The 64,479-nt window shown below is 38.9% G+C and overlaps 4 protein-coding genes and 4 long non-coding RNA genes across 8 annotated transcripts; 6 read left to right on the top strand and 2 right to left on the bottom strand.

The window, feature by feature from the left end:
* The first annotated feature begins 10,819 nt into the window (after nt 1-10,819).
* On the top strand, nt 10,820-11,576 carry LOC131017748 (putative disease resistance protein At1g50180). Its single transcript, XM_057946469.1, has 2 exons — nt 10,820-11,236; nt 11,338-11,576. Exons 1-2 carry the CDS (start codon nt 10,887-10,889, stop codon nt 11,450-11,452), a joined length of 465 nt encoding a protein of 154 aa, XP_057802452.1. The 5' UTR covers nt 10,820-10,886; the 3' UTR covers nt 11,453-11,576.
* An 8,897-nt stretch (nt 11,577-20,473) lies between these two features.
* LOC131018416 (putative disease resistance protein At1g50180) lies at nt 20,474-22,760 on the top strand. Its single transcript, XM_057947140.1, has 3 exons — nt 20,474-21,488; nt 21,944-22,610; nt 22,733-22,760. The coding sequence occupies exons 1-3, from the start codon at nt 20,474-20,476 to the stop codon at nt 22,758-22,760; spliced, it is 1,710 nt and encodes a 569-aa protein (XP_057803123.1).
* Nucleotides 22,761-23,446: 686 nt separating this feature from the next.
* On the top strand, nt 23,447-23,940 carry LOC131017751 (uncharacterized). Its single transcript, XR_009099843.1, has 2 exons — nt 23,447-23,570; nt 23,604-23,940. It is a non-coding gene; the product is annotated as an uncharacterized LOC131017751 (long non-coding RNA).
* Nucleotides 23,941-28,119: 4,179 nt separating this feature from the next.
* Nucleotides 28,120-28,615, top strand: LOC131017750 (uncharacterized). Its single transcript, XR_009099842.1, has 2 exons — nt 28,120-28,245; nt 28,279-28,615. It is a non-coding gene; the product is annotated as an uncharacterized LOC131017750 (long non-coding RNA).
* Nucleotides 28,616-29,016: 401 nt separating this feature from the next.
* LOC131017749 (uncharacterized) lies at nt 29,017-31,018 on the top strand. The gene is made up of 4 exons (XR_009099841.1): nt 29,017-29,698; nt 29,850-29,938; nt 30,030-30,131; nt 30,705-31,018. It is a non-coding gene; the product is annotated as an uncharacterized LOC131017749 (long non-coding RNA).
* Nucleotides 31,019-33,942: 2,924 nt separating this feature from the next.
* On the top strand, nt 33,943-39,483 carry LOC131018417 (uncharacterized). The gene is made up of 2 exons (XM_057947141.1): nt 33,943-37,782; nt 37,891-39,483. The coding sequence occupies exons 1-2, from the start codon at nt 33,943-33,945 to the stop codon at nt 39,481-39,483; spliced, it is 5,433 nt and encodes a 1,810-aa protein (XP_057803124.1).
* Nucleotides 39,484-41,623: 2,140 nt separating this feature from the next.
* Nucleotides 41,624-42,490, bottom strand: LOC131018419 (F-box/kelch-repeat protein At3g06240-like). Its single transcript, XM_057947142.1, has one exon. The coding sequence runs from the start codon at nt 42,488-42,490 to the stop codon at nt 41,624-41,626; it is 867 nt and encodes a 288-aa protein (XP_057803125.1).
* An 11,468-nt stretch (nt 42,491-53,958) lies between these two features.
* On the bottom strand, nt 53,959-57,409 carry LOC131017752 (uncharacterized). Its single transcript, XR_009099844.1, has 3 exons — nt 56,924-57,409; nt 54,736-54,798; nt 53,959-54,220 (listed from the first exon to the last, which is right to left on the bottom strand). It is a non-coding gene; the product is annotated as an uncharacterized LOC131017752 (long non-coding RNA).
* Nucleotides 57,410-64,479: the final 7,070 nt, after the last annotated feature.

Consider the following 64,479-nt stretch of genomic DNA (forward strand, 5'->3'; position numbering starts at 1 on the left):
AGTTGGCCGCCGAACTCTCTGGACGAATTTTGTGCTTGGTTTTTATACATCGGCAGTCGCCGAGTTTGAAGAAGTAATTTCGGTGGTCAACGCGTTGACCGTCGAGTTGACCGCCGAACCGGTGTTGAGCGCGGGTTTATCCGGTTTTTCGAGTTATTTTCGATTTCAAACTTTGTTTTTACCCTAAGACTATAAATAGGTCCTCTTTTGACCTATCTAGGGTTCCACACATTACATTCTAGCATTATAGCTTTAGCTTTACATTTATTTTCCAGTTTTCAAGGCTTGGATCAAGATTGAAGATTCAAGTCGCTACAATTGTTCTTATTCAGTTTTTATATAATTCAGTTATTTCAATTGTGTTCTTTTTAATTATGTTTATGCTTTCTTTTATTATGTTTGGCTAGTTTCGTTTAGCTGATTCTAGGGTTTGTAAATAGTTGATTAAATTCATGTGATTAATTTGTTTATACCTTTGTGCCTTCCAGTTTATGATTCATAATTCCTGGCGCTTGTTTTCTTGGGAATTATCTGATCAATAGTTTGCATGTTTAGCTATTCGGTTTGAGACCTAGCGGAGATAACTGTTTAGCGGATTCAGGAATGTATGATATGATTTTAACCTTGAGACCTAGCGGAGATAGGTGGATCATAGGGAGCTATTCTTAGGAGCTATTGGGAGTTAGTAGATTTTCTTGAGACCTAGCGGAGATAGAGAATTTACTAATCTACGATCGTTGCTGCTCTAGCGAGAGTAATTGATTAATTAATTGATCTCTCATCATAACTGGATTAAACTGGTACATAGGATTAATAGATTAATTGCGTAGATTTAGTTAATGAATTTACTACCCTATGATCAATTTTCTTTAATATTTGATTCTTCTACGTGCTTTTATTTATTGCTATTTGCGTTTTAGTTTAAGTCAATCAATCTCTACTTTCTGTTGCCTGTCTACTGTTATAGTCTGTTTAGGAGATAGCTAGAGTTGTTTCGTTGTGTCAGTCCTGTGGATACGATACTTGATTGTTGTTTATACTACGATTACACCGTGTTAGTTGCGGTATTTTTATTGCTAATAAAATAGTGATCAACTTTTTGGTGCCGTTGCCGGGGACTGATAAGAAGTTGCTTTAATATTTCCGATAAGACTTTATAGTACTTCAGGTTTTTTTATTTGTTTTTATTTTTCTGTTCTAATTTATAAGTGGTGTTTTTGTAGGTTGCGCATGAACAGAAGATCTCACGGTAATAATCCTCTTTTTGAGTTTGATCCTGAAATCAACGCTACTTTGCGCAATCTCAAGAAGCAAAAGAATCAAGCTGAGTCAGATACGATGGCTACCCCTGAGCAAATTCAAATTCGAGTTCTGCAAGAGCAATTGAAAAAGTTGCTTGATGAAAAGGAGGCTGTAGAGGCTCAGAAGCAACCCGCTATTAATGAGGCGTTCATACCGCAGTATGTGTACCAGGAACCCCCATGAGTCAATATTAACAATTTTGAGCTGAAAACGAGTTTGATTACAATGGTCCAATAGAGTCAATATGGTGGACATGCGATCGAAGACCCTAATGCGCACCTGGCGCATTTTCTGGAGCTATGCAGCACGGTAAAGATGAATGGTATTCCTGATGACATTATCCGTCTTCGTCTTTTCCCTTTCTCACTGCGGAATAAGGCGAAGTCGTGGTATAATACACTGCAGTTGGGAGAGAATACCGTGTGGGAGGATTTGGCTCATGCGTTCCTACGCAAGTTTCATCCGCCTGGCCTTACTTTGAAATTGAAGATAGACATCGTGCAGTTTCAACAGTATGAGGGAGAAAAGCTAGCGGATACTTGGGAGCGGTATCAGGAAAAGCTCAGAAAGTATCCAAGCCATGGATTTGATGAAGGCACGCTCGTGATCATGTTTTACAATGCCTGCGGGGAACGTACACGGATGCATATGGATACAGCTGCAGGAGGTTCTCTGCTTCAGAAAGGCAATTCCGAGGCGTGGAGCATCATTGAGAGTATGGCTGCTACGAGTTTTCAATGGCCATCAGAGAGAGTACAATTGAAAAAGGTTGCAGCTACTTCCAGTTCTGATCCTATGGTAGCGATGGTTACACAGTAGGCAGCGATTGCTACGGAGCTGGCAGAGCTCACTACTAAGATCAATGAGTTGAATGTTGGACATCCTGAGCAAGCTGTGCAAGACCCGTCAGGCATGGAAGATATCAATTATATTAATGGCAGAAACTATGGGAATTTCCAGCGAGGACAACCAGGAATGTATAGCAGAGGTCAGCAATATCAGCAGGGCCAGCAGCAGTTCCAGCCAAGAGGACGCCCGCATCCGAATCTTTCTTATGGCAACCCAAACAATGCTGTGCAACCTCCACCAGGATTTTCTGTTTCTAGTGGGGGAGTAATAAATGAGCCAAAGAAAGATTCGATAGAGGACATGATGAAGAACATGCTCATGAAGATGACTGGGATGGAAACAAATGTGGGGAACAAAATTTCTAACATGGAAAATAATTTCTCAACACTTTCCAAGCAGGTACGAATGTTGGAAAATTAAGTTGGTCAGATAGCCAACCAAGCAGCTGCGCAACACAAGCCGGGCCAATTCCCTAGCAACACTGAAATTAATCCCAAAAATCAGTGTAATGCGATTCATCTACAGAGCGGAATTGAATATCAGAATTTTCCAGAGCTACAGAATGACAAGGGAAAAAGCAAAGTAGTGGAGGATGATGATGACTTGGAGGAGCTTGCAGCGAAACAGCCTCCCCCTCCTAAGGAGGATTCGAGCTCTTCTATTGTTAAAGAGCCTGTTCCTACTCCTTCGTTCCCTAGACCGGAGTACAAGCCTGTAGCTCCGTTTCCACGGCGTCTGCTAAAGCCGAAGTTGGATGAGAAGATGGGCAAGTTTATGGAGATATTTTCAAAGTTACAAATCAATATTCCATTACTTGATGCACTGAGAGATATGCCAGGGTATGCTAAGTTCCTCAATGATGCAGTCTCCAACAAGAAAAAGTTGGAGAAATATGAGACGATCAATTTATCAGAGGAGTGCAGCGTGGTACTACAGAAAAAGCTACCGTTGAAGCAGAAAGATCCCGGTAGCTTTACCATCGCTTGTGTGATTGGAGGACAGAATTTCTCCCGTGCTCTTTGTGATTTAGGGGCTAGCATCAAATTGATGCCCCTATCTATTTTCAAACAATTGGAGATTGGAGAGATCAAGCCTACATCGATTGCTCTGCAGATGGCAGATCGTTCCCTTACTTATCCAAAGGGAATTGTGGAGGATGTTCTAGTGCAGGTGGAGCAGTTCATCTTTCTTGCGGACTTTGTGGTCTTGGACATGCCGGAGGACAAGAATACTCCATTGATTTTGGGGCGTCCGTTCCTAGCTACCGGCCGTGCTCTTATTGATGTGCAGGATGAAGATCTCACATTTAGAGTCAATGATGAAAAATTGACTCTATCTATCTATGATGCTATGAGAAAACCAGCTGAGCCGCAGCTGGATGAGTGCAACATGATTGAATCTGTGATAGATTTTACTGCAGCTGTAGACGATCCCTTGGGTGAGTGCATCACACGATCCTTATATCCATACTCTGAGCTTGATGAGGCGTGTGATGATTTTTTGGAGTACATTGCTGAGCTAGAGGCTGTAGAGAGCCATCCCATTGAGCCAATTTCGTTCCTGGACATTAACAAACCTTTTGATGGGGGAAGCAAGTCGGTGGAAAAAGAAAAAGATATTCCTGCACCAGCTGCAGCTGAACCCAAACGTGAGCTGAAACCGCTTCCTGAGCACTTGAGGTACCAATTTTTGGGTGAGAATGAAACTTTTCCTGTTATTGTATCTGTTTATTTATCTCCGTTGGAGTTGGAGAAGTTGATGCGAGTTGTGAGGAAATACAAGTCTGCTATAGGATGGTCTATTTTTGACATCAAAGGAATTAGTCATTCTATTTGCAAGCATCGTATTTTATTGGAGCAGGAATACAAGCCTAAGGTGCAGCCGCAGCGACGTTTAAATCTGGCTATGCAGGAAGTTGTGAGAAAATAGGTGCTTAAGTGGTTGGATGCCGGCATTATTTATGCCATATCTGATAGTGAGTAGGTGAGCCCAACTCAAGTTGTCTCTAAGAAGGGAGGCATGACTATGGTGAAGGATGAGAGAGATGAGCTCATAGCTACGAGGCTAGTCACAGGATGGCGCGTGTGCATTGATTATCGAGCTTTGAATGCAGCCACACGTAAGGATCACTTCTCTTTACCTTTCATTGATCAGATGCTTGACCGTTTGGCAGGATATGAGTACTACTATTTTCTGGATGGGTACTCGGGCTACAATCAAATCATGATAGCCCCGGAGGATCAGCATAAGACCGCGTTCACTTGTCCCTATGGCATCTTTGCTTTTAGAAGGATTTCTTTTGGTCTTTGCAATACTCCTGCCACTTTCCAACGCTGCATGATGGCGATTTTCCATGGGTTGATTGAAAATATCATGGAGGTATTTATGGACGATTTTCTGTCTTTGGATCTTCTTTTGATAATTGCTTGGAAAATTTGTCTCAAGTATTGCAGCGTTGTGATGAGACATCTCTAGTGCTCAATTGGGAGAAGTGCCACTTCATGGTTCGTGAGAGCATTGTTTTGGGGCATAAGGTTTCGGCCCAAGGTTTGGAAGTAGATCGTGCTAAGATAGTCGCCATTGAGAAGCTGCCTCCTCCTACATCTGTGAAGTTTATCTTTACCGATGAGTGCCTCGTATCTTTTGAAAATTTGAAAGCAGCGCTGATTTCTACGCCAGTGTTGATCACGCCGGATTGGAGTGCCCCGTTTGAGTTGATGTGTGATGCTAGTGATTGGGCCGTGGGAGATGTGTTGGGGCAAAAGAGAGATAAATTATTCAAAGTCATTTACTACGCTAGTAAAACTTTGGATTCTGCTCAGATGAACTACACTACCACAGAGAAGGAGCTGCTAGCTGTGGTGTATGCTTTTGATAAGTTCCGGCCTTATTTGATTGGAACTCATTCAATTGTCAACACTGATCATGCCGCCATCCGCTACTTGTTCACAAAGAATGACTCCAAGCCCCGATTGATTCGTTGGATTTTGCTGCTCCAAGAGTTTGATATGGAGATTCGTGATCGAAAGGGATGTGAGAATGTGGTAGCTAACCCCTTGTCTCGTTTGGAGAAGCCGGTTGAAGGAGACGATCCAAAGATAGCCAGAAATGAGTCGTTTCCTGATGAGCAGATTGGGCTATTTTATTCAAGGATCCTTGGTTTGCCGATTATGTGAATTACTTGGTGATTGGAGTTCTTCCCGGGGGAATGTCACATTATCAAAAGAAGAAGTTTCTCCATGACGTCAAGTTTTATTATTGGGAGGATCCTTACTTATACCGGAGGTGCGCCGATGGCTTTTTTCGGCGATGTGTTAGAGAGCATGAATGGCCAAAGATCATTGAAAAATGCCATAGCTCACCTAGTGGTGGCCACTTTGCAGCCAACCGCACTGCCATGAAGGTCAATCATAGTGGTTTTTATTGGCCTTCGATCTTCAAGGATTGCCATACCTTTGTGAAGTCGTGTGATCGTTGCCAGCGCATGGGCAATATTGCGAAAAGAGATGAGATGCCGCAAAACATCATTGTGGAGGTGGAACTATTTGATGTGTGAGGGATCGACTTCATAGGTCCTTTTCCTCCTTCATGTGGGTTCTCCTATATTTTTCTAGCGGTGGAGTATGTGTCTCGTTGGGTGGAGGAAATCCCAACTGCCATTAATGATTCTAAGGTAGTCATTAAATTCTTGCAAAAAAATATTTTGACTCGGTTCGGAGCACCGAGAGCGTTGCTTAGTGATGGGGGGACGCACTTCAATAACAAGTTGTTAGCTAGTGTGTTGGCAAAGTATGGAGTAAAGCACAAGGTGACGACTCCTTATCATCCTCAAGCCAATGGGCAGGCAGAGCTGGCTAATCGAGAGATCAAGCAAATTCTGGAGAAAAGTGTAGCCAACAAGAGGGATTGGGGCGAAGCACCTAGATGATGCTCTTTGGGCGTATCGCACTGCTTACAAAACTCCGATTGGTATGTCTCCCTATCAACTTGTCTTTGGCAAGTCATGTCATTTACCTGTTGAGATTGAGCACAAGGCATATTGGGCGATGAGGAGAATCAATTTGGAGTTCAAGGAGGCTGGTCATACAAGGCGTGATTTATAGACGGACTTAGATGAATGGAGGAATGAGGCCTATGAGAGTTCTCGCATCTACAAAGAGAGGGCCAAGAAATTCCATGATTTGAGTATTCGCACCAGTAAGGTTAATGAGAAAGTTGTAGAGACAGTAAATGAGACTATCAATGAAAAAGTGAGGGAGAAATCAAGTGATAAACATGATGAGAGGATTACTAAGAAGGTGAGTGAAAGCATAGTGAGCTTATGACTGAAAAGATTACAGAGAAGGTCAATGCAAAAGAGACTGAAACAGTTAGTGAGAAGGACACAAATAGAGTAACTGAATCAGAGAGGGCCGAATTGTGGAGAGAAAAGAGTGATACTGAAACTGATGATGAGTATTTTCCTAGGGATGGGAAGGAAATTGAGGACAACCTAAGAGCAACGTCATTTTAAAATTTGGAGAAAAAATCGGTGTCAAAATTGAACTACTTACAAAGTTGGTGTATTTAATTGTAAAATCCTAACTTCACGTCAAATATGAATTTTGAGCAAAGTTTGTGCATTTACATGCAATTTTTCCAAATTTGTAATTATTAAAAAAAAAACTACTTTAGAATGAAGTAATAAATAAAATTTACATTATTTGGGGGTTATGTATTTAATTTGGGGTAAATTAATAAATTCATACTTATTTATAATATAAATATTATGAGTAAAATGAAGGCTATGAATAAAATTATCCATTCATTAATGAAGCGCGACTACTTATCAGCCCAATTGCAAAAGATGAGGCAAACCCAATTTATTTCTCTCTCTCTCTTTTTTTAAAAAATATATTATCCTTCAAACCAAACAAGATATAAAATGTAGTCCCCACTTTAGATGATAAGTTTATACCTCATTATATTATCTCATAAAAAGCAAACACACCAGGGTAGTCTCCCACTTCCAATGCAGTGAGCGCCATGCCATCTTTGATCTTACGCCCAATTATATATACTTTTAAGCTAAATTTGAGCTAGGGCCCGATTAATAATTTAAAGGGAAAATTGCACCTAAATACACAAACTTTGCCGAAAATCCATTTTTGACGCGATTCCAGGATTTTACATTTTAATACACCAATTTAAGAAGTTGTTCAATTTTGACACAATTTTGAATTCCGGCGACCGGGATATTGACGTGGCAGCCGGAATCGCCACGTCACACACACACACACACTCCACTCTCTCTCTCTCTCTCTACACGTCAACTTCCCCCCACCACCCCCTGTCGGACCCTCCCCCTCCCCCAGAACCGCGTCGCACCGCCGCCGTCGAGCCCCCAGCCGCAAACCCTCCCTTCCGCCGTCAGCCACTTTCCCCTCCCAGAACCGCGTCGCACCCGCCGCCACTTCCCTCACCGACTTTCCCCACCACCATCACTCTCTCTCACCGCCTCTTCCACCGCCGCCCCTGCTCTCCCCACCGCCACACCTCTTCCTCCACCGCCTTTCCCCACCACCATCATAGATCCGCAGCCCCTGCTCTTCCCCACCACCACACCTCTTCCTCCACCGCCTTCCCCACCACAGCACTCCCCACGACTCTCTCCCTCCACCGCCCTTCACCTCTGCAATTCCCCGATTCAGTACTCCGACAACGCGTTTCTGAGGACCACGACCCCGATTCGGTACTCCGACGATGGGCTCGGCGGTTGTGGGGGAAGTGGCGGCGGGTGGTGGGGGAAGAAAAAAGGGTCTGACACGGTGGGAGAAGGGGGAGGGTCCGACGGCCGCCTGCCCACGCTTCTTCTCCAGCCCCCTCTGTTGGGGCGACGGATATGTGATGGTGGTGGGGAAAGGAAGTGGAGGAAGAGGTGTGGTGGTGGGAAGAGCAGGGGCGGCGGTGGAAGATGTGGTGAGAGAGAGTGATGGTGGTGGGGGAAGCCGATGGTGGAAGAGGCGGTTCGACGCAGTTCTGGAGAGGGGGGGAGGGTCCGTCCAGGGGTGGTGGGGGGAAGCTGACGTGTAGAGAGAGAGAGAGAGTGGGGTGTGAGAGAGAGAGGGTGGAGTGTGTGTGTGTGTGACGTGGCGATTCCGGCTGCCACGTCAATATCCCGGTCGTCGGAATTCAAAATTGTGTCAAAATTGAACAACTTCTTAAATTGGTGTATTAAAATGTAAAATCCTGAAATCGCGTCAAAAATGGATTTTCGGCAAAGTTTGTGTATTTAGGTGCAATTTTCCCTAATTTAAATAAGCCCATGCCATCTTATAATCTTCTCAGACAATTAATTAATCATTAATTAAACCGGATTATATAAACTTTTAGAAATAATGGTGTCAAATGGCCACATTGAACATGCAAACACAATATTTGGCCACTAATTGAAAAAACACAAATTATGGCCATTAATTAGGCAATATGCCTAATATACCCCTAAGTTAAAAAAAATATTTTTTTTATTTTTTTAATTCTCTGCGCCATATCTACCCCTTGACCCCACCCACCCCCAAGCCAATTTTAATCTAAACTTTTATTTATTAGCCCAATTGTAAATGTGAGAGCAACCCAATTTCTCTCTTTTTCTTTCACTCCCTTTACTTTTCCCCGGTAAATAATACTACTATTAAATCAAAAGGACTGCAACTACTCCACTAAATACTATTAAATCAAAAGGACACACTGAAAAGCAACTAAAGCGATAAACACTGATTTCTTAGTTTGAACTTTAATTACTTTTCAACAGCTAATACTAATAATTAAATAATCCGTCATAGTTGATTGGGAACAATATTCAAGATGAGCTTGTAAATAAGAGATTGATTAATGGTCTTGTGTGTGATACACCGATCAAATTATAGCAAACTATCAAAGAGAAGCATCGAATATTTGTTGCAATGGCAGAAGAAGTGGTGTCGATTGCTCTATGAACCAGTGGCGGAGCCAGGAATTAATTTGGGAGGGGGCTGAACTTACACGGGGGTTCGGGGGCGGTAGCCCCCGAGATTTTTTTTTTGGACATTCTGTATATTTAAGGCATTGTTTTATTAAAAGACAAGCATAATAGTAATAATAAAGAACAACATTTTCATAGATTATATAATGAAACAATGGTGTCAAATGGCCACATTGAACATGCAAACACAATATTTGGCCACTAATTGAAAAAACACAAATTATGGCCATTAATTAGGCAATATGCCTAATATACCCCTAATTGGGCGGACTGGGTAGGGTCAGGAGCGTGGGTCGCGTGCCGGGTAGGATTAGGCACGCGGGTCGGGTTAGGCACTTATGGCACTATTAGTGCCATAAGTGCCAACGAATTTTTTTTTTAGTCCCCCTGCCCTGTCTACCCCCCCAGACCCCCGACCCCACCCACCCCGAAGCCAAAATGAACTTTTTAAACACTTCCCCTAGGGTTTAGATATTCCATTTAGGGTTTAGATTATCCATTTAGGGTTTAAATGTTCTATTTAGGGTTTAGATGATGTTGTTGTTTCTATATTTGTTCTGCATGTTTGGCACTTATGGCACTAATAGTGCCATAAGTGCTAAAAAGACCATTTTACTTTATTTTATTTTAGATTTTCGTTGGCACTTATGGCACTATTAGTGCCATAAAATAAAATAACAAAAGTAAAATTTGATTTATTTTTATCTAGGGGGAGTAAATTTTTTTTTTTGTTTTTGGCTTGGGGGTGGGTGGGGTCGGGGGTCTGGGGGGTAGACAGGGCAGGGGGAGTAAAAAAAATTTCTTTGGCACTTATGGCACTAATAGTGCCATAAGTGCATAACCCGACCCGCGTGCCTGATCCTACCCGGCACGCGACCCGCGCTCCTGACCCTACCCAGTTCGCCCAATTAAGGGCAAAAACGTCCCAAAGCTATAAAAATGGCCAAAATTTATATTTTTTCAATGAGTGGCCATAATTTGTGTTTTATGATCCATTTTGGCTATTCCAAAATTTTACTCTTATATAATATATATATATAACAAATTAGTTTCAATGCATTACAAATTTTTTTGAGACATTCTGTATTTTTAAAGCATTTTTTTATTAAAAGACGAGCATAATAGTAATTATAAAGAACAACATTTTCATATACTATATAATTTTAATATATTACAAATTAATTTCAATACATTACAAACTTTTTTTTGTCATTTTGTACATTTTAGGCATTTTTTTATTAATAGACAAGCATAATAACAATAATAACGAACAATATTTTCATAAATTATATATTTTCAATATATTACAAGCTAGAATCAATAATAATAAAAGACAAGCATAGTAATAAAACCAAACAAATTTTTTTTGGGCATTCCATCCATTTTAGGCATTTTCTATTAAAAGACAAGCATAATAGTGATAATAATGTATAATATTTTTATAGATTATATAGTTTTAAATAACACAATTATCCTTAAATTAATTATAAATGGAAGAATATAACAAGCTAATCAACTTTTGTAAAACAAATTTCTTTTATAATATAAACATATATCTATATATATATATATATATACTAAAAAAAACTCAAAATTTGGGAGGGGGCTTCAGCCCCCCCTAGCCCCCCTGGCTACGCCCCTGCTAGGAACCTTACGCGATTTGCTGTTGGAAGAAGCAAGGTTTTTATCCGGTGTTGGCGATCAAGTGAGGGAGCTCGAGATCCAGCTCAAAGAGATGAAGTGTCTCCTTGAAGATGCTGACAAAAGACGGCATGAAAGCAAAAGCATTTCTAATTGGATCTCGGAGATCAGAGATCTTGCATACAGAGCCGAATCCGCCATTGAATTACACGCAGCTCGAGTGTCTTCGAGGAGATCAAGACAAGGCCTCAGGCAGCTCATCCGCAGATATTCTTGTATTTTTGAAGAATGCTACTTGATCCACCAAGTAGGCTCCGAGATTGCAAAAATCAAATCCGATCTCGGAAGAGTCACTCAAGACATGCGAGCCTATGGAATAAATAAAATCATCGATCTCGGAGAGGGACACAGCCAAGCTCAAGGCACGACCCGGCAGTTGTCCTGGTATTTTTATTTTTATTTTTTATGGATAAAATAATAATTTTGTTTGTCTAAACTTGTTTTTTTTTTTTTTTTTATAAAAATTTGTACTTTTTAAATCATAGCTCCATCTCTGGCGGGGGGAAAGCTCGGCCGCGGACAACAACAAAACTTGGTCGCGGAAAACCTTTCCCGATTTCGAGATTGATGAGTGTTTCGTGGGCATGGAGGAAGAGCTGAAGCAGCTTGAATCTCTGCTAGTCGAGGACAAAGAGCATCGAGTTATCTCAGTATGGGGTATGGGAGGTTTGGGCAAGACCACCATTGCCAGAAAGGTGTACAACCACATTAAAGAGACCAAAAACGGTGGCTTTGAGTCATTCGCATGGGTTTGTATTTCTCAGCAATGTCAGATCCGATTGGTTTTGGAGGATATTCTGAGCCAGCTAAGACCTCAAAAGGTTAATGAGAATATTGTTAGTGACACGGCGTTGATGAGGCAACTATGCGAGATACAAAGAGAGAAGCGATGCTCGTGGACGATCTTTGGGAGACTTCTCATTGGGATGGTTTAAAGCATGCCTTTCTTGTCCAAGATTTGCAGAGCAAGATCTTGCTCACCACGCGTGAGCGAATGGTTGCAGAGATTGGATTCCCAATAGAACATGAGCTTCTAAATATGGGTGAGGCTTTGGAACTACTCAAGAAGAAAGCATTTCCCCAAACAAACATTCCAGGTTAGTTTGTGTATGTGTAAATGGTGCTTTAGGGTTAATTGTGGTGCATATCATCATGAATTTGAGTGAAAATGTGCTATTCGAAAAAGTTTTCAATTTTATTCGGGAAAAATTATCCACCGAAAATGTGGTAAGAGTAGAAATATATTTTCACCCTTTTTCATTAGAAAGAACACTAGGTGTGTTATCTTTGATTGATAAATTTATCATTGAGAAAAAAGAATAACAAAAATTTACTCCTCCAAAGTGTTTGGCAAAATAAGCTCTCAAACAGCTTATAAGCTGCAAAAATAAGCTCCCCAAAAAATAAGTTCTTCTACCCCAACTTATTTTTTTATAATCTCATATGCAACAATCATTTTGCAAATATTTTTCAACTATAATTTATTATTTTCATTATATATCATTCAAGTTCATTTTTCTTCGATTTTCTCTCTCTAAAAAAAATTCTCTCTCTCTAACTAAAAATTCTCTCTCTAACTTATAAGCTCAATTATCCAAACACTTTGACAACTTATAAGCTCTTAAAAATTACATCTTATAAGCTCTTGAAACATCTTATAAGCTCCAAGAACTTATAAGCTCTTTAAAATAAGCTTAGCCAAACACCCTCTAAATGCCTCCGATCCTTTTCTTTTCCTTCATTTTCTACAAAGAGAATTTCATTCTTTCTTCACCCCAAGAATGGATGGTATTATCTTTATTTAAAGTGAAAAATGGTGAAATTCAATTTTGTAGAAAATGAGGGAAAATAAATAGAGAATTTAAAGGATAATTTTTTGTTATCTTTCATTTTTTCATTACAAATTTATCAATTAAAGAGAATACATCCTTATAGTTTACAGCTCAATCTTTCAACAAATTTCAGGTTGTAGCCTCAATTGTAATTCATTTTCTATATGTTTTGAATTTTGATAAATTGTTTAGAAAAAATTAACTAAACTCGATACTGTAGACTGAAATACTCTAAAAAATTCAGCATTAAGCTATAATAATACTATCACATTATAATGTAGCATCTCTTACTATATTCATTGATGATTGACATGTGGATCACGGTGTAAATTTCGGGGTGGGTCGGGTATTCGGGTACCCGCCCAAATTTTTGAAAACAAAATTAAAAATTATAAAATTATTATAAAAAAATACAAAATAAATAAATAAATATTTGAATATGCGGGTATTGGGGCCCATTTTTTTTAATATATATATAGGGGGAGGCTAAAATAAAAACACTTCTTAAAATATAAAATATAAACAATTTTCAGCCCTTAGATCATCAAGATCTACGGTTGGTTCGTAATCCTGTTGGATGAATTCGTGGTCTTGGGTTCGGATCCCAAAGGTAAAAAAAATTATTTTTCACAATTCGTAACCATGTTGGATAAAATTCGTACATTAAAAAACGTTTATATTTATATTTTAAGAAGTGTTTCACTGTAGCCCTCCCCTATATACGTACATACATATATATATATACATTGAGATCATTTTAAGAATATATAAATAGAAACAATTTTAAGCCCTTAGATCATTAAGATCTACGGTTGATTCATCACCTTGTTGGATGAATTCATGGTCCCGGGTTCGAATCTCATAGGTAGCAAAAAAAATTATTTTTCGCAATTCATACATTTATACATCGAATTCATACATGTTCTACATAAAAATCATACATTTTTGCTGGTTTGTATTTTTTATTTTAAGAGCTGTTTTTACGGTAGCCTCTCCCTATATTAATTGAATTATAGTATATTATATTTTTACAAGAATTCATCTCATTGTTTGATGAATTTACAGAGTATGGTTACTGAACTGGATAAAAAATAAGAAATTTTTACCTTCAAAATTGCAAGACGTATTGTATTAGCTTTAAAGTAAGAAACATTTGTCTATTTTGGGTGAATTCATATTTTTTCTTTTACGATTACTAAAAGTTGGTAGTTTTTATGTTTTGCTGAATATCAAATACTTTCTATAGTAATTGATAATATGAAATAAAAAGTTACACTCACTACAAAAAAACGCGTAAATAGCGACGGCGGCGGCAAAAACGGCAATTGATCACTAATTTCTTAGCAACAAATACCGCAACTAACACGGTGCAATTGTGGCAAATAATCAGTAACCGAGTATCGTATCCACAGGGACTGACACAACAAAATAACTTTAGCTATCCCCTAAACAGACTATAACAGTAGACAGGCAAACGATTATGAAGAAGGTTTAATTAAAACTAAACTTAAAAAGCAACAAATAAAATCACGTAGAAAAATCAAATAATAAAGACAGTTGATCCTAGGGTAGTAACTTCATTAACTAAATCCACATAATAAATCTATTAATCCTATTAACCAGTTTTAATCCAGTTATGATGAGAGATCACTTAATTAATCAATCACTCTCGCTAGAGCAGCAACGATCGTAGATTAGTAAATTCTCTATCTCCGTTAGGTCTCAAGAAAATCTACTAACTCCCAATAGCTCATAAGAATAGCTCCCTATAATCCACCTATCTCCGCTAGGTCTCAAGGTTAAAATCATATCATACATTCCTGAATCCGCTAAACAGTTATCTCCGCTAGGTCTCAAACCGAATAGCTAAACATGCAAACTATTGATCAGATAATTCACAAGAAATCAAGCACCAGGAATTATGAATCATAAACTGGAAGGCACATAGGTACTAACAAATAAATCACATGAACCTAATTAACTATTTACAAACCCTAGAATCAGAAAAAGAAACTAGCTGGACATCATAAAATAAAATAAAAGCATAAACATAATTAAAAAGAAAGCAATAATAAAAACTGAATTAAATAAAACCCGGAATGAATGTTGAATGACAGCTGAAATCTTGCAGGAAAAATAAAGTTAATGTATGAAAGCATTAAAATCCTAAGTCTAAAACTGAAAAATATGAAAAGAGATAAAGAGATGTGAAAAGATGTCTCTATTAGGTCAGGAAAAGGACCTATATATAGGCACAGAAGATAAATATAGTACAGAGCTCGAAAATACTGATAAAATCCGAAAATCCCGCAAAATCCCGAAAATTCGGAAATTCCCGCCGGGCACTATTCACTGCTGCGCGAGACTTTCTTGTTTCGGCCATATCTTTTTCGTCCGAACTCGGATTTGCGAACCGTTTGCGCCTACGAACTCGTATCGAGACGATCTACAACTTTCATTAAGAGCATAGGTCCAAATTCAAACTCCATATTTCTGTAAAAATCATCAAAGTACGAGCAAGTAACATATTTCACAAGATAAAGCAATTTAAGCACAAAACAATCATCCAACACTCAATTTCCTATAAAATTTACATCATAAGAACACTAAAAACAATGGAAACATGAGTGTTATCAGCAATCCGCCTTTTGCCTATTACCGGCGCATTACCGACGACAAAACAGCCGCCGCTAATTAGCGGCGGTTGCGCCGTCGCTAATTTAAATTTATATTAAGTTAAATATATATTATTTATTACCGACGGCAATTGCCGTCGCTATTTACCGGCGGCCGGATGCCGCCGCTAATCACCACCGCCGGTGACATCCGGCGATAGCACCACCGTCGTCCGGCCAAAATTACCGACGGCAGTGCCGCCGCTAATTACCGACGGCAAATGTCGTCGGTAATTATTTATTTATTTATTTTTACCTTTTTTTATATTTTTTTTTCATTGATCATCTAATAAGTTGGTCAAAGATAATAATGCAAAAATATTAAAATTAAATATAATATTATTACTAAAAATTCAAGATTGTTAGTAAGAAACTTATAATTATATCTTCATAATGTTAATTTGATTAGTGATTTACTTATCAATCATCACTAATCTAATATTATTACTCAGCATTCAAGATTCTTAGTAAGAAACTATTAATTATAACTTAAGAATGTTAATTTGATTAGTGATTCACTTATCACTCATCACTCATTTGGCTATCTATTTAAGAACAAGAGAAGTCAAACTGGAACCTGACGAGCTTGGAGAAGATACTAGCAAACGTTTAAGGTCTCTTCATATATTCAGTTACATGAATCCAATTGAGTTTCCTCCACAAAATATAGTTGATTTTCAAAAATTTGAATTGCTAAGGGATCTAGTTATGGTGGGAATTAAATTTGCAGGAAGAAAGTTAGAGAAAGGAATCACTAATCTTATTCACCTTAGACGTTTGTGTTTACAAAGATGTGAATTTGATAAACTACCATTGTCCGTAAAGAATTTTGTATACATGGATACCCTTGATTTATGGGCTTCGAGGAATGTTGAAGTTCCAAATTTTTTTAAGGAGATGCTACGTTTAAAACACTTGTATCTTCCCTATTATGATGAGGAACATATTGGAAGTTATCAATTAACATTGGACGAGGGAGTGGTTGAGCTGGAAACCCTATGGAAATTGGATAGTAGAGTGCATGAATTAAAATTTATAAACAGAATGAAGAATCTGCGAAAATTTGGAACAATAATATACGACAATGAAAGCTTGTCAGTAATCATCGATGCCATTGCTATCTTGGAGAAGTTAACGTATTGTATGGTTGAGATCAAAGAGGGTTGCGAGTTAGGAACAACTGAGTCGGTGTTAACATTGAAGAAGGCATTCACATGTCCCAATCTTCATGAGTTGGGTATTGGAATTAAGTTAGGGAAGGTGCTAGCAGAGTGCGGATGTGACATTATGAGCTCAAAACTCACGAAATTGTTCCTGAATAAATGTGAGATTGAGGATGATCCAATGTGGATACTGTCGAAGCTTCCTTGCTTAACAAATTTGTATTTATGGAAGAAATCATTTGTTGGGGAGGAGATGATATGTCCATCAAACAGTTTTCCTCGCCTCAAGGTGCTTTTTCTAAACATGTTACCAAACCTGAAGGAGTGGAGAGTGGAGACTGGAGCCATGCCCCTTCTCTCTCAATTACATATAGAAGCTTGTTCTAGTCTGAAGATGCTTCCGGATGGATTGAGTGGCATTTCTACTCTTCGGAAACTAGAGATCTATGGAATGGCGGAATTGGGGAAGAGGGTATCGGCATCAGGAGAGGATTTCCACAAAGTCAGCCATGTCCCTTCAATTATGATCCAAGACAATGTCTAGTCTAGTCTCCACCCGGGTAATATGCTTGCACCGATCTCATTCTCAATTCGCAATTCTTTTGTTTCAATTGTAGTTTGTCCCTAAAAGAAAGGTTAATGCCTAAGGCCTGAGGTTCGAGTCCACCGTCGTGCGGTCTTTAAATTTCTTTATTTATTTGTGTAATTCATCAAAAAAAAAAAGTTTGATTCGCTTTTTGTTTTTCCTGCAGTGTACTTTTTTTAATGGAAACTACCATGACATCACATAGCAAGACTTCGGGGCTATCCCATTTGGATCGGGACGAAGAATTTGCCCTGGGATGTCTATGGGACTTGCAAACGTGGAGCTCACAATTGCTAGTCTTCTCTACAATTTCGACTGGGAAATGCGTCCAGGGTTTAAAGCTCAATATATTGATATTGAATATTGATACCGTCTTGGAATCACTATGCATAAGAAAAACCCTCTCATATTTCCTTGTAGCTAGAGAATATGTTGTTTAGTTTGAAGCCTTTAATTATTTTTTCGAAATTAAGAGGATTATTAATGTTTTCAATGATTCAAACCCTCAACTATTACGATTAGAGAAGAAGTTTTTTACCATTTGAGCTACACTTCATTGTTTATTTAGTAAGCCTTTTAATGTAGTTTGTAGTTTGTACATTTTGAAGGTATTTTAATGTCTTTTTACATTCATTAATGATGATTTCAGGACGTAGAAAAAAAAAATAGATTATGCATGCATGTTGATGTATACATAGGTGGAGGTTGAAATGAAATTAATTAAACCTTATTTATTATGAGAATCGAGAACTATTCTCAGTTCTTTGTTCTCATATTCTTATGAAAAATGAAATTCTCACAATAACCAACTCGTATATATATAAATCATTCTATTTCAATATCTATCTCATTCTTTAATTTCTGTTTCGAAGATATGTGATGTGATGGTTTTCTTTGTGAAATACTTGAAATAAGTATATATAATATAGAAACAATGGTGTCAAATGGCCACATTGAACATGAAAACACAATATTTGGCCACTAATTGAAAAAACACAAATTATGGCCATTAATTAGGCAATATGCCTAATATACCCCTAATTGGGCGGACTGGGTAGGGTCAGGAGCGCGGGTCGCGTGCCGGGTAGGATCAGGCACGCGGGTCGGGTTAGGCACTTATGGCACTATTAGTGCCATAAGTGCCAACGAATTTTTTTTTTACTCCCCCTGCCCTGTCTACCCCCCAGACCCCCGACCCCACCCACCCCCAAGCCAAAAGGAACTTTTTAAACACTTCCCCTAGGGTTTAAATATTCCATTTAGGGTTTAGATTATCCATTTAGGGTTTAAATGTTCCATTTGGGGTTTACATGATGCTGTTGTTTCTATATTTGTTCTGCATGTTTGGCACTTATGGCACTAATAGTGCCATAAGTGCTAAAAAGACCATTTTACTTTATTTTATTTTGGATTTTCGTTGGCACTTATGGCACTATTAGTGCCATAAAATAAAATAACAAAAGTAAAATTTGATTTATTTTTATCTAGGGGGAGTAATTTTTTTTTTGTTTTTGGCTTGGGGGTGGGTGGGGTCGGGGGTCTGGGGGGGTAACAGGGCAGGGGGAGTAAAAAAAAAAATTCGTTGGCACTTATGGCACTAATAGTGCCATAAGTGCCTAACCCGACCCGCGTGCCTGATCCTACCCGGCACGCGACCCGCGCTCCTGACCCTACCCAGTCCGCCCAATTAAGGGCAAAAACGTCCCAAAGCTATAAAAATTGCCAAAATTTATGTTTTTTCAATGAGTGGCCATAATTTGTGTTTTATGATCCATTTTGGCTATTCCAAAATTTTACTCCATAATATATGTGTGAAATGTATGCATTCATGATCATGAATATAGAGAAGAGAGCAAAAGCAAACATTGTTCAAGGATTTTGCCATGAAGTAAGGATTTTGCAATAAAGTGAATGTGCAGAGATGATTTTGGTATGTTGTAAGGGATTTTGCTGTTAAGGAAATTTTGTAGTAAGGAATTGTCCAACAAAAACGTGCGTCTTTAAAATTAAAATATTGAAATAATTGTAGAAATAAAAAAATAAAAAAATTCGGCCCACTCTGAAAGATCCAACAAACTTAAATTTGTCCCACAAATTACCAGGCCCAACAGCACTTCAATTTCATGTTATAAAATCCAACTTAAAAGCCCAATGTGAATAAGAGGGATGTGTCTTCTCAGAAGGGATCTCTATAAATGGATACTTTAAACATTCCATTAGCGGATTTGATTTGGTGGTGTTTGATGAAAAGAAAATATATTAAAATTGAGTGGTAATTTTGTAGTTATAATAAAATTGAAGTTTATTTATAAACTGTTTTTTTTTCTTTTTCTTTTTCTTCTTATTTTTGTTATATTTCTTTATAAAATTATGAAATTATACTAATTATAAAATATTTAATAATCATATCAAATTAAAGATCACAATAAGAGCTTTAATTTGATATATTTAATGTAATATTTGATCTAAAATGTAAAAATTATATTTATTTAAAGGCTAAAATTTAAAAAGTTTCTCTCTTCTTTCTCATCTTTTTGTGAATAAATCTATTTTTTTTTTACATTTTCATTATCAACTTTTATTATTGTAAATTCTTCTTTATTTTTTTTTATTTTCCTAGCATTTAGCTTAAATATATTTAGTTAAAATTAATTTTTTATTATATTTATAAACATTATTAGATCAATTTTATAAAAAAGATATTTCCCATGTATTTTACGAGATGCAAATGCTAGTTAATTAAAAGATCCAACAAAATAAATTCAACGCACAAATTAGCAGGCCCAACAACACTTCAATTTTATGTTATAAATCGAACTCAAAACCCCAATTTCGTTTTCTATAAAATCGAAATTGAAAAGCCCAACACCATTTTTCTCGTTGCTGTCGAAGAAATAATTGCAGGAACTTTCGCTGTAACTGACCCCCGAGAAGAAATAACATTAATGAACTCTTATTGGCTTAATTACTCACAACATTTCATTATATTTATGCCAGCTAATAATAAATCACCTTATTATTGAGTTTAGTCGTCGAAGTGGTTGGGAAATGGTCTGAAGAGTTGCTACCTTGACTTAGAATAAGTATTTTTAATGCATATTCCCATTGAATGAGTGGAATAATGAGGTAGAATCATTGAATAAAGAAGAAGAAGACAAGGTAGAAACAGAACAAGTGGAATTAATAAAGATTATCTGCTCTCACGCGTTTCCCCACGAACCAAACATCTCTGTTCCAGAATCCAAATTCTTCGCAATCTCGATTGAAGAATTTGTATTCACCACAACGAGTTGAGTTCCTTATCCTTATTCCTCTCTCTATATACCCTCACCAATAGTTTATCAATTTGACCAAAGATATTTGCGATGGCAGAAGCAGTGGTGTCGACTGCTCTAGAAACCTTGCGCGATTTGTTGTTGGAAGAAGCAAGGTTTTTATCTGGTGTGGGCGATGAAGTGAGGGAGCTCGAGATCCAGCTCAAAGAGATGAAGTGTCTCCTCAGAGATGCTGACAGAAGACGACATGAAAGCAGCATGATTTTGAATTGGATCTCAGAGATCAAAGATCTTGTATACAGAGCCGAAGCTGCCATTGAAAGACACGCAGTTTATCAAGTGACTTCAAGGAGAAGGCGAGGCCTCACACAGCTCATCCGCAGATGTAGTTGTAATTTGGAAGAATACAAGTCGATCCACCAACTAGGCTCCGAGATTTCACCAATCAAATCCCGTCTTGAAAGAATAAACAAGGAAATGCAAGACAATGGCATAAAGAAGAGCATCATCAACAATACAGATGAAGGGGAAAGCTCGTTCGCCAACAACAGGGCAAGGAAGAGCTTCCCCGAATTCGAGATCGGAGAGTGTTTTGTAGGGATGAAGGATGAACTGAAGCAGCTTGCTAATCTCCTGAGGCAAGAAAACGAGGAGCGAGTTATTTCAGTGTGGGGAATGGGCGGATCAGGCAAGACCACCATTGCCAAAAAGCTCTACAACGAGAACAAGACTAGCTTTGATCTTTCCGCGTGGGTTTGCATTAGTCAGCAACGTCAGAGTTTTCAATCAGTTTGGAAGGATGTTCTCAAACAGCTAGAGCCACAAACAAGTGAGGATCTGAGCGAGTGGGAGTTGAAGGAGCGACTATGCAAGATACAACGAGAGAAGCGATGCCTCATTGTTGTGGATGATCTTTGGAAAACTTCTGATTGGAATGAGTTGAAGCATCCGTTCCTTGTCCATGATTTGTTAAGCAAAATCTTGATCACCACACGCGAACAGGAAGTTGCCGAGATTGGATGCCCAGTAAAAGTTGGGATTCTAAAAGAGGAGGATGCTTTGGATCTACTCAAGAAGAAAGCCTTTCCACATACCAACATTCCAGGTCAGTTGTGCGTATGTATAATCTGCTGCTTTAGTTTTAATATTACAGTTAGTTGAATTTGACCTCTACTCTACAAATTAATGTTCTAAGTGGGCGTTTACTTTGCATGACTGATGAGATGCATGATTGATTATTTTTATCGTTCGTACTAGGATTCTTTTAATTCCACTGTTTCAATGGGATATAAATAAAGCAAAACTAGCTCAAATGATAGAAGTTATCAAGGGCCTTGGGAGATAGCCCAACGTTTCAAATCTAAGTAAACAAGGGATTAGACTTACAACTTTTATCTATCAAGGTTGATCCTCCAAAGTAAATGCCCCCTAAAAGATTTACCTGCTGGTAATTTCTATTCTTGCATCATCGATTATGAATTAGTGAGAGGTTCTAATTAAGATAAAGTTGTAGACTAATAGTACTATTCAGTTAAATTGTCATTTGTTATTTCAATGCAGAGTTTGCACCGGAAGAAAAATTTGAGAAAATTGAGAAAGAAATGGTGCAGAAATGTGGGTATTTGCCGTTGGCAATTTCTTTACTCGGTGGGGTCTTGAGAATGAAAAATTCGATCATGGAGTGGGAGTTAGTAAATAGGGATATCAAAAAACACATATATAGAGACGAAAGTGAGATTGATGGAGTGCTAAATTTAAGCTATGAAAGTCTACCCTATTATTTGAAGCCTTGCTTTCTCTATATGGGTATATTTGAAGAGGACGAAGATATAAATATTCGGCGTCTATATAGCATGTGGATAGCACAAGACATGATTTCATATGAGAATATTGGAGACAAGGACAAATCTTTGATTGAAATCGCGGAGCTCTACTTGGGTGAGTTGGCCTCCAGGTCCATAGTTGAAATAAGCGACGACGATGATGTCATGCCTACAAGAAAATATAGGAGCTGCAAACTTCATGATGTAGTAAGAGAACTATGTTTGAAATTAGGGAAAAGGGAGGATTTTGGTGTGCTAAGTTTGGAGTATCAAACTGGGAAACTTAGAACCTTACTACGACAAGCTTCCTCGCATATGAAAATACGAAATTTGGTTATCCATTTCAGAAGAGAAGTTGAAGTGGAACCTGGTGAGCTTGGAGAAGATAGTAGCAAACATTTAAGGTCTCTTCAAATGTTCAATCACATAAATTTAAGTGTTCCAGAGTTTACCCCACAAAGTATCGTTGATTTTCAAAAATTTAAATTGCTGAGAGATCTAGTTATGGTGAGATTCAAATTTGCAGGAAGAAAGTTACCGAAAGGAATCACTAATCTTGTTCACCTTAGACGTTTGCGTTTAGAAGATTGTGAATTTGATAAGCTACCGTCGTCCATAAGGAATATGGTAAACATGGATACCCTTAATTTAAGTGATTCGAGGAATGTTGGAGTTCCAAATGTTTTTAAAGAGATGCTACGTTTAAAGCACTTGCTTCTTCCAGAGTATGAGGAGGAAAATATTGGTAGTTATCGATTAACATTGGGCGAGGGAGTGATTGGGTTGGAGACCCTATGGTGGTTGGATAGTAGAGTGCATGAATTGAAATGTATGAACAGAATGAAGAATCTGAGAAATTTCTCAACAAAAATACACGACAACAAAAGCTTGTCAACCATGATCGACGCCATTGCTATCATGGACAAGTTAGTGTATTGTGTGGTTGAAATCAAAGAGGGTTGCGAGTTAGCAACAAATGATGGAGTGTTGAACAAGACATTCACATGTCCCAATCTTCATTGCTTGAGTATTGAAGTTAAGTTAGGGAAGGCACTGGTGGATCGTGGGCATGACTTCATGAGCTCAAAACTAATGACTTTGGAGCTGTTAGCATGTGAGATTGAGGATGATCCAATGGCGATGCTAGGGAAGCTTCCTTGCTTGACGGCTTTGTGTTTAGGGAGGAAATCATTTGTCGGGGAGGAGATGACGTGTCCATCAAACAGTTTTCCTCACCTCTGTTAGCCAAAACATGGAGGCTCCACCACCACAACTTTGAGAAAGTTGTTTGCCACCACCACAACTTTGCCACCACCAAAGTGGAAAGTGCAGCCCCATTAACTTTGAGAAAGTTGGGATGTGAGGTGGAATCAACTTTAAGAAAGTTGGGATGTGAGGTGGAATCAACAAATGGAGGCTATAAATATGTGCATCGCAGCAACTTGAAGAGCATCCCAAAATTCACAAAAGAAGTCTTGTGAAAGAAGTGCTAGAGAGTGAGAAAATATAGTGAGAGAAAACTTCAGTGTGGAAGTTAAACACGAGTGATAAAAGTGAGTCGAGAGATAGCCTCTGTGTAGGCAAGATACAAAATACAGTGTGGTATTGTTGTACTCCTCCTTTGTGAGATTCTCTAATATATTGGGGTGGGTCCGTGGACGTAGGCAGTTTGGCCGAACCACGTTAAATATCGGTGTCATTATTTTTCCCGTCTTAGATAATTTATATCTTTGATATTGCTTTCGATTTGATAATGGGTGAAATTATTTGTGTATATTTCCCAACAACTGGTATCAGAGCCACGTTTGTGGCGGTCTGATAATTTTCTTGTACTGTTACTATTCATCGTGAATAGTGATTTCGTTGTGAACAGTGATTGTTCTTTTGTAATTCTTAGTATGCTCTGTGGTTGCAGTAATTACTGAACCTCCACACCAGAAAAGAATTACTTTGAGAAAATTATCTTGTTTATCAATTGGGAGCAGTTACGATGGGCGACGGAAAGATTACGATTGAGAAGTTCGATGGTACGGATTTCGGTTTCTGGAAGATGCAGATCGAGGATTATCTTTATGGAAAAGATCTACATCAGCCCCTCAAAGAAAAACCAGATAAGATGGATCCGGACGAGTGGGAGCTGCTGGACAGAAAGGCGATGAGTGCAATACGTTTATCGCTGTCCAGGAACGTTGCCTACCACACGACTGGAGCAAAGTCAACAAAGGAGATGTTGGCGATTCTGGCAGAGATGTACCAGAAACCATCAACTGCAAACAAAGTACATTTGATGAGACGATTGTTTAATCTAAAAATGTCCGAGAGCACACCAGTGCAGAATCATTTAAACGAGTTCAATATGATCACCAAACAGCTGAGCTCGGTGAAGATCGAGTTTGATGATGAAGTTCGTGCCCTAATATTGCTATCTTCTTTGCCAGAAAGTTGGGCCGGAACAGTGACAGCAGTTAGCGCTTCATCGGCAAAGGCAAAGTTGCGCTTTGACGAAGTAAGAGATCTGATGATCAGCGAGGAGATTCGCAGGAAAGAATCTCCATCTACTTCAGGGTCAGGGACTGCACTGAACACGGAATATCGAGGAAGATCGAAAGGAAGGCAGAACATGGGAAGGTCAAAGTCCAGAGGAAAGAGCCAATCCAGGACGGATAAGGGTTCAATCCAGTGCTGGAACTGTGAAGAGTTCGGGCACTTTAAGAATCAGTGTAAAGCGCCACCGAAGAAAAAGGATCACAAAAAGACAGCGAACGCAGCCACAACAGAAGATGTAGGAGAGGCGTTGGTCCTGAGCGTGACCAGTCCGATGGAGTCATGGGTGCTGGATTCTGGAGCGTATTTCCATTCATGCAGTAATGAAGATATAATTGAAAATTATGTCTCTGGCGATTTTGGACAGGTGTATCTTGCTGATGATGAGCCCCTGAAAATCGTGGGAAAGGGAGATGTGCGAGTTGTGACATCCAACGGATCCGAGTTGAAGCTGAATCAAGTCAGACATATTCCTGGACTGAAAAGGAACTTACTTTCAATTGGGCAGCTTGATGCAGAAGGCTACACAGTGACATTTGGCTGCAGTAATTGGAAGATAATCAAGGGAGCTATGATTGTAGCTCGTGGAAAGAAGGATGGCACGTTGTATATGACAACTAACTCCAAAGATTGCATTGATCTTGCAGGAGGAGTGAACAATGCAGATTTGTGGCATTGTCGGCTTGGCCACATGAGCGAAAAGGGGATGAAGATAATGTGTTCGAAGGGTAGGCTGCCTGGCCTGGAAACTGTTGAAGTTGGCCTGTGCGAGGATTGCGTGTTCGGAAAGCAGAAAAGGGTAAGCTTCTCGAGAGGCGGCAGAACCTTGAAGACGCAGAAACTGGAGCTGGTCCATAGTGATCTATGGGGACCGGCGCCTGTAAAATCCCTTGGTGGCTCGGAATACTACATAACCTTCATTGATGATTCCACTCGAAAGGTATGGGTTTATTTTCTTAAAAATAAATCCGACGCATTTGATACTTTCAGGAAGTGGAAAGCCCTTGTAGAAACTGAAACAGGGCTGAAAGTAAAGTGTCTACGATCCGACAATGGAGGAGAATATGAACTTAAGGAGTTCAAAGACTACTGTGCTGAGAATGGGATTCGCATGGAGAAAACCGTGAGAGGAACTCCCCAGCAGAATGGTGTAGCAGAACGGATGAACAGAACACTAAATGAGCGAGCAAGATGCATGAGGCTGAAAAGTGGGTTGCCTAAGATGTTTTGGGTAGATGCAGTTAACACAGCTGCATACCTAATCAATAGAGGTCCATCAGTTCCATTGGAGTTTCGGATACCTGAGGAAGAATGGACAGGAAAAGAGGTAAACCTATCTTTTCTACGCATCTTTGGATGTGTTGCTTATGCTCATATTGATCATGTTAATAGAAGCAAGTTAGATGCTAAATCTCTTAAGTGTACGTTCATTGGTTATGGTGGAGACGAGTTCGGTTATAGGCTCTGGGATGAGCAGAACCGAAAGGTTATTCGAAGTAGAGATGTGGTTTTCAATGAACAGGTGTTGTACAAGGAAAGAGTGAAAGCATCTAGCCCTGGCAATTCTGATTCCCAAGTAGTCGAGTTAGACATCTCAAACTCGAGTGGGAGCAAGGAGAGCCAGAATTTTGAAGAGGTTCCAGATGAGGAGCCAAGAACCCCACCACCAAACAATCCGCTGCCAAGACCGGTTAGAGAGCGACGTGCACCTGATAGGTACTCGCCCTCTAATTTTTATTTACTACTTACTGATGGTGGTGAGCCTGAATGCTATGCAGAGGCAGATTCTGGTAGTAATAAGCGGATGTGGAGAGTTGCTATGGATGATGAGATTGAATCTCTTATCCTAAACGGCACTTGGGAACTTGTAGAGCTCCCAAAGGGGAAGAAGGCATTGCATTGCAAGTGGATCTATCGAATCAAGATTGAAGCTGACGCTACAAGGCAAGGCTGGTTGTCAAAGGGTTTGAGCAACGATACGGTATTGATTATACCGATATTTTTACTCCTGTTGTGAAACTAACCACTATTCGTTTAGTGTTGAGCATGGTAGTTGCAGAAAACTTATTGTTACATCAGATGGATGTAAAGATAGCGTTCCTTCATGGTGATTTGGAGGAAAACTTGTACATGACACAACCCGAGGGATTCGTGGTGAAAAGAAAAGAAAATCTTGTGTGCAAGTTGAAAAAGAGCTTGTATGGCCTGAAGCAAGCTCCGAAGCAGTGGTATAAGAAGTTTGACAGTTTTATGTTGGAGATTGGCTACGCGAGATGCCACGCTGATCATTGTTGCTACTACAAGAGGTTCGACAAAAGTTATCTTATCCTTTTGCTATACGTTGACGATATGTTGATCGCAAGAGCTGATGCAAAGGAAATGGATAAGTTGAAGAAGCAATTGTCTGAACGATTCTCCATGAAAGATCTTGGAGAGGCCAATCAGATTCTTGGCATGAGGATCAAAAGAGACAAGGCGGCAGGAAAGCTGTATCTTTCACAAGCCAACTACATTGAGAAGGTATTGGAAAGATTTAACATGCAGAATTCAAAGCCGGTGAACATCCCGTTGGGTTGTCACTTCAAGCTGTCGAAGAAGGAGTCGCCATGTACAAAGGAGGAACGTGCCGAGATGATAAAAGTTCCATATGCATCGGCAATAGGCAGCATTATGTACGCCATGGTGTGTACAAGGCCAGATATTGCACATGCAGTGGGAGTAGTGAGCCGATTCATGGGTGATCCGGGCAAGCAACATTGGGAAGCAGTCAAGTGGATTCTTCGTTACTTAAGAGGTACCACGGAAAAGGCTTTATGTTTTGATGGCAAGAGTGCCAAGTTGGTTGGCTATGTTGATGCAGATTTGGCATCAAATGACCTGGAAGGTCGGAAGAGTACAACCGGGTATGTATTTACTTTTGGTGGTACTGCTATTTCTTGGTCTTCTAAGTTGCAGAAGATTGTCACGTTGTCTACTACGGAAGCTGAGTATGTAGCCGTGACGGAAGCAAGCAAGGAGATGGTATGGTTGCAGAATTTCTTGGGAGAACTTGGGAAGAAGCATGAGAATAGTACACTCTTTAGTGACAGTCAAAGTGCTATTTTCTTGGCTAAGAATCCAGCGTTTCACTCAAGGACAAAGCACATTGAGTTGAAGTATCACTACATCCGTCACCTGCTGGAGATGAAGATCTTACAACTTGAGAAGATCCAGGGAAGCAAGAACTCAGCCGATATGTTAACCAAGACAGTTGGCAAAGAGAAACTGGAGTTGTGCTCAACTTCAGTTGGTCTTCTACAATGAAGACAGTAAGGCTGCTGCGATGATCAAGGTATGAAGACAGATTAAAATCAGTCTTCAAGTGGGAGATTGTTAGCCAAAACATGGAGGCTCCACCACCACAACTTTGAGAAAGTTGTTTGCCACCACCACAACTTTGCCACCACCAAAGTGGAAAGTGCAGCCCCATTAACTTTGAGAAAGTTGGGATGTGAGGTGGAATCAACTTTAAGAAAGTTGGGATGTGAGGTGGAATCAACAAATGGAGGCTATAAATATGTGCATCGCAGCAACTTGAAGAGCATCCCAAAATTCACAAAAGAAGTCTTGTGAAAGAAGTGCTAGAGAGTGAGAAAATATAGTGAGAGAAAACTTCAGTGTGGAAGTTAAACACGAGTGATAAAAGTGAGTCGAGAGATAGCCTCTGTGTAGGCAAGATACAAAATACAGTGTGGTATTGTTGTACTCCTCCTTTGTGAGATTCTCTAATATATTGGGGTGGGTCCGTGGACGTAGGCAGTTTGGCCGAACCACGTTAAATATCGGTGTCATTATTTTTCCCGTCTTAGATAATTTATATCTTTGATATTGCTTTCGATTTGATAATGGGTGGAATTATTTGTGTATATTTCCCAACAACCTCAAGAGGCTTGAGCTATGTCAATTAGCTAAGTTGAGGGAGTGGAGAGTGGAGGCAGGAGCCATGCCCTTTCTCTCTCTATTATATATCATTGAGTGTTCTACTTTGGAGATGCTTCCAGATGGACTGAGTGGCATTTCTACTCTTCAGAAACTGATAATTTTTAAAATGCCGGAATTGGGGAAGAGGGTATCGGCATCAGGAGAAGATTTCCACAAAGTCACCCATGTTCCTTCAATTATCATCCGAGACGATGACTAGTCTAGTCTCCATCCAGGTAATGCTTAATTGCACCAATCTCATTCTCAACTTTTAGTTGTAGTTTTCTAAATTGTATCATCTTTTGGTAAGATTTGACTCTGGAGATTTAAGCTTTATTTATGTTCTTGAATTGTGATTTAGTTTCTCGGTTGTTTAGAATCCAATAAATTGAAAACTGGGTTGCTTAATATGAATATACTATACTAATGGTAGTGTTGTGGTTTGAATTGATAAATATAAAATCACCATTGGTATATATGTAATTCTTAGCTCAAAGCTCAAGTATTTGGAGGAGATGGTTTTACTGCTGATTAAGCAAGAAAAATTGGGTTATGTTGAAGGATTTGAAGCTGCTTTAAATTGGGCTCTTTTTTCGGCCCACATGTAGGGAATTGAATTCGAATTCGTGTTATGTTTGAACTGAATTATTGGTTTGTAATGATTCAAATGTTCAACTCAATCTGTTAATTTTAGGCACAAAAAAAAAATTAAAACAAGGGAAATGATCAATGTAGTCTCTATCGTCAGAGAGAGAGAGAGAGAGAGAGAGAGAGAGAGAGAGAGAGAGAGAGAGAGGGCAAACAATATAGACAAGAGACTCAACTTTGAACTTTCCCAAATATGAAATAAGGAGTTTCCAAAGTTTCAAGGTGCAACCATCATACATAACATACATTAATTTCTTTTGTACCCTGATTTTTAGACTCTTACCTGTTGCTGGAGTTTTTGTTCTAATTGCTCACTGGGCATTGCTCTTCCTTTCTTCAGGTATGAAATTCAGAGCCTTATGTATTGGTTGCTTATTCTAGTTATTGGAAATCCCTTTTTTTCAAGTATAGAAAAGCTATATTACCCTTATATATGTATTGTCAATTTGACAGTAAATTGTGATTAATTGATAATTTGATGAATGAAATAGGTTTCTTTTAAACCTCAAGAGTGATGGCGATATCATCGATGCTCTTACAGTTGTTGGAGGAAGAGTTCAATACTTTAATTAATAAGAAGGTGATCTAAACAGAGTCGCATGTATTTAGTTTGAACACACATTGTATTCTTGCCAGTTATACAATTATCTACTATTCTTGTCATATTGCAGGATCAAATGCATATTGAAACAAAAATCAGAAATATGCGATTTATTGGAGAACTTTGCAAGTTTAAAATTGCTCCTGTCAGCTTGATTTTTAGCAGTCTAAAGGTACTGAACATTACATTTTTTATACCTCTTTCATCCTTCCTTCCTTGCATAATCCATCAATTAACGCATTATAAGCCTTAACGTTGGGACTCCATCCACTACTTTCTAATCTATGAAGCCAATCATGGGCTGCAATGACCTGTCCAGATTTGCACAACCCATTAGGCTCACAAAGTTTTAAATCTAGAACCTTTTCAAACAATTTCACAGCTTCGGCCTCTTTCTCAACAAAGAACAACCCTTTAATGAGAGTGCCGATAGTCGCAACATCTGGTTCGCAACGGATCTTGAAAAAGAATCCCATCATAGAAAAACCAGAGTATATGTCTTTCAAGAGACAACAACAGTTAACAGCAATGTTCATTGTGTAATCATTAACCGGCACACGCATCCCAAGCATTTCATCGAACATGTCAAGGGCAAAAGAGTACTGCTCAATCTTTGCAGTAACACTCAGAAGATTGTTGTACATAAGAACACAAGGCTCTGGGGACATACTCTTCATTTTTTGAAACAATTCATTGGCATCCTTTAATTCTTTAACACAACTGAAATCGATTCTGGATGGCTTAGGTTGAAAAGCCTTGGAAGAGAAGAGAGAGAACGGAGGAGAGATAATACCCGATTCATGCCACCATCGATTGAGAAATCCTCTTCCATAAATGAGATCAATTGCAGAAACAGCTGCCCTTCTGCTCATCTTCCTTAATCGGTCACATTGGATTTGAAAAAAAAGGATGAATGGAGTTTGCGATTTTACTGCAAATTTTATGCTGATTTCTTTTGTACTGATTCGCTACCCATTTCTTATAATGTGCTAAAAGCTACTGATTTCTTCAATTTAATCTTTGGGCTTGAAAGTAATCTTTGGGCTGAAAATGTTTTGGGTTTCAATAATATGTTGGCCCAATCATAAATTTTACTATGAAATAACATTTTCAAACACATTTTCAAAGTTACTTTAAATTAGGGGCACGACTTTAAAATCATGATAAATATTTTCGGAGTATTAAATATATAATTAAATTTATTTTCATGAAGATTTTTAATTTAATATAAAAATCATACTAATATATAAATTTTAAATGAAGAAGTTATAATCATTCAAAGGTTCTTTAATTAATTAAAAAAACTGTTTGTTTTTTCATTTTCTATATTTTTGCTCTGCTCACATCCACGCTCTTTTTGTTTTTCATTTCTATTTTGATTTTATTTCATTTTGTAGATTATTATTTGTATTTATTTTTATGCTTTTTTATTTTAACTATTTTTTTAGTTATATTGATTTTTAATGCAACTAGAGTATAGCAAATTCCAAGAATACTAGCAAGTGCTATACTTTTTGGGAGCGTTGGCTTTGGTGGATGGGATAGATAGGATTGATAAGATTGATATGATTGGAGGAGTGATTAAATAATCCATCCAATTTTGGAATTATAAATAATCACTCAATTGGTTGATTAGATGCGGGCCGAATTATCAATCACGGGCCCAATCATGCAAACCAAACACTTGATTAAGGTGAATTATTTTATCAATCATACCTTGTCACTCAAACCAAACACCTCCTTTGTGGATGGAGAGGGAGTACTAACTAACAACTTACGACCAGTCTCATGCGTGACGAGTGCGAAGAACGCCGAAATCTCCCGCTTCGAATCATCGGCAGAGCTTGCCGTCCCGAAATTCGGGTACAACCCGATTGCCTATAGAAAAGCGGAGCAGGTATAGAAGCTCCGCCCCGGGCAACCCGACAGAGCCTGATTTGCTATCTCATAAAAGCAACCATCCGTCACAACGTCAGCAACCCTAACTCTGTTTTGGCCGAAAATCCATTTTTAGGAGGCCAGAGGTAGGGCTAGGAGCATGTAGGTGGCGAAGAATATCTTCATTTATTTGGAGATTTTACATAAGAAAATGTTGTTTTGGTGTGGAATGAGAAGGCAGAGATTGATGAGTATTTACAGTGCATGCATATAGTGAATAATTGATTAATTAATTTTATTTTTAAGGCATCTCTTTTTATATAGTATATTTCATGAATTAATATATTTATCTAAATATAAAATATAGTATTTTATATAATTACTTTTAATTGCAGATTATAATTATTAATTTGGGGCTATAAATTCTTGAATTCTAGCGTATTTTTTGCTCTTAGAATTTAGCTTTTAAAGTTTTAATTTTGAGGGTATAAGGATAAAATAGTCATATATTAATATTTTATTTTTTCAAAAAATTAAAGGCTATATTGAGTAAAATATGGGCTATGTATATAATCACCCTTTCAAGAATACATCTACCGGATTCGTAATGGGCCTATTTTAAAAAATTATGCATACCTGTAATATGTTATCTCTGATTTCAGAATTTTCATCCAATATTTGCATCATAGAACTCTAAAAAAAGTTTTAAGCTACAAGAAAAAATTAGGGAAATCAACCGATATTTCACGTGGTTCTTATATGTATAAACATTTTTCTTTATCACAATATGGAAAAGTAGCAAATAGCCCCCTATCGTACAACCCCCTAACACGTTTACCTCCCTATCTTTTGATTTTGGGCTGTTAGCCCCTCAACATGTCATAAAGAGTGCAAAATGCCCCCTACTCTTAACGGACACTTAATACCGTTAAGTATTTTTCATTTTTTTTAATTTCTTACTAATATTTCTTACTATAAGCATATAATGTTTTTTTGAATTTAAATTTAAATATTTGTTATATTTTTTTAAATAAAATCATTTTTGAATACACACACACTTTCACTGCATTCTTGTAACAATTAAAGTTAGATGAGATTTAATATACATATATACTCCCTCCGTCTCACTAAAACATGACATTTGTAAGTGGCACAGGTTTTAAGAAATGTTAAATAAAAGTGTATTGTGAGTGGAGAAGGGGTCGTCCCACTTTATAAAATGTAGAGATGAAAAGTAAAGGGGTTGTGGTGGGGTAGTGTCCAAAAATAGAAATGTTCATATTTTTGTGAGACACCCCAAAATAGAAAAACGTTCATATTTTTGTGAGACGGAGGGAGTATTATAAACAAAATAAATAAATCGTGCCAATTAATATATAGTATATAAAAATAAAATATAACAAAGATAACCTTGTATTAATTAAAAACCCAAAAGCATACACGATATATGGAAGTAGAAATAATTCGATAGACAAAGATAACCTTGTATTAATTAAGAATACAGTGAAAATGTGTGTGTGTGTTCAAAAATGATTTTATTTAAAAAATTTACAAACATTTAAATTTAAATTCAAAAAAAATATTATATGCTTATAGTAAGAAATATAAGTAAGAAATTAAAAAAAATGAAAAATACTTAACGGTTTTTAATGTCCGTTAAGAGCAGGGGACATTTTGCATTCTTTATAATATGTTGAGGGGCTAACAACCTAAAATCAAAAGATAGAGAAGTAAACGTGTTAGGGGTTGTATGATAGAGGGCTATTGCTACTTCTTCCATCAGAATATGATAGTTGCTATAAATATTTTTAGATTACGATGGGGGTTATACGTATTTATTCTTTCACATTTATTTAAATTAAATTGTTAGTTTAAAATTTAATTTAATTTGAAGCTATAGAAGAGTAAAATAGTAAATTTTCTATTCAGTTATTATTATTATTTTAAAAAGGGGACTCTAAGAAGTAAAATGAGGGCTATAAATAGAATCACCCGATGACAGGGTTTCTCTAGGGCTGAGAGTATTGCCGTTCGTCTTTTGACGTGTGTTCTTCCTCGTCTGGGAGGATTGTTGTTTTGCATCTGATACGGTGTTCGTTTAATCGATGGATCCCGATGAGATCCAGAAGTTAGTGGACCAACTTCGACTCACGGAGGAGGTGGAGGAGACCACTGTTACCTTCTCACCAGAACTGACGGAAACCCTAACTACTGCAATAAAGTTTCGGCTGGTGGGGAAAGTCTTCGCGGGGAAACAGATTAATAGAGAACTACTAATCCAACATTTACCCAACATTCTTCTTTCAAAGAATCGCATTGATGTGGAAATTGTGGGCCCCAACGTTTTTGTCATTAACTTCCACTCTTTAGATGACAAAAGACAAGCGTTGTTTGGGGGTCCTTGGCACTTCTTCCAAGATTTATTACTGTTCTCTGAGATCGAGGGTTTTCAAAACCCTTCGGAAGCAAAGTTCGAGAGGTTTTCGGGATGGGTTCAGTGCCACAATTTACCGGTGGCATGCATGCACCCGGATGCGATCCGGAAGATTGGAGAGGGAATTGGCCGTGTAGAAGAAGTGGATCTTAATGCGGGGCTATGCCTGGGGCGTTTTGCAAGGGTTAGGGTTTCATGGCCCCTCGATAAACCTTTACAAAGATGTGTTCGGATTGCTCCTAATGGTACTCAACATGAAACTCTCATTCTACTCCTCTATGAAAAGTTACCTAATTTCTGCTTCAACTGTGGGCGCATTGGACATGTTTTTCGTTTTTGCGGAGAACCAAAGTGCCAGGATGGGAAGTTTAAATATGGCACTTGGCTTCTGGCACCAAAAGCTAATGAAGGAAGACGTGGGAACAACTTTGGCGAACGTAAGAACTATAGAGAGAGTACAAATACTGAAACGAGTACTAATGCAGATACTCAGTTCTCGAGTGAGGAGGCGAGGAGGAATAAGGGGAAGGTTCTGCTAGTTTCTGAACCGGAGAAGGACAAGATGGCGGACTCTGGGAAGATGAGTGCTGGGCTGGATAGGGCCTTGGTGGTCAAGGGTGGGGGAGGAACACCAAGTGGGGAGGAAGTTAGGTCTAGGAGGGAGGAGGAGAGGGAGAGCGAGACTTCTATGAACTTGGACGAACCCGGGGTTACGGTGGGGGGAGATAATATTCACGAAGGGGGTCTTGTGGGAAGGGAGGTTGAGGATGAGGGAGAGAAGAAGAAGGGGGAGGGTGGGATCGAAGGTGGATCAAGGAAGGTGGTTTCGTGGAAGCGACGGGCAAGAACTACTTTGATGAGGGACACCGGTAGAGGGGGTCGAGGGGGGAGAGGAGGTCGAGGGTGGTCTGGGATAAAGGAGGCTGGAGGATTGCAACACAGTGAGATAGGGAGAGAGAAGGGAGAAGGAGAGGGGGGTCAGGAGGTGGGGTCAGAGATGGATTTGAGGACCGGGTCGAAAAAACGTTCGGGGAGTTACGGGCTTGAGGTGGACTCGGAAACTCCCCCATGCAAGATTCCACGTCACAACACTCAAAACATATTGGCAGCACCGCCGAGCCCAATGAATTGCATTGTGTGGAATGCGCGGGGTTTGGGTTCGTCCCGAGCATTCCATAACCTTCGCCAGTTGGTCACTGGCGCGAAACCCACTCTTTTATTTATCTCGGAAACTAAAATGAAGGCTCGTTTTTGCGAAGGGTGGAGGTGCAGGTTAGGCTTTGACGGTCATTTCATTGTGGACGCGGTTGGAAAAAGTGGAGGTCTGATGTTGTTTTGGCGTGCTCCTCTGGTGGTAGAAGTGAAAAACTACTCTGCGGGGCACATTGACTGTTGGATAGTTGTGAATGGAATTAGATGGCGGTTTACAGGCTTTTATGGACATCCTGATTCCACTAAGCGTGTTCAGTCTTGGGAGCTTCTCAAGAGGTTGGGGGAGAACTCTAGAGACTATCCGTGGTTGGTGGGAGGGGATTTCAATGAGATATTGAGTCAGAAAGAGAAGAGAGGTGGCAAGAGGAAGGCGTGGAACCAACTAGCGGGGTTTCGAAACGCTTTAGACGTGTGTGGTCTTAAGACTCTTGAGCAGAACGCTGAGTTCACCTGGTATAATAATCGTAGAGGAGATGAGGCTATTTTTGAATTGTTGGATAGATTTGTTATCAATGAGCAAGGTTTTGGGGTTTTCGGGGAACGTATGGCTTCGGTTCTGGACTCGTTTGGGTCGGATCATCGGGCAGTGCAGTTATCTATTGATGAAAAAAGAAGAGGTACTAGAGGTGGCGGGTATAAACGGTTCTACTTCGAGCAAAAGTGGATGTTGGAGGACTCTTTTGCGGCAGATGTTCTTACGAATTGGCAGAAAAGTAGAGGACACCCAATCCATGAGCGACTTGATCAATGCCGAGGGTTCTTAAGGAAGTGGGAAAGATCAGAATACAAAAATCCCACCAAAAAACTGGAAGAGCTTCGAAAGGAGAGAGTCAAAATTCTTAACAAGATTGGCGCGAGGGGGTCGAATTCGGAGCTTTTGGAGATAAACAAAAAAATTGAGAAAATGTCTGATGCCGAGGAAGTCCATTGGAAACAGAGGTCTAGGGCGAATTGGTTAAGCTTTGGAGATCGAAATACGAGATACTTTCATACCTTCGCCTCGGATAGAAAGAGGAAGAATAGGATTGACGAGATGGTGGATTCTTTTGGGGAGATACAAACGGATGACGTTGATATTGCTCTTGTGGTCCAAGATTATTTCAGGGAACTTTTTACTTCCGCAAATCCGGGACAAAATGCTTTTACTGAGGTAACTAGTATGATCACCAAAAAGTTCGGAGAGGTGGAGAAAAGTAGTCTGGACGAACCTTTCACTGAGGAAGAGGTTAGACGAGCTGTATTCCAAATGAACGCGCATAAGGCGCCTGGTCCGGATGGCTTCCCTCCAGTTTTCTTCCAAAAATACTGGGGCGAGATTGGTCCCGCAATTACTAGAGATGTTCTTGGTATTTTGAATGGAGGAGATGATATTAGGGAATGGAACAGAACGCTTATTGTTTTGATTCCCAAGGTTAAGAAGCCCACTAGAGTTCGTGAGTTTCGACCCATTAGTCTTTGCAACACTATCTACAAGATAGTTACGAAAGCTATTGCGAATCGGTTGAGGAGGGTGTTGGGAAGCGTTATTGATGAGACACAAAGTGCTTTCGTTCCGGGGAGACTGATTTCAGATAATATCCTGGTTGGTTATGAATGCATGCACTGGTTACGCCACCAAAAGAATGGGCAGAAGGGCTTTGCGGCAGCCAAACTCGATATGAGTAAGGCGTACGATCGGGTGGAGTGGGGGTTTCTGGAGGCGATGATGAGTGCGATGGGGTTCCCGACGAGGTTGAAAGATGTGATCATGGGTTGTATTACTACGGTGGAGTTTGCTTTTGTGGTGAATAGTAGGGTGTATGGCTCGGTGACACCTTCGAGGGGTATTCGACAAGGATGCCCGCTCTCACCTTTTTTGTTTGTTATCTGTGCGCAGGGGCTTTCCGCCATTTTACATTATTTTGTGGAGAGCAGACGACTTGACGGAATCAAAATTGCACGGACCAGCCCTACCATCTCACATCTCTTTTTCGCAGACGATAGTTTGTTGTTCTTTAATGCAAACGAGAGTGGAGCGGTTGCTGTTAAGGAGGCGTTAGATATGTATTCCAAAGCGTCGGGACAGACGGTGAATTACGAGAAGTCGGCGGTAACTTTTAGTCCTTGTACTAAGCAAAATGATTTGGAGGAGGTGGTTGCGGTGCTTGGGATCAAAGAAACGCAGGGGCACTCCCTTTATTTGGGATTACCCACATTCATAGTCAAACAAAAGAGAATGCAGTTTGATTATTTACGGGAGAGGGTCTGCAAGAAGTTCAGTTCATGGAAGAATAAATTCTTTTCTTATGGAGGGAAAGAGGTGCTTATAAAATCAATCATCCAAGCTATGCCAACATATACCATGAGCTGTTTTAGGGTGCCTGCTGCGGTTTGCAATGATATTGAAAGAGAGTGCTGTAATTTTTAGTGGGGCAATGAGGGAGATAGGAAGCTAATGCACTGGTCTTCGTGGAAGAATCTTTGCGCCCCAAAATCCAAAGGTGGAGTGGGATTTCGTCGTCTTGAGTCTTTTAATAGGGCGCTTCTGGCGAAGCAGGCGTGGAGATTGATTAAATTTCCGGACTCCCTAGTGGCCAGACTGCTCAGAGGTAGATACTACAGAAATGGCGATTTGATGGACGCTATACCACCATGCAATGCTTCTTTCTCCTGGAGATCGATTTGTTGGGGAGGGGGCTTGCTACGGAAGGGTATAAGATGGAGAATTGGAAACGGAACTGGGGTTCGAGCTTTTGTGGATCCTTGGATTCCAATGGAGGGGGGAGGAGGACGTGGGTCGGGAAGTGAAGGTGACGATGTGAGGGTGGCTGATTTTTTACGCGATGATGGGGGCTGGAATCAACAAAAACTTGAGTCAAGCTTCCTCCCTCATGAAGTAGCAGCGGTTCTTAATATTGATCGGGAGAGTAGGAAGGAGGAGGATGTACGGTTTTGGAGATTTGATGAGAAGGGAAGGTATACGGTGAAGTCGGGATACCTGCTGGAGACCGGTTTTTATGATGGTCACGGTTCGACATCTTCCTCGGAAACTAAACGGTGGTGGAGCCATATTTGGAATATTAATGTTCCGCCCAAAGTGCGGGTTTTTATGTGGAGAGCTACTTCTAATTTTATCCCAACTGATGAAAACCTGAAAAAACGACATATTCCTTGCTCGAGTATTTGCTCTTGGTGTCGTAGAGATTGGGGGAAGGTTACGCATTGCCTCATTTTCTGTGACAAGGTTAGAGAAGCTTGGAAGAAGACAGCTTGGTGGTATCTCTTGAAAAATATGGAGCAACTCACGCTCGAGGATTTGTGCCGGAAGATCTTAAAGGAAAAAGGAGAGGGGGAGTTTGCGCTGTTTTGCATGGCGTTGTGGTGGACATGGACTTGGCTCTGTAAAGTAAAGCATGATTCAGAGTTTAGAGGTGAGCTCGAATTGGTGGAAGGCTGCGTGAATCTGCTGTGCTCCTTCCAGGAAGCTCGGAAAAGTATTTTGTCGAGAAATAGATGCTTGCCGATTGAAGGGGACCGCAGGTGGAAACCTCCACCGAAGGGGATGCTTCGGTTGGATGTTGATGTTTCAATACATGAGGATGGAGGGGCGACTGGTGTGGGGTTTGCTGTTAGGGACGAGATGGGGAACTTAATCGCAGCTGCAGCGCACAGAGTGGGGCGGACGGATACTATCCTCATGGGAGAGCTGCATGCTTTGATGCTTGGTATTGGGTACTGTTTTGACAAAGATTTGGGGCCGTTGCTTGTGTATTCGGATTCTTTGCTTGCTATACACGTGGTTAATGAGGAGTTTAAAGGTATGGATTCCCTTAGCGATGATTTATTTGAGGTGTTTGTCTTTGCTAAGGAGCGTATAGTTAGCGATTTTCGTCATGTTCGTAGAGAAGCCAATAGAGTGGCTCATTGTTTGGCAAATTTTGCCGCGGTTTCGTCTGGTGTAATGATCTGGGAGTCAAGTTTTCCGGCTTGGCTCTTGGATATTGCTGCTCGTGATCTTTAATATATCAGAGATCTTTCCCGTTCAAAAAAAAAAAAAAGAATCACCCGATGACTAATAGCTAATGAAGATGAATGACCCACCCTTTTTAAATGTAGACCAGTTATGATCATACAGATTACGATTATCAGTTTAAGCCAATTCAATGATCTGAATACAGATATCGGTACTAGAAGCAATTGATTTAAATTATGTCGTTTAGCAAAAATCATGTTATTGATTTATTTTAAGAGAACTCATCGAAATGTGCATACCTAGTCAGTGCTCTCAACAATCAACAATCTACCAATTAGATTCAATGGATGGATTCCACCACGAGTAAATTCCACTTGGCTGCTCGAGAATGCAGAGCATCCCATTAGAGCACCCCAAAATTAGAAATCGCATCAATGTAATATTCGTTGGATCAGCTAAAGGAGATAAAGAGATAGTATTTGCTGGTTAACTCAAAACCGACAGCAGAGAACATTGCACAGGCCAATCATCAAACTTATCAAACACATAGTTCTTTAAAATGACGGTTTGTTGGGGGAAAGAAGGAATGAGATTCAATGTCCCACAATCTTATGTGTGCCACTGTGTCCCGTGTTTATATCTATTATTTTAAAAATATTTTTTATAAAAATAAAATTTATTATAATACTATGAATTATAGTTAATTTTTATTTCAAAAAATTAATTTTTTAAAAAGTATATACCATCACTTTGAATTTATCAACCTATTATTAGCTAATAAAAGTGAAATTAAATGATAAAAAATAATTATATACCCTAGATTGATGGAATAAACCCTAGTTAATAATCACAAAATTAAACTAAAGCATATAAAATTGAAATTGAAAAAAATATATATAAGAAATTAAACAGAATTGAAAGTGGGACACAAAGTGGGACATAAAATGTGGTACACTGAATCTGACTCCGGGAAAGATGGGTTTTTAATTGAATTTTGATGATGGGTTTTCATGAAACGTTAGCTATCAATTAAAGAGGCCCATGATTTCGAAACGCACCTGAACTTCAAAACTGAATTCACCGCAAGTCTGGATAGTATTTCTTCAATGGTTTCTTCAGGAAGATGAAGAGAATTTCGACTAGTTTTTCCGATCTCCATACCTGTTAAACTTATTAGTTAGTTATTCTGTTAAAGTAGCTGCTGAGTCAGCTCAAATTGTTAATAGAATAGTCAGAGTTAGTTAAGCTGCATCTAGATCTAGAAGCTTCATCTCTCTTGTATAAAAGCTTCGATCTTCAATCTGTAAAATTAGGAAAATCAACCGAAATTTCTTAAATTTTTGAGTTGGGGACTATACAGTTCTTTTTAGACGTTTATAAATGTATAAACGTGTTTCTTAATCAGATTATGATAGGGGCTATAAATATTCTTAGATTACGATAGGAGCTATACGTATTTATTCTTTCAGCTTTATTTAAATTAAATTGTTAATTTACAATTTATTTTAATTTGTGAGCTATAGAATATCGAGCAAAATAGTAAATTTCTATTTAATTATTATTACTATTATTTTAAAAAGGGGCTGTAATACCATCACCCAACAATTAATAGCTAATGAAGATGTAATGACCCACCCTTTTTAAACATTTAGTTAAATCTACTAATGTAGACCAGTTATGATCATACAGATTACGATTATTAGTTTAAGCCAATTCAGTAATCTAAATTGAGATATCAATACAAGAAGCGATTGATTTAAATTATGTCTTTTAGCAAAAATCATGTTATTTATTTTATAAGAATACTCATCGAAATCTGCATATGTAGTCAGTGTTCTCAACAATCTGCATATTGTATAGGAAACCTGAAAAGTTCTATCTAGAAATTAAATCAACTTAATATGAAATTAAACTCAGTTTGGTCTTCAATAAAACCATGAAACTCCTCGTTAATTGATATGGCATTTCGAGCTAGATCGAGAAATAATCACATCAGATAAGAGAATAACCACAATGTTTTATTTGTATAGAGACATTGAATTATTCAGTTCATGATGTGAACACAAGTTCTATAGACTATATATAGAGAGAGAAAGAAAAGAGCTTCAATTCTTAAGAAACAATACACATCATCAAAAAAAGCTACGAAACCACTCATCATCATGTTCTAAGACTTTATTTTCATCTTTCATAAATCTTCTGGCGAGACTAAACTTTCAACATAGACAAGAGTTGAACTGTAACGACGACAAACCTCGGGACAACGGAACACATTATCCTGACGATCAAAAACCAACAAAATGAATCCACAATTTACCAAAACCTCTCCCTTTAGACCCACCACCAATGGTGGTGGTTGAAGAAGCTCAAGAAGATGAGAAAGAGTCACCACTTTCTCCCAAGACTCCTTCATAACCCAAACTTGAACAACTGTTTCAAAATAATCTAGCGCGCAAAGGCAACCACCAAGCACACCCACAAACCAGGGCTCTTCCACGCAAAACTCGTGATCAAAGGGAAGCTTAATCCTTCCAAACACCTCACTCTTCAAGTCCAAGAAAATAATATCTTCTTTATATCCATTATTATTCGTCCAGTAAAGCTTCCCACCTGCAAACATCCCCTCTTTGCAAGGATATGTATATGCATATTCCTCGCAGCGCTCTATTGTTTTCCATGATTTTGTCTTTGAACTATAAACTTTACCAACCCACTTCCACTCGTAATTATCAAGATTAGCCACACTCACAAACACCTTGTACTCACCACTCGATTCAACCCAACCGAATCCAAAATTATGAACATAGCAGACATTAGAAATTTCTGGCAATTTCTTGGAGATTCCAGTGGATGGATTCCACAAGTGAATTCTACATGGTTGCTCTGGCAGATTCCTGGAGAATCCAGTGGATGGGTTCCACGAGTAAATTCCACTTGGTTGCTCGAGAATGCAGAGAAGCCCATTATAGCACCCCAATATTAAAAATCGCATCAATGTAGTATTCGTTGGAACAGCCAAAGGAGATAAAGAGATAGTATTTGCTGGCTCACTCATAACCGACAGCAGAGAACAACATTGTGGAGGCCAATCATCAAAATATTCAAAAAAATAGTTCTTTAAAATGAGCCTTTGTTGGGGGAAAGATGGGTTTTTAATTGAATTTTGATGATGGGTTTTGATGAAACGTTCGCTATCAATTAAAGAGCCCCATGATTTCGAAACGCACCTGAACTTCAAAACTGAATTCACCGCAAGTCTGGATAGTATTTCTTCAATGGTTTCTTCGGGAAGATGGAGAGATTTTCGTCTACTTTTTCCGATCTCCATACCCAAGCTTCGATATATTTTTTAGGGTTTTAGGTTTTTGTATTTGAAGTGGCGAGGGTGTTAGGTTTTTGTATTTATTTCGAGGGTTTCAGGAATAGAGAGATCAGATGATGGGCTGAAATAATATATTTCTGGATTCCGTTTATTTGTTAATTACTAATTAGCGTTTACTAATATTCAATTTATAATGTCTATAATAACATTTTTTCAGTATTTAACTTTTAATTAATAATTCGGATGGGATCATCTGTCCCACAATTTAGTGTGTACCACTCTTAATTTGTTATAATTTTTAATATTGTTTTCTTCAATTTTAATTTAGGGTTAATTCGCTCTAAATCCTTAAACTATAGTCCTTTTCCATTTTTTCCCTCAATCTTTGAACTTCCCACTAGGGCTGGGAAGTTCGGGATCGGGTATCGGGTACCCGATTACCTGATCCGAAAAAATCGGGTATCGGGTACCCTATACCCGAAAAATTCGGGTTCGGGGTCGGGATCGGGTATTTAGGGTGTTAGAAAATCGGGTATCGGGTATACCCGAAATACCCGAATTAAATTTAATTAAGCTGCTGCCTGCTGCTACAAGCCTACAGCTGTCATGTTCCCTTGAATCCCTTCCCTTCAACCCTTCCCATTTCCCAAGTTCCCATTTAATTTTGAATTGAAATCCAATCCCAATCCCAGCCCTAACTCCCGCTCGGCCGTCCCCTACTCCAGATTTCATTCCCGTCTCCGGCGACCCACCCAGCGGCGCCCCTCGCCTGCCCGCAGCCGCCGTTCTCCTCGGTCGTCACCGTCGTTCACAGACCACCAGTCCCACCGCCTCGCACAGTCGCGCCGTCGTTCTACCGCCGAGCTTGTCGCCCCACAGCAGCTATGCCGCCTCCGAGCTCCGACGACAGCTGAGCTTCTTCTTCTTCTTCTTATTTTTTCATACAGATTTCGATTTCCATGTCAATGTGGTTAGAGAGGATTTGTTAGAATTAACCTATATACTGTAACTTGTTGTTTAAAATTCGATTTCCTCATATTCTTGGTAAAATTTGCTGCATACAATCAAGATTTTCAAGGGTTTCAGTTCTATGATAGTATATCAAAAGATATTTCTACACCTTGTTCAAAAACCCTTCTCGAGCAAAAGAAAGACTATCTTCTACTCCATCCCCCTGGCTGCTTCAAATCGGGTAATTTAGGGTACCCGAATACCCGACTCGGGTACCCGAGTCGGGTATTAGGGTACCTGATTTTTTTTCGGGTTCGGGGTTGGGTTTAGGGTTTTGGTCTTATTCGGGATCGGGTACCCGATTTTTTCGGGTAGGGTACCCGATCCCGACCCGATTCCCAGCCCTACTTCCCACAAAAAACCCCCAACTTTCAATTTTTCCTAATTTTCCCATGACGGGTTTTCCGGCCAAATTCGAAGTCGGAATTTTCCTATGTGGCGTTATTCATGCCAAATCACCCTATACGTAGCAAATCATGACACCCACCCTCCCTCTCACACGTCACTCTCCCCCTCCCACGTCACTCTATTTCTCTCTTCCCCCTCTCCCCCCGTCTGGCTCCCCCCTCTCTCACCGCCACAACCACCCAGATTCTCGGGACGGCGGTTTCTAGGAGACGGTACAAGCTGAAGAGCGGCGTCGACTCCGCCGGAATTTCAGAGGCGGCGAGCGAGCTCGGGCGGCGCCGGCTTGAGGACCGACATTTTCTGGGACCTCCGTCGACTCTCCCCTTTCCCCCATCCCCCACCGCCGCCACATCCTCCCCCCTCCCCTTCCCTCTCCCTCTCTCCTTCACTCGATTCCCGGCGCCGATTGAAAACCCACGTTTGAAAACCCACTTCGCCCGCTTCATCCCTCTCTCTTCCACTCAGATACCAAATTTGAAGAGGCTCGGGGCGTTAGGCGGCGTGATTGGGAGACAGAGGTTCACCGAAGGAGGCAGGTCAGGGTGGCGCTGCTATTTACGGCGCAAACCCTAGGTGGCGCGAAGAGGGGGAAAAACCCTAGCTGCAACTCTGAAAACGTGGATCAGAGAGAAGGGTTCTCAGGTCGGATCTTGGGAGCACGGAGCCTTTGTGGAGAGCGGTCGTCGGGGCAATCTGTAACAGATAGGGATGAAGGCGGTAGTCTGCCAATTTTTTGGAGGAGATGAGCGGCGGCGATCGGACTTTGAGAAGAAGGTGGTGGACGTGGTAGAACGGCGACAAATTGAAGAATAACAAGCAAGAAATTTGGCTTGTCCACGTCACTTAATTCCGATTCCACGTGTGCTCGAATTTGGCTAGAAATTTCGTCATGGGAATATTAGGAAAAATCAATAGTTGGTGGTTTTTTATGGAAAGTTCAAAGATTGAGGGAAAAAATGGAAAATGACTATAGTTTAAGAATTTAGAGAGAATTAACCCTTTAATTTATTATGCTTTAATATAATAAAAAAATAACAAGGGTTCGCTCATCTAATCAGGGTTTATAATTATTTTTTTATATTCATTTGAATTAATAATTAATTATTTGGGTTCATTAATTCAAAATTAGGGTATATAATTTTTTTAAAATTTTAATTTTTAGTGATAAATATTAATTAGAGTTCATAATATAATAATATTTTTTATTTTTATAAAAATAATTATAAAATAGATAAATTAAAAATGGTACACGGTGGTACACACTAAATAGTGGGACAAAGGATCTCATCCGTTAATAACTGGTCTCAATTTTTTTTATTTATAATTCATTATTGGGACTAGTTATAATTCCATAATTAAGGTAGCTAGGTTTTATGTTTTTGGGTACCATTTGATGTTATAATTTATATAAAAAATAAAGACATAGAAATTATTTCATAATATATTTATAAAGTACGGAGATTATTCACTAAAGACAATGTTAATATGTCATGTCAAACTATTATAATAAAAAAGTTTTACATACATGTAAACCTAAAATATAAAAGTTTCTTAAAAAAGACTTCCATCCACCCTTTTTATTCCACCTATTTTACTTGCAAAAAAAATCATAAAAATAAACAATATTTTTAAATATTTAATAATAATTTATATCAATAATAATCATAAGAAGTTTATTAAATCTCTATAGCATGACATAAAAAATAAAATTAAAAATGATATTCAAAATTACCTCACAATTTTGTTTATTGTCATTGCAAAATAAAGCCTCAGAGGGAACTGTCTCCTTTGAAATCGAATCACAAATTTTGTGAAGTCCGAGGGTGTAATACCCCGTTTCCCCGAGCTAAGTTTAGAATAATTTTGAACTTAGATTTAAGATGATTCACGCCGGATCGAGAAAAAAAATTTATTTTAATTCCAACAAAAATAATTTACAAAAGCATTTGTAAATTTAGTTATTAAATTTATATGCATTGCATATTTATTTAATTAAGCATTCAAGCATTTAAATGTGAATATGTGAATTTATTTTCATATTGGGCCTTATGTTTTAATTACATTTGAGTAATAAAAATGAGAGCCCAACCCATCTTGACAAAGCCCAACCCATCTTGATCCTCAAGATATTTTCGTCCACCTATTGCCGCCTCACTATTCTCTCACTCCTCAAATATATCTCCTCCGCTGCTGCGCCCAAATCATTCTCTCTCAATTCACTCACTTCATCTCTCTCGTTGCAACACCCAAACTGAACTTCAAGAACAGCAGCCCAACAAATTCAAGCAGTCGACCGTCACAGATTTGAGAAAATCTCTGAAGGTTCCACCTTCAATTCCCCTGCTACTTTACTTCACTTTTCGATTAAGAATCCTAAACTTTTATCATGTTTAAACATATCAATTTTTCAAACAAGAATCACACGCATACATGCGTATCTGCTGTGCATATACTCTGTTATGTTTATATGCTTGCATTAGAACTTGTTTGTGTTAAAAGAATAAGAAGAAAGGTAGAGTCTTGAGTTGGTTTTGGCTGTGTTGGGTCTGAGGTGCCGAGTCGGAGGGGATTGTTGCTGTCGGCGGTGACCTCGTCGTCTGTCGCCGGAAACAGAGGGAGAGGTGATGGCGCTTCGCCGTTGCCAAGGAGGAGATCGGCGTGAGCTGTACTGGTGGGCTGAGAAAGAGAGAGTCGGAGGGTGTTTAGAAGTTGGGAGATGAGAGCAGAGCTGGAAGCCAGACTGGGAGCCAGAGCTGGAAGCCAGAGCTGGGAGCCAGAGCTAGAAGCCAGAGCTGGGAGCCAGAGCTGGAACGCCAGAGCTGGAACGCCAGAGCTGGGAGCCAGAGCTGGAACGCCAGAGCTGGAAGCCAGAGCTGGAAGTCAGCTGGAAGCCAGAGCTGGGAGGCCAGAGCTGGGAGCCAGAGCTGGGAGGCCAGAGCTGAGAGGCCAGAGCTAGAAGCCAGAGCTAGAAGTCAGAGCTGGGAGGCCAGAGCTGGGAGGCTAGAGCTGTATTGCAGAGCTCGGACGACAGAGTTGGATAGCAGAGCTCGGACGCTAGAGCTGAATAGCAGAGCTGAAGAGCAGAGCTGACTAGCAGAGCTGAAGAGCAGAGCTGACTAGCAGAGCTGATTGCCAGAGCTGGGATGTCAGAGCTGGAGAGCAGAGCTGGGATACCCGAGCTGAGAGACCAGAGCTGGTTGAGGAGACCAGAGTAAAGCAGAGTATAGTAGAGCAGAGCGGAGAAAGGGGTGGGAGAGGCGACACTAGGCTGCCTTTGTCTTTATATTTTGGTTTTGTGCATATTTTAAGTAATACTTATTATATGCTTGAGTATGAAATGAGTCATGCATTGCATCATGATTTAATTGGTTATTTATAATTTCTATTACAAAAGAAAGTCGAGTAAGAATATTGTTGGTGTTCTTAACTCAAGAGAATTGTTTTCAATTATTTATTCATTAAATTTTGAAAACCCAGCTAAGTGAATCATAGAATGTTAAGCACTTTACCGTGACTTGAATTTAGATTTAAGAGACCTATTAAGAATAGATTTCTTGTAGACTTTGAACGTCAGGAGGATTAGCACTGCTATTCCGATTCAGATATATAGTTAAACGACAGGCTTTGCCTATTCAGGTGGGCTTACTTCCAAATGTATAAAGTATGATCGAGTTATTAAGTTCAAAGTGTTTCAATGAAATGCAAATTGTTTATTCAATAAAATGCAAACTGTTTATCTAATAAAATGTTTATGTGCACTCTGCTCTGTTTAAGGCTCGCAATTCATGGATTGATCGAGGTTCTCTTATGGCCTAACACGCTATTTGAGAATTGTGTACACTTGTTAGTTGTTTCGCTGGGTTGATCTCCATCGGGCACTAATTCATGTAAGAGGCGTTATAAGGGTGCTTGGCTGGATGTGTTCCGGAGCATGTATCATGTAAGGCCTGCCTGGGTAGCGTCCCGAGGTCAATTCAACTTGTCTGAGTTACGTCCTCAGGGCAAGTGTCATGGGAGAAATGGATCCGTCGGTGGCTAAAAGGTTCGGGATCACAGCGAGTAACAAAAAGGGAGTGTGACATGTGCGCACAAATGAAATAAATATTTTAACATGCTTAGAAGTTCTTTCAATTTAAAACCTTCTAAGTTATGTCAAGTATAATTGGATAAACTGTGTTTACGAAAATATGAAATGTTTCAGAAAATGCATGCCCACTGAGTACATTAGTACTTAGCCCAAAAATACTTTCAAATATTTTTCAGGTTGGCTGGCCGGTGCTGACGGGACGGAGCTGAGGCTAGGATTCAATATTCTATTAAGACTTCCGCTGCAACGCTAGCTTTCAACTGTCTTTAAGAAAATATTAAATGATATCCCTGATCGAGTTTAGACTCTTAACTCCTAGATTTATGCTAATGAATGTCGGTTGTCAGAAGCATGAAACAAAACTTGTGATCCAAAGGGGACTAGCCCGACTTGTCATCTTATTCGGGTTTTAACAAAGTTGTTCCTTGTTTATTTCTATGAATTAGTTGCACCTCGATTATATTTATTCATTCAAGAATTGGGGTGTGATAGAGGGACTCATGATCTATATATCTATTATATAAAGAGCTACACATTGGAGAGCTCTCTACTATTTTCTATCCTATGTTGCACTATCACGATTTAGTATTTGCTTCATTATCAATTCTACTCTATATGGTATTTTTATATTTTTTTTTCTTCATCTATCCCACATAGAATTTATACTAAACTTTATCAATTTATAATCTAAATAAAAGGTTCATTCTTCATGCATACATTAGCTCATTTATCTTTCCCACATTAATATTCTATTAAATTTAATTTAATCATGGGTAAATCTAGATAAAAAAATACTTATAATATGTATTTCAAATAAATAGTTTCCGACATTTTTTTATAATTTAAATATCTTTTCATATTAAATTTATACTCCATTAAACTTCATAATTTAAAATCTAAAAGAATTGTAATTAAATTTCAATATTTGCAAATCTAAATAAAATTGTAGATGTTTTGAAATAAATAAGTTATGCAATTGAATTTGGTCATATAAAATAAATAATGTAATTTAAATAAATAGGTTCTCCAATTTAATTTTTGGTTATAAAAAATAATTTCAATTAAGTTATCGTTTCCGCATTGATCTTTATTGAACTTCACCATAAAAAATACGTAAATAAAAGAATAACTTTGAAATGCATTTAAAATAAATAGGTTCTTCAATTTATATAATAGATAGATTCCCGAATTCCCATATTAAGTGTATATTTAGAACTCACATTTCATAATTTAAATAAAATGATTTATCAACTACGGACTCGTGTCCATCGCTAACAATTTGGCTGTCATGGATTTCATTACTCCTATTTATGTTTTACTATATTAGCGCCCCTAAATAATTCAGTCCCCACTACATGGCTAGGTTATAAACTTGTTGACAGGTTGGGAGTTCCTCACTACATGCATGAGCTTCTCAAGTTTTCGGTGGCGGATTATTTTTACGAGGGGATTTGGCACTTTGCTGCTAGCTTTGTTGAGCGTCACCCGGAGATTGTTCGTGATATTCTGCTGCTCCCTATTGGTTCGAATAGTGATGTGCGTTTTTGGAGGCACTCGCTCAAAGGGGAGGTGTCGGCAGCTCTTGCTTTCCGAGAACATTGTCATAGTTTCCCGAAAGTTTCCTGGGGAAGCTGGTTGTGGGAAAGATATATCCCGGTGAGGAGATCCATCCTCTGTTGGAGAATTATTCATAAACGTTTGCCGACTCTTGATATTCTCATCCGTCAAGGTTTAATCACGCCTAACATCTGTTACATCTGTCGGATGGACGCGGAGTCTATAGATCATATATTCTGGTCTTGCAAAAGGGTGAAGGAGGTTTGGAGCTCTTTTCTTGCTTGGTTTGGGATGGATTATCTCGTTCATTGCGTTGATCTCCACTCCTTTCTGGTGGATGCGTGGAATATGAATTTTAGCTCGCAGATTGCGTGCTATTGGAAGGCGGGAATCATGACTCTTGTGTGGAAAATTTGGTATGATCGGAACAAGATTGTGTTCGATAATGCTAGTTTTCATGGGCCTAATATCTTGAAGTTTGTCAAAGTTTACTTCCAGGAGATGGAAGCCAATTTCACTAGGCTTGGCTCTGTTTCGGGGGCTTGGAACGATTATGTGATTACGCGTGCCCTTGGTGTTCGGTCGCGAGCTGCTCCACCTCCGGATTTGGTTAATGTATATTGGTGGCCGCCAGTTATGGACTGGATCAAGGTAAATACGGATGGGTCTGCTCTTGGGGCCCCGGGTCTTATTGCCGCGGGAGGTGTTTATCGGGATAATTGGAGTCATGTCCGGGGCTGTTTTCATGTGAAAGGTGGACATGGGTTTGCGTTTGAAGCTGAGCTTCTTGCCGTGATTACGGCAGTCTCCATCGCACATGAGCGGGGATGGATGAAACTGTGGATTGAAGCTGACTCCTCTTACGTGGTGAATCTCCTTAATTCTAAATCAGAGGATGTTCCTTGGCGTTTTATGGCCCTTTGGAAACGCACGCTTCAGTTGCTTGCTTCGTTCCAGCTGCAAGTTACTCATATTTTTCGTGAAGGTAACACGGTGGCGGATATCATGGCGAATAATAATAGAGATGAAGGGTGGTGGCCATATGGTATTGAGGAAATAAAAGTCGCTGCTGCTAGAGACATGTCTTCACATAGTTATGTGCGTATCAAGTAGCGAACTTCCTCCGTTTTTTCTGTTGTCGGCTACTTTTGAGTTCGGGTTTACCTTGACGTCGGGTGGGAGTGCCGGGAGTCGTCCCTCGGCGAGGCTCCTGGGCGTGCTGGAGGGGATGCGCTTAGTCGGACTGTGGTGCAGTCGGCTTGTGGGTGTGATGGGGGGTGACTGCTGGGCCTGCGTGGGGAGTTGTATGGTCGGTTGCATCTTGGTTTGTGGGTGTCGTTTCTCGTTTGTTTTTGTTTGGGCGTGTGAGAAACCGGGGTGCTTAGAGACAATGGTTAGGCCGGCGTCTCTGAAGTGCCCTTCCCGTTCTCCGGCCTTTCTTTTCTTTGTTGTTTTCACGGGCACTCTTTTTCCTTATCAAAGGTTTCTCCCCTCCGGGTTTACTTTGATAAGGTTTTAATGAGGCCCGGCCCTTAGTTTGCTCCTCTGTGCTCTCAAGGGTTCGCTTATCCTTTTTTTTCTTTCCTTTATATAATAACCGCAATTTCATCAAATAATTCAGTCCCCAATTATGAAAATGTGGTTTATTGATTTAGCACCAATAAATTTCATCACTCCTATTTATGTTTTACTATATGAATAATTCATATATTACTGATTTATTGATTTAGCACCAATGGGCACACATTAGTGACATCACCTTAATCCTAGATTCAATGTGGCATTTCGATATCTCCTTCCATTGTGAAAAGGAAACTTTTGTTTCTTGATCAAGAATCATGATCTGTTCATTACTGAATATCCTTATTTGATTTTCAGATATCTCAAAAATTGGAATCGGATGAAGATGAAACTAGAGTTGAGGAACGGGATTGCTCGAACAAGTTTGACCAGTGAGGAGATCAAAGGAGAAACAGATGTTCCTATTGAGGTGGCTCTTGTTGATGATGTGGCAGGAGATGTTGTAGACGATGAGCCAGATGCTTCCCAAGGAGATGATTGGACTGCCAGCATTGTCTCTACATTAGATGTTAGATTTCGAGGAATATTGAACTATTATTGGATTTTGAGGAAGATTGAATTATTTGATACTAGTGGGCAACCCGTCGAAATTCGACGGAAACTTATTTTAACTTATTATATAAATTATTTTTAAATTTATTTAATTTAAAATAATATAGTTGAAATTATATTAATTTGAATCATATTCCTCAATTAAATGTTAACCTTTTGTTAGAATAATAAATATTATTTTTATGTAGATTTTTATTTAATAGTAATATTTTAAAAAATGTATCGATATTGAAAATTTTATTTCATCTGAGCATCATCTCGTCTGAACCTTGTAGGATCATATCATAATCTAAATTTCGGAAGACGAAAACTAACGTTTGAACATCAGACTTTTGAGTATCATCTCGTCTAGACCTTAAAATACAAAAAATAAACTTTCATGCGTCAAGTTTTTTTAACATCACTATCTGGAGCTTTAAAAATCAAAGTTGACTTGTGAGATTGTATGATTTGGAGCTTCTAACATCATAACTAACTTGTAAACATTATTTTGTATGGAACTTGAAAAAATCTTGACAAACTTTTATGCATTATTAGTTCTAAATATTATAATTGGGTTTCAAGAATCATCTCGTTTGGAGTTTAAAAAAATAAATTTAACTTGTGAGTATCATCTCATTTGAACTTTGAATGACCACAATTAAGTTACAAGAATTATCTTGTGTGTAGCTTTAAAGATCATTATCATATTTAGCTTGTAAGATCATAACTAACTTTTAAACATCATCTTGTATGCAGCTTGAAAAATCTTGACAATTTTTTGTGCATTATTTCATGTGGAGCTTGAAATATCATAATTGAGTGTCGAGCATTCATTTTGTTTGAAATTTGAAAGAATAAAATGGACTCGTGAACATTAATTATCTTCAAATCTTGAGTTTCGAGCATCATTCCGTCTGAAAATTGAAAGAATAAAATTGACTCGTGAACATTATCTTGTTTGAAGTTTGAAAGACCATAACTAAGTTTTGAAAATCATCTCGTGTGTAGCTTAAGAAAGTTGACACGAGATTCAAATTGTATTAATTTATTTAGTAATTTAATTGATATATTTTCATAAAAAATCTATGTTGAATCCAAATTTTATTTTTAAAATTTTATACAAAGTATATTATTTTATAATCAAATTAAATTGAAGAAATAATTTACTTAATCAAACCAATTTATTTTTTCAAATTAAATTAATTAGACCATGTATTTAATTAAATAAATTTTGTCAAATTAAATTGACAAAACAATTCAAATTGTATTAGTCTCAATCATTCCGCCAATTAAATGTGAATTTTTAATTTGAAGAGCAAGAGCTTATTATTGTATAAGTTTTATTTTGGTGAAATCTTATAAAAATACTCAATGTGAAATGAGGTGATTTATATGAATTCTTCACTCGATTGAGATTATTATAAATTTGATATATGATTAAAGATTTCTAATATATTTTAACATCATATCCTCTATTGTTCTTTATCTAAATTCTTTATTTATGCATTACTAATTTCATAATTTATCTATTATTATTATTATTATTATTATTATTATTATTATTATTATTATTATTATTATTATTATTATTATTATTATTATTATTATTATTATTGTAGTAATGGACGAACAGAAACAAATAAAGTTTGCAGAAATGAAAAATATATTTTTCTTCCCTATATAAATAAAATGTATGGATTTATTTTATTAAAAATAAAAATAAAATTTTAATTATTTTGATAGACATAAAATAAGATTTTGTTTTAAAGTAATCAGTTTATAGAATTTGTGCCTTATTATGCAAACATGTAAATCAATGATCGGACCCGTTTATAATTTACATATACGTGCATGTCTAAATTCAAACTTAATTTAAAATTAAATTTATTGAAAATTAAGAATATAAATATTATATATATATATATATATATATATATATGTCACGACCGGTCCTAATTAAGGATAATTAAGCCGGGAAATCGTGGCTAATGGAGGGAGATTAGAAGCGGGGTAGAAAGGGGAATAATCAAACAAGAAAGGATCGTATTTCATCATTGTTAACAACATAGATATCTATAATATAACAGAGTTTTTGTCGTATAGACTCAAATAACTAACAAGTTCGGATAACTCCGACTTATCCAAAATAACATAAAACTTCTGAGTACGCAGCGGAATAAGGTTCTGATTACATGTATGAAGACATGTAACCCTAGAGTTCATTAATACATAATAAGACAAAAGAGTCCCGCTCGTCACTTCATCACCATCGGCAGCTGCTCAACCTGCACATTTAGAAATATATGCAGGGCTGAGTACAAAAGTACTCAGTGGGCACATATGCCTACTATGAAATATAACATGCTTCGTAAAGTTGTAAATTGTCATGCCATCATAAACAGTACAGCAAGGGAGTTTTTCGCTAAAAAGGCCCAAGCTTACTAAATTCATTTGTGATTCTTAAAGTTCGTCTGCAGACTAAGTTCTCTTGTAATCTATCATATCTGGAACTGTGTGCCGGAGAGGTGGCCACCTCTCACGGACACTTGACCGGCCAACCCGCTAGATGACTCACGGTCACTGGTGTACACTAGCCCTGGCAGGATAGCTATCAACTGCTCAGGACCCGAATTCGATTTCATAATAACTGGCAAAGCCACATCAGATAGATATCATACCAAACATTGAAACATTTATGGCAAGACAACAGTTGAAATAATTTTCAGTTCAAAGATTTTGCAATGAAATAACTGTTCAAACATAACATTAAACTCATTTGATATATATGAAAGTAACCCACCTGATAGCAAAGCTTTGCTACAGATTAGTGACTCCTTGACGAGCTCTTATTCTTGCGCTCGACCTTTAATCCGAGAAAATAACGTAAGACTTTAAATCGAGGGAAAATTCTCAATTAAATGAGAATGCGTAATTAAACTATGCATGAATCTCGTATGCATGAACTATTATTCTGAGATAATAATCAGGGAATTTCTATTGTTAATCCAGGCTATCGGATTTAAACAAAAGCTAAGTCTCGTCTCATGAAGCCGGATAATTAACAAAAATTAATCCATTCTCTTCGGGGTGTTCTAATCCGTCAATTAAATAAACCCCGCTCCTCGTAGTCAATAGAAAATAAATACTTCAACTTATTCGCTTTATAATCTCATAATTAATCGGGCTTAATAAATAAGAACAAGTAATGTTATAAAATTAAAAAAAAATAAAATAAAATAAAAAGGCTCAACATAAGGCACATAAGAATCACAATCAACATCATCAAAACATGCTCTGCTTTTACACTGACTCAACTTCAAAATTTAATCTGTTCTGACTCCGACATCTCCTGGACTCGAGACTCATACCGAAAGAAAGATCTTCGAGTCTAGTTTCATATAAAAAAAATAGAGTCGAAAACTCCAAGTGGTTTGAGAGATATGACATTTTTACCACGATCTACCATGTTCGGCAGTTTTGAACAATCGAAAACTTGTATTTTTGAAAAATAGTAAACGTTGTCAAACTGGGCTTAACTTTGGTGGATATCTAAATAACACAATAAGGTTAATACCATAAAAATTTGGAAAGCTAGATCACCCAGGAAGCTACTGAAATAAATGACTCTTTTCTCTGTTCTCTGAAATTCTCAGTAGTAATGTGCAGTTTAGGTTTTACATTTTAAAGAAGTATCATACGAAGTTGGAATGGCTTGAAATTTTACCAGGGTACTCAAGACTCATGTAGGGACTTGTTATAAAATTTTCAAAGCTGTTAGACATCGACAAACCGTCGATCACAGTAGGTCAGTAGGCCTACGAAATTCATATTTATAAGTCCTTAAAAATAATTTATATAAATCAAGAATAATAGTTTAATCCCAAAAATATTCATTAAAAGTCCATCCTAATTTAAATAAAGAACGGACCTCATTTAAAATAAATAGTCCCAAACTTGTTACGCACATATACTAAATCTTTCACGAAACATCCTTTAAAATAAACTTTGATACATAGAAAATAATTCAACAACTTGAGCTCTTAAGGGGTTGTTTTACAACAGACACCAAATCTACCTCGGATCTCCAAATGAGGCTCCAAAAGACATTCTGGAAACTAGACATTTCAAGGATCATTCTCCAATTTGAATCGAATGAAAAACAATTCAAACGAGCAAGATATGCCCTCTCAAAGATGGGTATTTAACAAGCAAAAATCTGTAAATTTCATATTTCCAGATTACAACCAAGTCAGTGGGCTTTCTTTAAAAATTCATATCTCCCTTTACAAAACTCCACTGGGAACCCCAAAGGTCAATCTGGAAACTAGGGAGAGATCATAACACTCTCCAGTTGGATTTACTCTAAGAACCTTCATGGTTTAGAAGATATGACTATCTAAAGTTCAGTGCACAAAAAGAGTTCAAGTTTGGCAGATTCAGAACATAAATCGGAAAAACCACTTTAAGCTTCACCAAAAATTCTAAAACTGAACAAGTAAGTTCCCAACATGTCAGTGAATATTCAGTAGAAAGATAGGCTTGAGAATCAAATATTTAAGTCGGCCTTTTCCACCTCAAAGTCGTAGGTTTGTAAAATCTACTGGATGGTACATGGAATAAGAACTAGATTTCAAGAATTTATACCGGTTGTTTCCCTTACTCAAAAATGGTGAGGCCGATGTCAAAAGAAAGATACGGGAGTCTAGAGTGACATATTCAAGTTTCAAAGGTTTTCACCGAGTGAAACTTTACTTATGATCTCCCAAAGATTGTTTACCAAAAATGTATTCCAGATGGGCAGTGATGTTTACAAATTCATAAATAAATCATGCGAGCTCTAAATATTCTAAAATTTTACCAAAATATAGAAAATGTATGAAATATGATACACAATTAATTTGGGAATTTTTGGGAACCGTTTGGATGGCTGGAATCGCCTTGCAAAACACTGCCGGAGCAGTGTGCTTATGGCAGATTCGCTGCCTTACCTCATGCACGGTTTTTCACCCAATAAACTCTAGCTTCGAGTGTTGGGGTACTACTGGACTGGAGCAGCTTGAAATCTTGGCAAAGTAGTTAAGCCAAGTCTTCCTTCTCTTTGTGATTGCTGGTGCGAAATGGAAGGAATGGGTGAAGTGTTGGAGTTGATGGGGAGCAAAGGTAGTGGAGATGGTGGGGAGCATAGGGTAGTGGAGTTGATGGAGTGGGGAACAAAATTAATGGAAAGAAAAAGAGAAGAAAAAGAAAGGAAAAAAAATGTAGAGGAGAATTATTGATGTATTTTCTCTGTCTCGGTGATTCTGTAACTGTAAGATGGATCGTGTGCTCGTATATGCTTGATACTGTTTATTTAAATAAATCTCGTATTTCGACATGTGATTTCTCACTAAAACCGATAAATTATAAAATGAATCTAAATTAAATCCGTAGATTTAATTCGTTCGTTGTTCTGATATCTAAATTAAATCCGCAGATTTAATTAACTTCCTGAGTCGGAAATAATTCACGATCTGAGTAAAAATAAAATCAAATTTCATCTCGCTTAATTAAATAACGTGACTTTGCTAAGTCAGTTATAACTCTGAAATAATATCATTAACTGCTTTAACAATATAAATTCAGGATCATAAGTTGAATTCATATTAGGATAAAAACCGTTTTCATTCACTGATGAACAAAAATAAACACTCATTACTGGATTTAAAATATATAAAAGAGCGGGTCACTACATACTACCCCTCTTAACAAAAATTTCGTCCCGAAATTTGCATATTTCTTCTAAAACAGTTCGGGGTATTTCTCCTTCATTTTGTCTTCAAGCTCCCACGTGGCTTCCTCTTGTCCGTGGTGTCTCCATAAGACTTTCACTGATGTGATTGCCTTATTCCTGAGTTGTTGAACTTTTCGATCTAGAATGACCTCTGGTCTCTCTTCATAGCTCAAGTCTGGGCAAATGATGATCTCTTCTTGGTGGATTATGTGCTTTGGATCGAAAACGTATTTTCTGAGTTGTGATACGTGGAAAACATTGTGAACGTTTCCAAAGCTTGGCGGTAACGCCAACCTATAGGCTACTGGGCCTATTCTCTCCAAAATCTCATAAGGTCCTACGAATCGGGGCCTAAGTTTTCCCTTGACACCAACCTAGTTATCCCCTTGGTAGGAGATACCTTTAGGAAGACCTTGTCTCCTATTTCAAAACATAACTCAGTTCGACGTGCATCAGCGTAAGATTTCTGTCTATCTTGTGCCTCTTTTATTCGCCCTCTGATCTGGCGGACTATCTCAACCATCTCATTGACCATGTCTGGTCCTAAAACTTTTCTCTCACCCACTTCATCCCAATAAAGCGGTGATCTACATTTTCTTCCATATAATGCCTCATATGGTGCCATATCGATAGTCGCCTGGTAACTGTTATTATAGGCAAATTCAATCAACGGCAGCACTGCTTCCCAACTTCCACCCCTGTCTAACACCACTGTTCTCAACATATCTTCAAGGGTCTGAATTGTCCTTTCAGACTGCCCATCTGTCCGCGGGTGGAAGGCGGTGCTGAAATTTAGCCTCGTGCCTAACTCCTTCTGTAAGCTCATCCAAAATCTAGATGTGAACTTCGAGTCTCGATCTGATGTGATTGACACGGGTACACCGTGTAAGCGTACAATCTCTCGAACATACAACTGAGCTAGCTTGTCTGACCCGTGTGTGATCGGTATTGGTATAAAATGAGCACATTTTGTGAGTCGATCCACTATTACCCAAATGGCAGTGTTTCCTCTCTTTGTTTTGGGCAAACTGGTCACAAAATCCATTGCGATGTGCTCCCACTTCCATTCTGGAATTTCCAACGATTGTAGTTTTCCATATGGCCTTTGGTGTAAGGCCTTCACCTGTTGGCATGCCAGGCATTTCTCCACAAATGACGCTATGTCTCTCTTCATGCCTTCCCACTAAAAGTGTTTCTTTAGGTCCTGATACATCTTAGTACTCCCTGGGTGGGCAGTATAAGGGTATCGTGAGCCTCACTCATGATTTTATCCTTAAGCTCATCATCGTGGGGGATGCATATCCTTCCCTCAAAGAGGATAGCATTATCTGATGCTTCTTGATAATTCTTGACGCCTCATTTCCTTACTGTTTCCCGTAGTTTTTCCATCTTCCCGTCTTTTCTTTGTGCTTCTACGATCGTCTTCCTCAAGTTAGGTACCGTTGCCACAACGCTTGCTATCGTCCCTGGTGGTTTAACCACTTCTATGCTCATTTTGCTAAATTTCCTTATGAGCACCGTCTCTCGAGTGATGAGAGCTCCCAATTTAGATTGAGTCTTACGACTCAATGCATCAGCCACTACGTTGGCCTTGCCTGGGTGGTAGTTAATACCACAGTCATAATCTTTCACTAGTTCGAGCCATCTCCTTTGTCTCATATTAAGGTCCTTTTGCTCGAAAAAATATTTCAGACTTTTGTGGTCTGTGAATATTTCACACCTAACTCCATATAGGTGGTGTCTCCAAATCTTCAGCGCATGCACCACTGCAGCTAACTCCAGATCATGAGTCGGGTAATTCAGTTCATGTGGCCTAAGCTATCGTGACGCATATGCTATCACTCTTCCTTCTTGCATCAGCACGCAACCAAGTCCATTTTGGACTCGTCTGTGTAGATCACGTATTCCTTATCAGCTGTTGGGACGGCTAACACTGGTGCCGTAGTCAACTTTTCCTTGAGTTCTTGGAAGCTCTTCTCGCACTCCTCTGTCCAAGAAAATTTTATTCCCTTCCTGAGTAGTTGCGTCATTGGCCTAGCAATTTTGGAAAATCCTTCCATAAACCTCCGATAGTAACCTGCCAATCCTAAGAAACTTATTATCTCAATAGGGTTAGTAGGCGATCTCCATTCACGCACCGCTTGCACTTTTTCAGGGTCCACTTTAATCCCTTCTGATGATACAATATGTCCTAAAAACGTGACTTCGCTGAGCCAAAACTCACACTTGCTGAATTTGGCATAAAGGCGCTCCGTCCTCAACGTTTCTAGGACAATTCTCAGATGTTCCTCATGGTCTTTCTCGTTCTTCGAGTAGATCAGGATGTCATCTATAAACACCAAGACAAATTTGTCTAAGTACGGATGAAACACTCGATTCATGAGGTCCATGAACACAGATGGCGCATTACTTAGCCCGAATGGCACAACTACAAATTCATAGTGGTCATACCTAGTTCGAAATGCCGTCTTAGGTACGTCTTCTGGTTGAATCTTCAGCTGGTGATAACCAGACCGCAAATCAATCTTCGAGAACACGCTTGCTCCCTTGAGCTGGTCGAAAAGGTCATCTATCCTTGGTAAAGGATATTTGTTCTTCAGTGTCACTTTGTTCAGTTCCCTATAGTCTATGCACATTCGCAATGTGCCATCATTTTTCTTCACGAAAAGTACGGGTGCACCCCAAGGTGATACACTTGGCCTAATGAATCCAAGTTCCAAAAGTTCTTGCAGTTGTATCTTGAGTTCTTCCAACTCTTTAGGAGCCATTCGGTATGGTGCCTTCGAAATGGGAGCTGCCCCGGGCTCCAAATCAATGGTAAACTCAATTGGTCTGTCCGGTGGTGGCCCTGGCAGAATCTCTGGAAATACATCTGAAAAATCCCGTACAATTGCTACATCTTCTATGCTCCTTTCAGTTCCCGGTTCTCCGTGCAAGTATACGAGGTAAGCTGAGTATCCCTTCTTCATCATTCTCGTTGCTTGTAGAGCGGAGATGATCATCTTTCTTCTCCCCATACTAATTCCGTGGAAATGTGACGGCTCCCTTCCTGGGGGTCGAAACGATATCCGTCTTTCGTTACAAATGATGGTGGCATAGTTCTCGGCTAGCCAGTCCATTCCTAGGATTATGTCCACATCTCCCATCGGTATAACATACGAGTTGTTCACTACAATCTTGAGTGACCCTATATTCAGTTCTAGGTTCAAGCACACATGATCTACTGTCGTCATCCCTCCTATAGGTGATGATATACTCAACTCATGTTCAGCTCTTTCCATTTTAAGTTTTAATGTGTCGACACATGTACTTGAAATGAAAGTATGCGATGCGCCCGTATCAAATAGAACTACAACAGGAGTATTGAGTAGCATGCCCATACCTGCCAAGTTTCCCTGGTTGTTCTCGGGCTGCTTCTGCCTCATAGCATAGGCTCTAGCATGTCGAGGCTTTTCATGTTGTTTTTGTTGTCGCTGCTGTTACTGTGGTTGCTGCCTTGGGTATGGTTGGGGCAAAGCTTGGATTGCTCGCAGATGCGGAGCCTGGATAGGTGGGTTTGGCCTTAAACTCGTTCCATGTTGCTTATTCGAGCACCGATTTGCATAGTGCCCCTTCTGGTTGCAGATATAGCAACTATCACTGCCGGCCTTACAAATTCCCATATGACTTTTGTTACATTTGGGACAATGTGGGGCTCTTTGTTGGTTATTTCCCATCTGTTTCGGTGCGCCCTGGCTTCCATAACCTTGTGACTGGAAGACCCGTCCCTGCCATGGCCTCTTCTCGCCTTGGTTCGGGTTACTGTTGTCCCATCTCCTCTTTCCTTTGAAATTCTGATTATGATTTTGATCATGTGGAGGTGCTGGCGCAGGTATAATTGCAAGTCTTTCTCCTGGCATGGCTGCCTCAATGTCTAACGCTCGGCTGAGCGACTCAGTGTAAGACAATCCTCCGTGGCTTGCCAAAGCCATCCTAATCTCGTGCCTCAGACCGGCACAAAACTTTTTAGCCATCTTCTCATCTGTGTCAACTTGTTCCGGCGTATATCTAGACATATCGCAGAACATCCTGTCGTATTGAGTTACCGACATCTTTCCTTGTTTCAGATTATAAAATTCAGCCTCCTTTTTCTTGCGGTAGCTCTTGGGTATATACTTGTCATATATACCGGCTTTGAATTGTTCCCAAGTCAGGTTTTCTAACTGCTCTGCTGTCATCGTTTTCATCCTTGCTTCCCACCAAAAATCAGCTGACCCAGTCAACTGAAAGGACATACAAGTCAGGCGTTCTTGGTCGGTGCAACGCAGGAAGTTGAAAATGCGTTCAATAGCGCGAACCCAAGTCTCAGCTTCTGCCGGGTCTCCTGTCCCGTTGAAGGTAGGTGGGTTCTGTCGCAAGAATAATTCCTCAATCCGCCGTTCTGGCTGAACAGGTGGTTGAACTAATTCAGGTTCTGGCCCTGCTTCTGGGCCTCTTCCTTCATTTCGGGGAATCCTGCCCCCTCCTCTTGGTCGTCCTCGTTTTGACGGCATTCTATTAGGTCAAAACACAAGTTGTTAATGCAACATCACAAGGCATACTATTGTTCTATCCAACTTCTCTCGGACGCCTTTGCTTTGTTGGCATTCCGATGAGTCGACATATAGTCACCAATGTAATACACAGATGCATATCATCGATTCTGTAAATTGTTTTCTTGATTCTCAAATCTCGCTCATACTCTTCCTCATGAAAGTATATAAATAACATAGCGGAAGTAACTTGCCGCAAAAGACTGATAGGGTCGCTACATAGACATGGGAAATTAGTATCAATGAGGACTATTTCATCAACAATTGAATATAGATATGGTGATCTATCCAAGCATTATACACGATGAACTAGCTATCTAGCAAGGTCATCATGAAAGAGCTCAGTTCCGAAATGCCCTATGAACCAGCATTTTCGTACTAATACTTATCAAAATAACTAAGCCAACATAGGGGCATACAAAAGCATCGAAATGATCATCGTTTTTGAAATACACAAATAACGTCCTACTAAATGCACAAGAGAATGTCTGTATGCATTACGTGCTTGACCCTTGGATTGAAGCATACGTGTTTGACTGATTTAATCTGATGAGTATCTGCTTGTCCTTGGGTCACAGAAAATCTACCAATAGCTAGTATATCGCAATGATTCAAATCACAAATGGCAATTAGGCAAAGTGTTTCAATAATTTGCCAAATAATTGAAAATGAATAACCATAGGGTAGAAATGAATTGACTGAAGGTCGAAACGAAATGACCTAATAGTCTGAACCCGTTTGGCTTTTCAGATGAAAGTTTAAAATATATAGGTTTAAAGACCCATATATGACGACTACTGAGATTTTGGCCATGTGGACTGGCCAGGTCCGACATAACTACTTCTCTGTCACTCGGAAATACTTTTCCGAACTTGGAAACTCTTATTCCTTGGCTGCAAAAGGTATATTTGGTCTAAAATCACTACTTTCTTCTTAATATCTTGAACATGTCCTTGAGAATATTCTAGAGCTTCTCAAACTTGGAGTCTGCCTCCTAGTTTAATGCAATCCTTAAACATCTTCTATAGGTGAAATAAGGTAGGCTCGACCTTACTCAACAATGTTCCTCTATATGATCTTACTGTAGTACTTCTAGTACTTAGTGTTCCTTCACATAGCTCTTGAAATGCAACCATATAATTTGAAGCACTCTTCCGTGTTATTGCAAAAGACCTTCTGAATCATCACGCATTCAATAAGGAAATAGCTTTTGCTCATCTGAGTACCTTTATAGGGTATGTGTCCCCATGTGTAATGCTAAGTCATAAAATGACCTTAGTCAATGCTCTCATTGCGGCTACCAGACTAAATGCATAATCCAAGACGTTCTAACTGAGGCGATGTCCTCGATAGGTTAAGGTATATATATTTATCTTGAGTATATCCTTAGGGTCTCATTAGAATCTTAATTCTTTTGTTTCAGCATTGATCCACTGTCGGCGCTTCTAGCTATTATTAAACTCTAAACCATCTTCGAGAACTTCTCTCGTCTTACACACTTGCGTAAACTTTTATGATCAATCATAATGGTTGGTAACTTCTAGTTACCCATGGCACCTATCCTCCTTTCGATTTGTAGCAGGTGATCGTAATCAATAGAGATTCTAAATCATGCTCACGTGTAATATAATAGGTAATTGTAATCATAAAGGTTCTGAATATCTGAAACTGTAAGCTGGCAGTTCTAATCGCGATGCTATAACATCATACACAAAGTGTTATAACTGCATATGAGTCCGACTCTGAAGTTCAAACATAAATCATGAAGGTTCTCTTCATGCCATAACTGGTGATAATCGAGAGTTAGTAATGAGTCTTAGCTCATTATGCGATAGCTAGCTGATTACATAAGTCACACTCGTCGCTACGAGCAATGACTCACGTGATCTATCATCAAATAAGGCAATAGTCGATTCGGTGTTCCGTCTTGCGTGAACAACCTGAATGAAGAACTATGCCTGCTTCAGTGATTCGTGCGTGGCACTCTGCTTGCACTGCTTTCATTGGATTCTCTTCCTCTTTCTTAGCTCTTCACCATGGCTATAGTGAAATATGACTGAGTTCCTAGCTTCTATTGTTCTTTTCGTAACAGTGATCATGCATTCTTAACGCATCTAAGTTCATTGAGATATCTAATCAATCAATAAAGCATAAAACTTGAATGTAAGCATCAGTACATCATATAAAACGTGAACTTCTCAAT

This window comes from Salvia miltiorrhiza, chromosome 3, assembly GCF_028751815.1.
Source record: "Salvia miltiorrhiza cultivar Shanhuang (shh) chromosome 3, IMPLAD_Smil_shh, whole genome shotgun sequence".
NCBI classification, from domain to species: domain Eukaryota; kingdom Viridiplantae; phylum Streptophyta; class Magnoliopsida; order Lamiales; family Lamiaceae; genus Salvia; species Salvia miltiorrhiza.

Excerpts from the sequence above, each read along its gene's own strand:
- LOC131017748 (XM_057946469.1), top strand. The coding sequence starts at position 10,887 with ATGAAGTGTCTCCTTGAAGATGCTGACAAAAGACGGCATGAAAGCAAA. Across the intron at positions 11,237-11,337 it reads ACGACCCGGCAGTTGTCCTG|CTCCATCTCTGGCGGGGGGA; the intron begins GTATTTTTATTT and ends TTTAAATCATAG.
- LOC131018416 (XM_057947140.1), top strand. The coding sequence starts at position 20,474 with ATGGCAGAAGCAGTGGTGTCGACTGCTCTAGAAACCTTGCGCGATTTG. Across the intron at positions 21,489-21,943 it reads TCCACATACCAACATTCCAG|AGTTTGCACCGGAAGAAAAA; the intron begins GTCAGTTGTGCG and ends ATTTCAATGCAG. Across the intron at positions 22,611-22,732 it reads GATAGTAGCAAACATTTAAG|GAAGAAAGTTACCGAAAGGA; the intron begins GTCTCTTCAAAT and ends TCAAATTTGCAG.
- LOC131018417 (XM_057947141.1), top strand. The coding sequence starts at position 33,943 with ATGGATCCCGATGAGATCCAGAAGTTAGTGGACCAACTTCGACTCACG. Across the intron at positions 37,783-37,890 it reads TTTCTTATGGAGGGAAAGAG|TGGGGCAATGAGGGAGATAG; the intron begins GTGCTTATAAAA and ends TGTAATTTTTAG.
- LOC131018419 (XM_057947142.1), bottom strand. The coding sequence starts at position 42,490 with ATGAGTGAGCCAGCAAATACTATCTCTTTATCTCCTTTGGCTGTTCCA.